The 72089-nt window shown below is 42.2% G+C and overlaps 1 long non-coding RNA gene and 2 pseudogenes across 1 annotated transcript; 2 read left to right on the top strand and 1 right to left on the bottom strand.

The window, feature by feature from the left end:
* Window positions 1-36768: 36768 nt before the first annotated feature.
* LOC127678112 (sentrin-specific protease 2-like) lies at window positions 36769-38108 on the top strand (annotated as a pseudogene).
* A 2702-nt stretch (window positions 38109-40810) lies between these two features.
* On the bottom strand, window positions 40811-51561 carry LOC127679248 (uncharacterized). Its single transcript, XR_007976708.1, has 3 exons — window positions 51478-51561; window positions 43946-44176; window positions 40811-41386 (listed from the first exon to the last, which is right to left on the bottom strand). It is a non-coding gene; the product is annotated as an uncharacterized LOC127679248 (long non-coding RNA).
* A 14661-nt stretch (window positions 51562-66222) lies between these two features.
* LOC127679247 (sentrin-specific protease 2-like) lies at window positions 66223-67501 on the top strand (annotated as a pseudogene).
* The last annotated feature ends 4588 nt before the right edge of the window (window positions 67502-72089 follow it).

The following is a 72089-nucleotide window of genomic DNA, read 5'->3' as shown; positions in this document are numbered from 1 at the left end:
TCTAGAAACCAAACCTGGGTCCTGTGTAAGAGCCACGAGAGATGTTAACTGTTGAGCCCACTCCACCCCACTCCACCCCCAAGTAAACACTTTTTAAAGACTGCACTTGAAAATGCTGAGCTAAGGGACTGGGGATACAGCCTCGTGTTCTCAAGCTTGCCTAGCATGCACAGAGCCCTGGGATTGATCCTCAGCACACATGAAGCAGGCATGTTTGTGCATTCTTACAAATCCAGCCCTGGGGAGGCAGGGCAGGGAGATCACAAGTTCAAGACAAGCCTCAGTTACACAGTAAGTCTGACGCTAACCTGGGGTACTTGTGTCTGAGTCTCTCTGAGTATTTTCCATCTGCAACAATACTGCTATGAGCCAACAGACCTGGCACTGAAATATTTCTTTCCCCGTTTTCACAGAGGCACCCCCTAAAATCAAACCCCAGGGAACAGCAGATGCCGGCTTGAGAATAGAGGAAGGGCACCCTCCCCCCCCACCGCCCTTGTATCAGAGGCTGGCACTCTCACTGATGAAAGGCTAAGCGCTTCCCAGTGAGGTTGGCTCCTGTACTCGGGGACAAGCAAAGACCAAACATCCTTGGAGAGATAAGTTTCCCATGTATGGACCATGAGAGGAGGGTAATCAAGCATCCCAGACAGCTGTGGCCAGTTGTGAAAACACACTAGTTCCTGATAGCACCATAAAGTTACTTCTCAGGTCAGGAGAGGTCCTCTTCCCAGTTGCATGATTCTGTCCAATTGCCTGAGCAAACAATATCATGTTTGAAAAATGAATTACCTTGTCACCTCTCCCTGTCACCCTAAAATCCAAAGAATCCTTGACTATGCTGTATACAAACATCAAACCCCCTAGGCGCTGGGTCAAACTCCTCTTCGGCAAAGAAGGAAGGTTCAAGACTTGAGTCTGACTCAAATTAAAAGACTCTCCTGTTTCTCTGCATTGGTTCTGCACTACTTAGAGTTCTCCTGGGCGTCCCCTCAGTGACTTGGACACACCTTTGCCAATGCCATTAACACGCTATTAGAGTACTAGAGGTGTCAAATATTTCAGATCCTGGCTATATCCCATGTCAAATGGCAGGGGAAGAACATTTGGATTGTTGAACTGAAAGACCCTTGTTCATAACACACCTTGTGAACCATAAACCTGTCAGGGTATTCCAATGACCAAGAAACGTCTGGAAAATTCCTGTCGTCTCTATTTCCAGGGTGATTCCATGAGAGCCTCTCCACTGAAACCAAAGACTGCAATGCTATTAATAGCACAGTCTGTGGAAAACAGCACCGAGGCCTGGCAGCATAAGAGACCCATGGATGGGCACCTTTGCTGGGCCACAAAGCTGTAGCTTAAAGATGTTTGGGGATGTTGCAATCCTCAGGGAGAATGTTACAGAGAGTCAAATTCAGTAAGAATGTGAAGTGTCCAACCACAGTTGTACTACAGAAGGCTCTGTTCTTTCACAGGATGTCTCTCTTCCTATTCACATGGTGTTCCATTTGATGTAGCTGGCCTTCAGGAAAGGAAATTGAGTCTATGGAGGAGCAAAGTGGGCCTGCAAGTATATGCATGGTGTTACATTTATGATTTCCATGCTCCAAGAAGCTTGGTGTCTGTTCATTGGAATCAGTCCCTCGTCCTTTTAGAATATTCCATCATGAGTTTTGTGGATCCCATGTAGTGCTCTGAGCATTGGTCAATCCTGGGCCTGAAAACCAGCACACTACTGGCCATCAGTGGATAAAGTGCTTGCTATATAAGCTTGATGACTTGAGTTTGGATCCTTAGCGTTTGTGTTAGAATCCAGGCATGGCAGAAATGCCTGGAGCCCCAGGACTGGGAGGCAGAATGCTGTGGGAAATATTAAAATGAACCTGTCAGCTTTCTGTGTCTGCTCTGGACTTCTGTGAATTCTCTAAAGTGACCTCTGCTCTGACAGCCACAGTCCCGCTCTGTTATTGCAACTGGTGGTTACAACACTATTGTCCCAACAGGGTCCCACCATATTCCATGCAAATCCCACACACCCCACGGTCCACCAGCTCTCCACCATGGCTGACCCATATTCCAGAAACCAAGTAAATCAAAACTCTTAATGCTTGATTAGCTAGCCAATTAGATTTATGTATAGTATAAACACAACTTCAACATGCCAATTTACAACGATAACAGTCTATTCCAGATATTTGTAACCTCATGAAACATATAGAGAACATGTCACAAGCCATTGTTCATCAATGCCTGCCCACTCTTCACTCTGTGGACACCTGCAAGCCCTTCCCTGTAACTCCTATATCAGTCCCATTTTTCCTTGTCCAATCACAGACCCTCTCTGCCATGATGCAATGTTTCAGGAAAGTTCCAATAACAGCAGAGCTGTGGTCAGCCAACCTATTAGTCAGTGAGCTCAAGGTTCAGTGCACAAGGCATACAAACATCCACTCAGGCCCACACATGGGAAATAAAAGTAAATACATCTTTAGAAACAAAAACCAAGATGAAAGCTCAAAAGACCAATTACATGTCTTGCAAAAGAGCAAAATTTAAAGCTGGACATGGTGGCCTCTGCCTCTAATCCCAGCACCCAGGACAAAACAAGAAAATGAAATGGAACTGGCCTGCAGAGATGACCTAGCAGTTAAGGGTGTTTGCTGCCCTTCCAGAGGATCCAGGCTCAGTTCCCAGCACCTACATGGTGACTCACAGCTGTCTTAACTCCAGCCCAAGAGGATCTGATGAGCTCTTCTGGACTCTGTGCACATAAAGACTCAGAAACATTAAAAACACATATGAATTTAAAAATATGAAACAGGCTCAGAGGACATGATGGTTCATCGGTATCACTCCTAGCTGGACATTTTTGTACAGATTCACTATATGTAATTAAAATGTTCTACTGTAGATATCTATTCCTTTGCAATGAGGAACAAATATTACACAAACAACTCTGCAAATGACTATTTATTATCTATGTTGTGCTTGGTCAAACAACTTTACCAAACTTCATTCTCTGTTCCCTGATTAGGACACAAATATGCTTTCAGATACTGGGAATTGAGTACAATCATCTTCGTGTATATACAGATCAATACTCTCTGCAACCCTCCACTGAGGACATGCCATTCACACTGTATGGGCTTCTTGGGAATGAAGCAAGGTCTGAAGCAGACTTTGGTTACACAAACATGCCTTAAATGCTGGCTCAGTAGGAAATTGGAGGAGCCTGTCAAAACCCTTCTGTAGCAGCTTTCCTTGGGATTTTTTCTGATTTAAGTCTGCCTGCTTTGAAAATTCTTTTCCCAATCAAAATCAAAGTCATAACTGGGTTCAAGGTTCACATGTCCTAACTCTCAAGCAGCAATAGCTTGAACCCCATATACACAGGAACCAGACACACTTTACAAGGAATCAGCATACTCAGCTACTAGTGAGAGTTTATGTCACCATCTGACATTTGGAGCAACAACACTGTAGGAACTTTGAAATCAAAATGTCAAACTGATGTAATGATGAAGATAGATGCTGGTTAAAACAAGGGATGAACTGCACAGTGAACAGAGGCTGGTGTAGTGAGCATATCCCAGTTAGACCACCCAGACCTGCTGGGACCAGCAAGGCTGACCAAGGTGATTGTCAACCATTCTCTGCTTTATTAAAATTCTCTGTACATAACCTTTGCCTTTACAATGTGCAGTTCCCTTAACACACGATGGCCCATCAGCATCTGAACCCATCAGTGTAAGAAAGGGAACTAAAGCCTATTTTGAAAACCCCAATCCCATTCCTGGATTTTCCATCTTTCCTACACTTCAATGCACAATTTCCCCATCTTAAAGTTTTCCTGTAAGGTAGGCTACCAAAATATCCCAAGATGTAACTCATTCAAGTAACCTGAAATAGCAAGTGGGGGAGGTGCATACCTTTAATCCCAATATTTGGGAGACAAAGTCAGGCAAGTATCTCTTACTCAAGACCAGCCTGGTCTACAGAGCAAGTTCCAGGTTAGTCATGGTTATTTGGAGAAGCCCTGACTTGAAACACCACCCAACCACTACCACCAAAAATAAACCTGATCCACCTCTGGAGTGGGAACCTTTGTCCTGTAACAGTCTTCACCCAAATTCCTTACTTTGTCTCATTTCTGAAGTCTTTCTTTGATGGAGACAGGAAATACTGGGAAGAGATACTATCTGGTATCTAACTTTGTAGTCTTATAAGCCTATCCCACACATATATCATCTATGAGATGTCCTTGTGAGTACAGGGGCTGAAATGAAACACTGAAGATATCCACCTAACAAAGGATACACATAGCCTGTTTTACTCTGAAATGTGTATTTTTGAGGATTTTTTTGAGACAGGGTTTCTTTATGTAATGCTGGATGTCCTAGAATGTACGTATGTAGACTAAGCTGGCCTGTAACTCAGAGAACTGCTAGATTCTTTCCTGTGAGTGCTGGGATTAAAGGTCTTCATCATGACAGCTTAGGTAGTTTTTTCTTTTCAACTTGTTTATTTTTATTTCATATGCAATGATGTTTTGTCTGTGGGAGGGTGTTGGATCTCTTGGAATTACAGTTACAAACAGTTATGCACAGCTATGTGAGTGCTGGGAACTGAACAAGGGTCCTCTGGAAGTACAGCCAAGGTTCTTTCCCAGTGAATCACTTCCTCAGCTTTGAAATGTCTACGTTTTCTAAGAATTATTTATTTAACGTATATGGTACACTAGATTTGTTTTCAGACACACCAAAAGAGAGGATAGACTGCATTACAGATGGTTGTGAGCCACCATGTGGTTGCTGGGAGTTGAACTCAGGACATTGCAAAGTGCTCTTAACTGCTGAGCCATCTCTCTAGAGTGAAATGTATAATTTTAATAATGGAATTAAGGTAAATAGAAAACCTTAAATCAAAGCTGTGTTGGTTCATAAGTGATTATCAGTAGATAAAAGGAGAAGAAACAGAATTCCAGCCTTCAGCAAGAACAGGAAATCCCTGAGCTTGGTTACTGCACCAACAGGCTTGCATCCATTCATCCTTATCCTCAAGGAAACCAGCAATGCTCACCTACTTCCTGTAGAACCTGCGCTCAATTCCCAGCACTCACATCCACCACATGCTCTGAAGCCTTGGGAGCTCCCTATCAGTTTGCTCCTAAGGTGCTCAGAGCGCACCATTTTCTCTGGCCTGGTGTGGACAGCAGGCTCTGTTTCGATCAAATTATTCTTGTGTGGTTTCACTGGTGGAGCAGCCAGCAGCTCTTACCCTAGGAGCTTTACAAGCAAATTCCCAAGTACCATTGAGTTTGTTAGTAATTTGGTTACAAAGTTATATATCTCGAGTAAATGGGCTCCTGCAGACTCTAAATATTTTAATTACTTTTTATTCAGTGTGATGGTTCTTAGGCCATAGAAAAACACTCAGTTATAACACTAGAGACTCTTGTTTGTTTTCTATGTAGCTCTGGCTGACTTGAGACTTGCTGGGATTGGCTTTGAACTTGCTGGAAGTTTCCTGCTTCTACTTACAGAGATCTAACATTCCAGCACTACACTACAATGCTTGCTTTAAGAAATCTTGCTATAAAACTAATTTAGTGGTTGAGACCAACATTTATCACTTAAAACAGGAAATAAATTAAAATAATAACTACAAATCCCATAAAGAAAAGTGAGTGTAATATTATGAAATGTGTTTGTTTTGTTTTTCTGAGATAGGGTCTCACTCTTCAGCCCTAGCCGGCCTGACACTTGCTTTGTCATTCAGAATTCACAGAGATCTATGTGCCTGATTCTCTTCCTGAACGCTGGGAATAAAGGCACGTGCCATCAGGCCCAGCAGAAAACATTCTGATTTTTATTTGTGTGATAATCTCAGTGGTTTATGTCAAACGTATTCCTAAAACACTTCAAAATACAAGATATTTCAAAGTGGCTTAAAATAAAATATTAATGTTAGATACTAGAATGTTATGGAAAATTTTTATATAAATGACTACTAGTTTTTAGATTCAAATGAAGGAAGGGAGGTTTTAGTCATGTAATTTCCTTCTTTCTTCCTTCCGTCCTTCCTTCCTTCTTTCCATTCTTCCGTCTTAGGCTTTCTTTTATTGTGAACAGACACCATGATCATGGCAACTCTTATAAAGGAAAGCATTTACTTGGAGTTGGCTTACAGATTAAGGGTTTAGTCCATTATCATCATGGGAGGATCATGGTGGCACACAGACAGACATGGTGCTAGGAAGAAGCCAAGAGTTCTACATCTGGATCAGCAGACAGGAGGAAAAGAGTGCCTCACTGGGCCTGGCTTGAGCATCTTACATCTCAGAGCCTGTCCCCAGGGTCACATTTCCTCCAACAAGACCACACTTCCTAATAGTGCTACTTCCTCTGAGCCTATGGGGGCCATTTTCTTCCAAACCACAGCTCTCTCACTCTTGCTCTTTCTTCATTTTTCTTGAGACAGGGTCTCTCTATGTACTCTAGGCTGTACTGGAACGTGCTATGTGGACCAGGCTAGCCTCAAACTGAGAGAGATCCCCTTGCCTCTGTCTCTTCTGTGCTTGGATTAAAGGTGAACACCTCCATGCTCAGTGATGCAATGTTCTAAATGGATTTATCAGGCCTGAAACACCGATATTTGACACAATGGAAAAAAGGAGTATGTTCTTAGTTATTATCTGTGGCCTTGACAATGCCCAGAAAAACCTCAAAACAAAACAAAAAACAACAAAAAAAATGGATCAAGGACCTCCACATAAAGCCAGACACTCTGAAGCTAATAGAAAAGAAACTGAGGAAGACCCTTGAGGACATCAGTACAGGGGGGAAGTTTCTGAACAGAACACCAATAGTGTATGCTCTAAGATCAAGAATTGACAAATGGGATCTCATAAAATTACAAAGTTTCTGTAAGGCAAAGGACACCATCAAATGGACAAATCGGCAACCAACAGATTGGGAAAAGATCTTCAGCAACCCTAAATCCGACAGAGGGCTAATATCCAACATATACAAAGAAATCAAGAAGTTAGACCCCAGAAAACCAAATGACTCTATTAAAAAATGGGGTACATAGCTAAACAAAGAATTTTCACCTGAAGACCTTCTGATGGCCGAGAAGCATCTAAAAAAAAAAAATGCTCAACTTCATTAGTCATTAGGGAAATGCAAATCAAAACAACCCTGAGATTTTACCTTACACCAGTCAGAATAGCTAAGATTAAAAATTCAGGAGACAGCAGGTGTTGGCTAGGATGTGGAGAAAGAGCAACACTCCTCCACTGCTGGTGGGGTTGCAAATTGGTACAACCACTCTGGAAATCAGTCTGGTGGTTCCTCAGAAAACTGGGCACCTCACTTCCAGAAGATCCTGCTATACCACTCCTGGGCATATACCCAGAGGATTCCTCAGCATATAAAAAGGATACATGCTCCACTATGTTCATAGCAGCCCTATTTATAATAGCCAGAAGCTGGAAAGAACTCAGGTATCTCTCAACAGAAGAATGGATGCAAAAAATGTGGTATATATACACAATAGAGTACTATTCAGCCATTAGAAACAATGAATTCATGAAATTCTTAGACAAATGGATTGGAGCTAGAGAACATCATACTAATTGAGGTAACCCTGACTCAAAAGGTGAATCATGGTATGCACTCACTAATAAGTGGATATTAACCTAGAAAAATGGAATACCCAAAACATAATCCACACATCAAATGAGGTACAAGAAGAAAGGAAGAGTGTCCCCCTGTTCTGGAAAGACTCAGTGAAGCAGTATTCGGCAAAACCAGAACAGGGAAGTGGGAAGGGGTCGGTGGGAGGACGGGGGAGAGAAGGGGGCTTGCGGGACTTTCGGGGAGTGGGGGGCTAGAAAAGGGGAAATCATTTGAAATGTAAATAAAAATATATCGAATAAAAAAATGTAAAAAAAAATTTAAAAAAAAAGAAAGAGCAATTCTCAAAAAAAAAAAAAGATCAATCATGGTATGCACTCACTAATAAGTGTATATTAGCCTAGAAAATTGGAATACCCAAAACATAATCCACACATCAAATGAAGTACAAGAAGAACGGAGGAGTAGCCCCTGGTTCTGGAAAGACTCAGTGTAGCAGTATAGGGCAAAACCAGAACAGGGAAGTGGGAAGGGGTGGATGGGAGAACAGGGGGAGGGAAGGGAGCTTATGTGACTTTTGGGGAGTAGGAGGCCAGAAAAGGGGAAATCCCTTGAAATGGAAATTAAAAAATATATAAAATATATATAAAAGGTCTCTACTGCGTACTTAGATGTATAAAGTTGGTCTGTGGGCACCTATATGAGAGACAGTCTCCATTATCAACATCATTCCTGCACGGTTCTTCCCTCCAGCTTCCTTCCTGCCCTGGCTTCATTCAAACATGGATGTCACCGAGACATATACGCCAAACACACCCTTTCTTCCCTAGCCTGATTTTGGTCATAGTGTTCTATCACATCAACAGAAAGGGAACTAGGATACCTATGTTTAAAGAGAGTTAGAATGAGGCAAAATTGAAATAGTTTATTAGGTTTCTTACAAGTTAAAAAAAATAGAACTGACTTACTGGTGTTTTGGAGTAATTCTTTCATACCAATTATTTTATATAGCATATATTTAAACACTCACAGATAAACAAAATTGCAGTTCAAAGACAAGTTTTCAAGTACATCTGTTTTTCTTCAGTGCTGGGACTGAATCCAGAACCTCACATGTGGGGAGCAACCACTCTGCCAACCTGAAAATCCAGTAACAAAAAAAACCCCTTCCATTCATGAAAATGAAAAGATAAAAATAAATGTCAAATCCAGTGGAATATAAAGCACATATTTCAAAGCAGAATATGATTACCATTGGCTGCTTCTAGCCGGTAATTTTCTTTCTTTTTTTATTTTTAAATTGAAGAATCATAAGTTTAATCGAGAGTTGAGAAGGACAAAATGAGGGTGAAAATGATGTAAATATAGCAGCCGTGAATGAAAGTCTCAAAAGTAATGATTTGATTAATTTTAAAATGTTGCTCTAAATTGTTGAGGGAATATTTATTTTATTTTATTTTTTCTTTAAATTTCATTTTTTATTCGATATACTTTTTATTTACATTTCAAATGATTTCCCCTTTTCTAGCCCCCCCACTCCCCGAAAGTCCCACAAGCCCCCTTCTCTCCCCCTGTCCTCCCACACACCCCTTCCCACTTCCCCGTTCTGGTTTTGCTGAATACTGTTTCACTGAGTCTTTCCAGAACAAGGGGCCACTCTTCCTTTCTTCTTGTACCTACCTCATTTGATGTGTAGATTATGTTTTGGGTATTCCAGTTTTCTAGGTTAATATCCACTTATTAGTGAGTGCATACCATGATTCACCTTTTGAGTCTGGGTTACCTCACTTAGTATGATGTTCTCTAGTTCCATCCATTTGCCTAAGAATTTCATGAATTCATTGTTTCTAATGGCTGAATAGTACTCCATTGTGTAGATATACCAAACTTTTTGCATCCATTCTTCTGTTGAGGGATACCTGGGTTCTTTCCAGCATCTGGCAATTATAAATAGGGCTGCTATGAACATAGTAGAGCATGTATCCTTATTACATGGTGGTGAATCCTCTGGGTATATGCCCAGGAGTGGTATAGCAGGATCTTCTGGAAGTGATGTGCCCAGTTTTCTGAGGAACTGCCAGACTGATTTCCAGAGTGGTTATACCAATTTGCAACCCCACCAGCAGTGGAGGAGTGTTCCTCTTTCTCCACACCCTCTCCAACACCTGCTGTCTCCTGAATTTTTAATCTTAGCCATTCTGACTGGTGTAAGGTGAAATCTCAGGATTGTTTTGATTTGCATTTCCCTAATGACTAATGAAGTTGAGCATTTTTTAAGATGCTTTTCTGCCATGCGAAGTTCTTCAGGTGAGAATTCTTTGTTTAACTCTGTACCCCATTTTTTAATAGGGTTGTTTGGTTTTCTGGAGTCTAACTTCTTGAGTTCTTAATATATATTGGTTATTAGCTCTCTATCTGATGTAGGATTGGTGAAGATCTTTTCCCAATTTGTTGGTTGCCGATTTGTCCTCTTGATGGTGTCCTTTGCCTTACAGAAACTTTGTAATTTTATGAGGTCCCATTTGTCAATTCTTGCTCTTAGAGCATACGCTATTGGTGTTCTGTTCAGAAACTTTCTTCCTGTACCGATGTCCTCAAGGGTCTTCCCCAGTTTCTTTTCTATTAGCTTCAGAATGTCTGGCTTTATGTGGAGGTCCTTGATCCATTTGGATTTGAGCTTAGTACAAGGAGACAAGGATGGATCAATTCCCATTCTTCTGCATGCTGACCTCCAGTTGAACCAGCATCATTTGTTGAAAAGGCTATCTTTTTTCCATTGGATGTTTTCAGCCTCTTTGTCGAGGATCAAGTGGCCGTAGGTGTGTGAGTTCATTTCTGGATCTTCAATCCTGTTCCACTGATCCTCCTGCCTGTCACTGTATCAATACCATGCAGTTTTAAACACTATTGCTCTGTAGTATTGCTTGAGGTCAGGAATACCGATTCCCCCAGACTTTCTTTTGTTGCTGAGAATACTTTTAGCTATCCTGGGTTTTTTGTTATTCCAGATGAATTTGAGAATTGCTCTTTCTAACTCTGTGAAGAATTGAGTTGGGATTTTGATGGGTATTGCACTGAATCTGTAGATTGCTTTTGGCAAAATGGCCATTTTAACGATATTGATTCTACCGATCCATGAGCATGGGAGGTTTTCCCATTTTTTGAGGTCTTCTTCCATTTCCTTCTTCAGAGTCTTGAAGTTCTTGTCATAGAGATCTTTCACATGTTTGGTAAGAGTCACCCCAAGATACTTTATACTGTTTGTGGCTATTGTGAAGGGGGTCATTTCCCTAATTTCTTTCTCAGCCTGCTTATCCTTTGAGTATAGGAAGGCCACTGATTTGCTTGAGTTGATTTTATAACCTGCCACTTTGCTGAAGTTCTTTATCAGCTGTAGGAGTTCTCTAGTGGAGTTTTTTGGGTCACTTAGGTAGACTATCATGTCATCTGCAAATAATGATAGTTTGGCTTCTTCCTTTCCAATTTGTATCCCTTTGACCTCCTTATGTTGTCTAATTGCCTGAGCTAGTACCTCAAGTACAATATTGAAAAGATAAGGAGAAAGGTGGCAGCCCTCTCTAGTCCCTGATTTTAGTGGGATTGCTTCAAGTTTCTCTCCATTTAGTTTGATGCTGGCTTCCAGTTTGCTGTATATTGCTTTTACTATGTTTAGGTATGGGCCTTGAATTCCTGTTCTTTCCAAGACTTTAAGCATGAAAGGATGCTGAATTTTGTCAAATGCTTTTTCAGCATCCAATGAAATGACCATGTGGTTATTTTCTTTGAGTTTGTTTATGTAGTGGATTGTATTGATGGATTTCCGTATATTGAACCAACCCTGCATTCCCGGGATAAAGCCTACTTGATCATGATGGATGATCATTTTGATATGTTCTTGGATTCGGTTGGCAAGAATTTTATTGAGTATTTTTGCATCGATGTTCATAAGGGAAATTGGTCTGAAGTTCTCTTTCTTTGTTGGATCTTTGTGTGGTTTTGGTATCAGCGTAATTGTGGCTTCATAGAAGGAATTGGGTAGTGTTCCTTCTGTTTCTATTTTGTGGAATAATTTGAAGAGTATTGGTGTTAACTCTTCTTTGAAGGTCTGATAGAATTCTGCACTGAAACCATCTGGTCCTGTGCTTTTTTTGGTTGGAAGACTTTCTATGACTCCTTCTATTTCTTTAGGCATTATGGGACTGTTTAGATGATCTATTTGGTCCTGATTTAATTTTGGTATTTGGTATCTGTCAAGGAAATTGTCCATTTCCTCCAGATTCTCCAGTTGTGTTGAGTACAGGCTCTTGTAGTAGGATCTGATGATTTTTTGGATTTCCTCAGTTTCCGTTGTTATATCTCCCTTTTCATTTCTACGTTTGTTAATTTGGATACTTTCTCTGTGCCCTTTGGTCAGTCTGGCTAAGGGTTTATCTATCTTGTTGATTTTCTCAAAGAACCAGCTCCTGGTTTTGTTGATTCTTTGTATGGTTCTCTTTGTTTCTACTTGATTGATTTCAGCCCTGAGTTTGATGATTTCCTGCCTTCTACTCCTCCTGGGTGAAATAGCTTCTTTTTGTTCCAGGGCTTTCAAGTGTGTCATTAAGCTGGTAATGTATGCTCTCTCCATTTTCTTTTTGGAGGCACTCAGGGCTATGAGTTTTCCTCTTAGCACTGCTTTCATTGTGTCCCATAGACTTGGGTATGTTGTGTCTTCATTTTCATTGTGTTCTAAAAGGTCTTTAATTTCTTTCTTTATTTCTTCCTTGACCAAGGTATCATTGAGTAGAATATTGTTCAATTTCCACGTGTATGTGGGTTTTCTGTTGTTTTTGTTGCTATTGAAGATCACTTTTACTCCATAGTGATCTGATAGGAGGCATGGGATTATTTCGATCTTCTTATATTTGTTGAGGTCTGTCTTGTGACCAATTATATGGTCGATCTTGGAGAAGGTACCATGAGGTGCTGAGAAAAAGGTGTATTCTTTTGCTTTAGGATAGAATGTTCTATATATATCTGTTAAATCTAATTGGTCCAAAGCTTCAAATAGTTTCATTGTGTCCCTGTTTAGTTTCTGTTTTCCTGATTGGTCCATTGAAGAAAGTGCAGTGTTGAAGTCACCCACAATTATTGTGTTAGGTGCGATGTGTGCTTTGAGCTTTAATAACGTTTCTTTTAGGAAGGAGGGTGCCCTTGCATTTGGAGCATAGATGTTCAGGATTGAGAGTTCTTCTCGTGTTTTTCCTTTGACCAGCAAGAAGTGTCCCTCAGAGTCTCTTTTGATGACTTTGGGTTGAAAGTCAATTTTATCTGATATTAAAATGGCTACTCCAGCTTGTTTCCTAAGACCATTTGTTTGTAAAATTGTCTTCCAGCCTTTTACTCTAAGGTAGTGTTTGTCTTTGACCCTTAGGTGTGTTTCCTGTAAGCAGCAAAATGTAGGGTCCTGTTTATGTATCCAGTCAGTTAGTCTATGTCTTTTTATTGGGGCATTGAGTCCATTGATGTTAAGAGATATTAAGGAATAGTGATTGTTACTTCCTGTCATTTTTGACGTTATTTTTTAAATGTGATTGGTTAACTTCTTTTGGGTTTGATGAAAGGTTACTATCTTGCGTTTTCCAGGGTGAAGTTTCCCTCCTTGTATTGGTGTTTTCCTCCTATTATCCTTTGTAGGGCTGGGTTTGTGGATAAATATTGGTTAAACTTGGTTTTGTCATGGAATATCTTAGTTTCTCCATCTATGGTGATTGAGAGTTTTGCTGGATATACTAGTTTTGGCTGGCATTTGTGTTCTCTTAGAGTCTGCATGAGATCAGCCCAGGATCTTCTAGCCTTCATAGTCTCAGGTGAAAAGTCTGCTGTGATTCTGATAGGTCTTCCTTTATATGTTACTTGGCCTTTTTCTCTTACTGCCTTCAATATTCTTTCTTTGTTTAGTGCATTTGGTGTTTTGATTATTATGTGACGTGAAGTATTTCTGTTCTGGTCCAGTCTGTTTGGAGTTCTGTAGGCTTCTTGTATATTCATGGGCATCTCTCTCTTTAGGTTAGGGAAGTTTTCTTCCGTAATTTTATTGAAGATATTTGCTGGCCGTTTAAATTGTAAATCTTCACTCTCATCTATGCCTATAATTCTTAGGTTTGGTCTTCTCATTGTGTCCTGGATTTCCTGGATATTTTGGGTTACAAACTTTTTGCATTTTCTTTAATTGTTGAGTCCATGGTTTCTATTGTATCTTCAGCATCTGAGATTCTTTCTTCTATCTCTTGTATTCTGTTGCTGATATTTGTATCTATGTCCACTGATTTCTTCCCAAGGCTTTCTATCTCCAAAGTTGTCTCCCTTTGAGTTTTCTTAGTTGTTTCTCCTTCTGATTTTAGATCCTGGATGGTTTTGCTTAGCTCCTTCACTTGCTTGTTTGTGCTTTCCTGTAATTCTTTAAGAGATTTTTGTGTTTCCTCTTTCATGACCTCAGCCTGTTGACCAAAGTTCTCCTGTATTTCTTTAAGTGTTTTTTGTGTTTCCTCATTACTGGCTTTTGTATTCTCCTGGATTTCTTTCAATGATTTTTGTGTTTCCCTTGCAAGGGCTTCTAAGTTTTGATCCATTTTCTCCTGAATTTCTTTAAGTATGTCCTTCATGTGTTCCTGTACCAGCATCATGACCAGTGATTTTAAATCCAAATCTTGTTTTACTGGTGTGATGGGGTATCCAGGACATGCTGGTAAAGGAGAATTGGGTTCAGATGTTGCCATATTGCCTTGATTTCTGTTAGTGACGTTCCTGCGTTTGCCTTTTGCCATCTAGTTCTCACTGGTATTAGTTGGTCTTGTCAATGCTGGACTCACCAGTGCAAGCTGCCCCTTCCCAGGTGGCCTCTGGTGCACAGCTGACCTCCTGCACTGCCTGAAGACTGAGCACTGTGGCCCAGGCTGTTCAGATCCCAAAGCAGACACCTGAAGGCTCCTGCTGAGGCCTGCTGGATTAACCAGAGCACACCGACTTCTCCCTGCTGGCTGCCCAGAAGCCCCTCTTGCCTCTTTCAGGACCTGAAGATGTGGTGTTGCTGCCTAGGCTGATCTGGATCCGGAAGCAGAGAGGTCCGAGGGCTACCGCCAGAGGCCTCAGGACTGAAGCCTAAGCTCTGTGCCACAGGAAAAAGCTGTTCTGTGAGCTCCCAGACTGCTTCTGGGTGCACACCAGGTCTCCCGCACTTCCTGGAGACCGAGTGCTGTGGCCCAGGCTGTTCAGATCCCAAAGCAGGCACCTGAAGGCTCCCGCTGGGGTCCGCTGGATTCACCGCAGCACACTGACTTTTCCCCCGCTGGCTGCCCGGCGGAATATTTATTTTAAATCTCTGCAATTACCCAGTTTACAAGACATAACCTTGACTGATAAATAAATTACATCTAACATATAAATAGAAGAATTAGTTCCTAGCAATTTCTTACCAATAAATATCTCTACTTAAATAGGTATATTGTAAATGTAAAAAATGAGGCTTTTCATCCTATTTGCTTGAATTATTGCAAGCAAGAGGATTTTGAAATCTGTGTTGTTACCATTTGCTTAAAGACCCATCTGAAGACAGAATGAAGACAGTGGACAGTGTCGGTGACACAACATAATGCTCATCTTTATTCTCACACAACTACAGTCACCGAAAGACAAAACCTAAGGAACACGTCAGAATTCATCTTAAGTATGTAAAACATTTTGATAGTTTTTAAAATATCTCTTCTACTAAAATTATGATTTTCTTGAACATTTTAGAGTGGATTGAAGCTAGATCTTTGAAATAGCTTTATGTTTTACTAAGATATAACTATTTATTACCATGTGTATCTGATAGGAAAATTATTCCATCAGTGGTAATATACTAAAATGGAATCAATTACCATTTTGAAAAAACAATGAGTAATTGAGATAATTCAAGGGTGTTTATTTTACATCTCTTTGTCAGTATCTTAATGCAATATTGAATATTCTTCTAATTAGCATGAGGACACACACTCACATATTCACATATATACATGTGTGTAGATGTACATGTATATATTATAGGAAGACAAAAATTGCCATTGTTTTTTTAAAAATAGCATGATTTTGATATTTTTGTGAACTAAGATGCCTAGTAAACATGGGGCTGCAGGAGACCTTCCAGGTATCTATGGGATTTCTAGGTCTGGAATGCAGCGATGGTTGTGGTGGCAGAAGTCAGGAATGCTGGGGCAAAAAATAGCTTACTTTGGGTAATGTTTACATTCCGAATGCTTTCCCCATTCCCCCCTCCTCATCGGTCTCATAAGCCCTCTTCCCTCTGCCCATTTCCCAATCACCCCCCTCCCATTTCCCTGTCCTGGTCCTCCCCTACAATGCTGGATCAACTCTTTTCAGAACCAGGGCCCTCTCTTTCCCTGTTCTTGAGTATCATTTGATATGCTAACTGTGTCTTGAGAATTCAGAGCTTCTGGGCTAATTAATATCCACTTATCGGTGATTGCATTCCATGTGTATTCTTTTGTGATTGGGTTACCTCACTTAGGATGAAATTTTCCAGATCAAACCATTTGCCTAAATATTTCATGAATTCATTGTTTTTAATTGCTAAGTAGTATTCCACTGTGTAAATATAACACATTTTCTGTATCCATTCCTCCTTTGAGAGACATCTGGGATCTTTCCAGCTTCTGGCTATTATAAATAAGGCTGCTATGAACATAGTGGAGCATGTGTCCTTATTGCATGCCAGGGAATCCTCTGGGTATATGTCCAGGAGAGGTATGGCAGGGTCCTCCGGAAGTGACATGTCCAATGTTCTGAGGAACCGCAGACTGATTTCCAGAGTGGTTGTACCATCTTGCAATCCCACCAGCAGTGAGGAGTGTTCTTTTTCCTCCACATCCTCGCTAACACCTGCTGTTTCCTGAGTTTTTAAACTTAGCCATTCTGACTGGTGTGAGGTGAAATCTCAGGGTTGTTTTGATTTGCATTTAAATAATGATTAATGATGTTGAACATTTCTTAAGGTGCTTCTCAGCCATCTGAAGTTCTTCAGGTGAAAATTCTTTGTTTAGATCTGTACCCAATTTTTTAATAGGGTTAGTTAGTTCTCTAAGGTCTAACTTCTTGAGTTCTTTGTATATATTGGATATTAGCCCTCTGTCGGATTTAGGGTTGGTAAAGATCCTTTCCCAATCGCTTGGTTGACGTTTTATCTTTTAACAGTGTTCTTTGCCTTACAGAAACTTTGTAATTTTATGAGGTACCATTTGTCAATTTTTGATCTTAGAGCATAAGCTATTGGTGTTCTGTTTAGGAACTTTTTCCCAGTGCCCAAGTCCTCAAGGGTCTTCCCCAGTTTCTTTTCTGTTAGTTTCAGTGTGTCAGGTTTTTTGTGGAGGTCCTTGATCCACTTGGAGTTGAGCTTAGTACAAGGAGATAAGAATGGATCAATTCGCATTCTTCTGCATGCTGACCTCCAATTGAACCAGCACCATTTGTTTAAAAGGCTATCTTTTTTCCACTGGATGTTTTCAGCTCCCTTGTCGAAGATCAAGTGACCATAGGTGTGTGGGTTCATTCCTGGGTCTTCAATCCTATTACATTGATCCACTTGCCTGACATTGTACCAATACCATGCAGTTTTTAACACTATTGCTCTGTAGTAATGTTTGAGGTCTGGGATAAGGATTCCTCCAGAAGTTATTTTACTGTTGAGAATAGATTTTGCTGTCCTAAGTATTTTGTTATTCCAGATGAATTTGAGAATTGCTTTTTCTAAATATATGAAGAACTGAGTTGGGCTTTTGATGGGAATTGCGTTGCATCTGTACATTGCTTCTGATCCATTCTTGAAAGATATGGACATCCACTTGGATAAATGAGATCCCACTGAAATGGCCCCTGGCTTGAATTTAGTGAAACCCTTCACCTGGCTTCCATAACACTACAGAAGCCTTTATTTAGGGTCCCTATGAACAACATTCTTCTCTGATTTTAGTGCCAAAAGTCCCTTCTCATTGTTTAAATACTGCTAATTACATACACACATTGCTATTGACACACCCACAGCCATTCCTGCCAGACACCAGGGAGCACATCTCCCATAAATCATTGTTTCTCCTGTCCATACAGCATTCATTTTCTCTCCACTAAGAAAGCAAATTCTGTGTAGCGGTCATGTTCAAAATGGGAAGAGGCATTTCTGGAGCTTGTTCTTAGCACAGAAAGCTTTGGGGAAACCCTCACAAACACTTCCTTCTTTCTCCTACAGCTCTGCTTCCTGGGGCCTTTGCAAACCAATTCAGCACTATGGGAAAACAAGTCTGACAAAAAATGCTTTAAAACCTGTCATGTCAAGCTGGGTACAACGTCTCATACCTGCCCTTGGGAAGCTGAGGCAGGAGGACTGCTGAGAGTCTGAGACCAGCTAAGTCTACAAGTAAGACTGACTCAAAAAAAAGACCCTCAAAAACCTAAACAAGAAAGAAAGAGAATAACATGATTTCCTGGTGTGAGTGGCTCTTGGATCACTCTAGTTTTCTCTGCTCTGAGGATATCAACAAACTAATTCCTTAGAACCACCATGTGCCGATGTGACTAGCAGATGCCACAGAAATGGCTACTGTGGCATCCCAGAGGGGTTTAGCATGATCTCCTTCATGACTGAACATGCTTTTCTTCTTCATGCTCTGCCCTTGCCTACTGACTAGAAGTGTTCAAGGGCACACAGATGCCTTCTCTGTGCTGTCGGTTCCCACTTGGTCTAGTTCCTCATTTGATGTCCCCATCTTCTCCAGATACTAATGCCAGCGAGTGTTGACAGAGGCAGAGTTCATCTGTAGAAGATTCTTTCCCTAGCCTGAGTGTTTCCAAGGCTTTTTTAGGAAAAGCCTTCCAAAAGTAAGAGGCTAGGAGTTTTAGCATGAGAATCTTGTGAAATAATATCAATAAAGTGAATCATTTCCCCCAAGTATCAACAATGATACACCTTCTATTGCCTATCCCAGCTATCTTAGGAAAGGGATCATCGTAATTATTTTCTTTGGGTTATTATTAGCCCAGTTCTATTTTCTTGTGGATCACTGATTATATTGTACTTAAATGTCTTTGGGTAAATGCCTGTCCACATGATGACTCGCCATTGTAGGCCCTGCTTCTGGGACGGCCATGACATCCACAGTCACAGACCCAGGTGAGGCTCTTCTTCAAGGTGGGACATTACGAGGATGCTACCCTCTGCTTTCTCCCCTGTGGCACTTCGTGAAAGTCTTGGCTCTTCATTCTACTGGACTGAGTAAAGTACTGGATGTCTTCTCTGAGTCCTGATAGGATGAGAACTAAGTCCTTGGATAGTCTACACAGCTTCAGGTCCTTTGTCTGCCCTTAGAGATAGGTCTGCATCTTTCTTGCCATGAGTTGGAAGGCCGGAAGCACTGGAAGGTGAAGGTCCTTTTTAGAGAACACATTCTTTTTTTCTGGTCTGACTACTTTTGTTCTTCCTCTCTTTCCTATCATGTTTATGCTTTAGCCCATGCTGTCCTAGGACTTGTCATCCTGCGGCCACTGCCTCCTGAGGGACAGAATTACATATGTACATCAGCATGCCTGGTTTATGGTTCTGTGCATGATCAACAAACACTTTAGCAACTGAACTATATCCCAACCTCCATTTTGCTTTCTTTTTGAGGGTCCAGTTTTTCAAATTGGCTAAGCTACATGCTTGTGTGAAGAGTCACAGAAGGCGATGGGTAACGCCACTGTACAATTTACCTTCTTACAAGCATATAATCCAGTTGACTATTGGCTTGCTTTGGTGAGAAATATGTGGTGAGAAATCAAGACATCCAGACAGGAGACTGGGTCTGTTGAAGTCAATTGGATACTCTTTGTTTTTAGTCCAAGAAGTACAATCTCTGGGCGAAAAGGTTCAAATGCCCAATGCACAGAAATCTGAGAAAAAGTGCTTTCCTGGGTGCTTTCTGGTAACTCAAAAGGGCAAGTGTCTGGGAAAGATAAGGTGGAAGAACCAGGCTTGACCTCTGGCGAAGGGGCAGTGCTGAGGGTAGCAGCATGCCAGTGTTGGCGTTTGGGGCAGTGCTCGGGTCCACCTCAATTTGTGTGATAGGTTATGGTCAGCTTTTTCTTCTGTGTTTGAGATAATCTTCCACTACTTGCAAAAAGGAAACCATACCAAAAAACAACAAACCAAAACAAAACAGCAGATGCACAGCTAGATTTTGTTGTTTCTTTGAACAAGTCTTGAAATAGGACCATTTGGTGCAGTTCTGGTCATCTGGACCTGAACAGCACCCAAGGGTACTTGAACACTGAAGGGCAACTTTTTTCTCTGAGTTGTGGGAGGAGCTACTTCAGGGTTTGGTGCATGGAATGATTCTGGGAGGAGAAGTGATTGATAAGACACCATTGAGGTGACCACTGACTTGGACATACTGAAAGTTGTCATTGGATGTCCTTTATCTGTAGAGAGACCTTTCTCCCTACTGCTTCATTAGTGACATTTTGCTTGCTGGTGTAAGTGCTGGTTCTATTTCAGATAGTCTCCATCCTTTGGGAGGGCACTGCATGACTTCTACCGACTTTTGTGGTAAAAGCCCAGAGGTAGGAAAGCTTTGTAACTAATCACCTGATGCTGGGCTCCAAGCAGCTCAGATGCTGCTGCAGCTTTTTTGGAACCCCTGCTGTAGCCTGGTACCAGTAGCTGAATGTGCACCAGCCACGTGAAGCCCTGAGATGGTCCTCCATTGACACGTCTCTTAATGTTAGAGAGACATTCACTGGCTTGAACTCAGGAGGCTGCCTCATTTGAATGTCTGCATCTTCAGGATGATTGGAGTCAGTATTGCTCAGGGTTCAAAGGCCTTCCACACAGGCTGATTGACATTAGAGTCCATGAGGGGTAAGGCGGAGCACAGGCTTCTCCCACCCTGGAGGGTTCTCTACCTAGGCAGGGCACAGCTCCTCACAACCAGGCTTTGCCTCACTTTCCAGCCCATCACACGGGAATCATTCAGTTGGATGAGGGGCATATGTGAGGCGTTTTTTCTAGGTCACATTTTATTGTACCCTTTCTCACAAATGAAGTTATTTCTTCTACAAATATCCTACAGCGACTTTTGTTCAGAAAGTATACAAGTGGCAAAAACATGTTTTGTAAACTGTATTTTCAAGTTCTGAGTTTGAGGAAATAGGAGGCCAAAGAATGCTTGGAGATCCATATGGCCAAGTGTAGACACAATCATCTGATTGGATGAAGAAAGTTGTTCAACCTTGTGAAATCCTCTAGACAGGTATCTCAGGATTTGGCACTGGTTTGGGGAAGCTGGTCTATTATTCTTTTGTATTACAATATTTTTTATCATGAAGACCTCCATATCACAGTCTTGATGACACTATTCTTCCTAGACACAGTCTAGGTGTACTTGGACTCTAGACTTTAGTTTATCATTTAGACATCAGCAGGAATTCACATTGGCCAATGCCTTAACATGTCTTTTCTGAGGAGACCTTTTGGTATTTTAAAATTCAGACATCCAAATATATCCAAAATAGTTTCAGACAGGTGTCATTCTCACAAATTTCTGGCTCAACATAGGGAAAGGCTGCATGGGCAAGTTGTGCAGGGGAGTGCCAGTAGCCCACCCAGAGGCCCATTTCACAGCAGGGGTCTGTAACACTCTTCTGACCTGCATTTCTCTGGTGATGGGCTGTCATCAGGTGGCTGAGGTTCACGATGAACTGGCTCTGCATCTCTTGGGAAGCTTTTCTCTGAGGAAGGACTCATGGGAGTTGGGAGGGGTTACAGAGTCCTTTGATTCTCCTGGCATGAGTGCAGAGTCTTGGAATGGCTTGTTTGGCATCCATGGGAGAGTTGTTGGCAGTCCCTGGGTATGGTGTCTCAGTCTCCAGGACTGATAGAGAACTGATTACCTTCTTCAAAACTAATCATCATTAATGGTGCTAAGTGTCAGGATGTAGGAATGACTGTCTAAGGCTCCAGACTCCAGTTCTGCTTCTGCAGCATTAGTAAGGCCATGATGATCACACCATTTCCTGTGTCTGAATTCATTCTATTTCATTACAACTTTCCAGTTAACCTACTTCTGAGATGGTGGGTGAATATGTTGAGGTGAATACCCTTTGAGTTGTTCTCTGTGTAGGCAGGTTAAGGCTGTAAATAACATAAACCAAGATTATTAGATATTTCCTTGGGCAGCACAACTGTAGGTTTAAGAAACAAAGAAGTCTGAGAAAGCCATCTGTCCTTCTACAGGCCTGCCGTGTACATATCCTACACTCCCCCAGCCAAGGATTCTATGGCATTGGTGCTATGTCTCCTACTTTATCAATACAACTTGCTGCCTATCGGCCTATTTTATTTCTTTCAAAGGTGTTGTGATATTTTATTTTGGCCACAGTAAACAGATCACTGAATGGGAAAGGTCCCTCTACAGGATACTGTTGGGTTCTACACAGTTATCCTGCTACAGCAGACAGGAAATAGCAGAAATGGCCCCAGGACCACTGCAGAAGATCTTTCTCTTGTTTCTCCTACTCATCTCTTTTTTCAGGGATTTTCTATATTAGAGGGTATTCTTCCTGTTCTCAGCAAATGTTTTCATTTTCTTCATCAGTTGCTAGTGCCTACATCATGCTAGTGTATCTGTCTCTGATAAATCTGGAGCTGAGCATACCATGACCATCTTCAGGGATCTATGGGGATGGGCAAAGGTCATTCCTTAATCCATGTCACCTTGGGGCTGGGGCACCTGGCTGGGGATCCAGTGACAACTGGAAATGTCAGGGAGGCTCGGGGATCACTCCTGGTTAGGAATGTAAATACCACAAAACAGAGTTATTGAGAGTTGCCTGGGCAGAGGAGAGAGTGTAGGGTAAGAAGCAGGGAAGGCAGGAAATCCCTGAATGGTTCACATGGCACATTTTCACTGAAGCTTCATGGGCAGCCATGCGTGTGTAGGGAGAGGATGCGCACTGGCCTAGGGACTATGGTGGCAGAAGGCACGGCATGAGGCATCCACTCTTACTCTCGGGATGGTGTCACTTTCTCACCACCTGTTCCTCTCAGGATCCAAAGCATTGCTTCCATGAAGCACATCTGGAAATAAGGTTGAGACGCTGTGTGGCTGTGTGGCTGTGTGGCTGCGTTCACAGGCTCGGAGATAGAAGCTCCAGATTTCAGAACAGAGTTGGACAACATTGCTATTTGTTTACCTGTGTTCCACCTGCAGGTGATCACAACAGGGACACGAAGGAGACCTTGCAGTCCAGGCATGCACACATGGACACCCTCAGAGGGACTGGATCCGACCTTCTCTCAGGAGGCTTCCTCAGCCCTTTCCACACTGCAGTCCTGTCCAGGGTTTTCAACCTTCCTTGGAGAGCAACCAGCTCTGCCATTCTGGTTGTGGCCCCTCAGGCTTTCCTGGTGCCCCCGGTGCCCGCGCCCTGCTTCCTTCACCCACATCCAGAGCATCTGAGTTGGGTCCAGTCCTCGTGTCCCTGTCCTGTTTTCTGTTCTCTTCCCTCTGTCCATGCTGGCACAGTCTGCACTCAGATCCACCTACTTCTTTGCAGGATTACTGTAGTGTCCACCTCACTGGCTCCCTGTGATTCCCAAAACATCTCTCCCGCCATGCTATATCCAGCCTTAAGATGCTTCCAGGCCACATGGTTGCTTAATGGTGAGCTCTGAGCTCTGCAGTCGATCTGCTGGACTCCTGAGACTCAGCTTACAGTGTTCTCTGCTCTACATCTGGGCTGTGTCTAGACTGCTCCCATTGGAACATGGATCCTCTCACCTGCCCCCAACCAGGTTAGGTGACCACTCTTTGCCCAGCCAGGCTTCTGCCGACCTCTGTCAAGCAGGGGTGTTCTTCACTGCTATTTCTGTTTGTCCTGGGACAGCAGTGTCTGCCTATCCTTGTGGGTTCTCACACCTTGCACACATTCCTGGGTGTCCTGGGGCTAAAGGAAAGGAGGAAAGGATTCTATGGCTGCCCTAGGATGGGCTGGTGTGTTCATCATGACTGGCTTCTCTCATGGACTGTTCTTTCTTGATCTCTTCTTCCCTTTCTTTATCCTGTGCTGAGTCCACCGCTTCTGCCCAGTGTGCTAGAGGTAACCAGGCTCCCAGAAGAAAAACCTGGGTGATGAACAGTTCTGCCTCAGGCTGCTGCCACCCAGTGTTGAGGATATGACTTTCATTTCCTTTGTACTTCATGGCCTGACTTCACTCTTCACTTCTAAAATGGCCAAGGCCAGGCTTGTAATGTGCTGTATCCCAAACCAGAGCAGGATTGCACAAAGATGCAAAAGTAGCCTGGGGATGGCCCAGTGATCAGAAGCTTGCCTGGAGTGCTCACCATGGCCTTGTGATCCTGCCTGATCAGTTCCAGCCCTGATCCTGCAAGTTAATAACATCACCAAGCAGTGCTGGCCATTTCCCAGGCTTGCTTCAATCCCTTGATGTAAGGACAGAGGCTGTCGTGTCAGGCCTGCACCCTTGGCTGGCTCTGGATTCCTGCTTCCTGCCAGCAGCCCACATTTGACCTTCTCTGACCAGGCACTGGCCCTTGCTCGTTTCAGGCTTAGGCTAGCCTTTCCCTGTCTCCACCCAGGACTTGTCCTTGAACTTCAGGTTTCTTTCAAGCCTCACCGTCCTGACCAGCCCCAGGAGTACCAAGAGCTCCTCTGTTGTACTGAGGACCCACTTGATCAACATTGGCTCACTCGTCCTGTGTGGCAGGTGGTATTCTATGGGTTTGAAGCAACACAAAGCAACACCCTCTAGAAATTTTCCTGTTCCCAGCGCCTCTTCAGTATTGTGAAAACTGATTCAGCAGACTGTCTTCCTCCCTGGACTGTGAGAGCCTCAAGGGTTAATGTTCCTTAGTGCCTGTCCAGGTTTCCCTCCAGTACAGTTGACATGAGACCCTGAAGAACACATCTGCCGTGAGTCTAGGCCCGCTGAATGATGGTGCGAGCCCTTCTCAAGAAAGGCTGCTCTCAAATGTCCCAGGTCAGGCTTGGCCTGGCAGTCAGGGCTCTCACTGACAGCTGACGACTCAAAGATGGGATTCCAATTTCCAAGTGCGTGTCTCACCTGTGCTGGGTGTGAGTCTGCTTCTCAACTTCTCTGCACATCTGGCACCCCAATGGCAGGGCAAAAGTATAGCCAACTCCAAGTTCTGAACCCTGGATTTTTTTTGCCTCCTCAATCACCAGTGTGACCAGTACAGGGTAGGTCCCCAATCCTGGAGGCTCGGCCTTCTACCCTCCCCTTTAGCTTCTTGCCTGTTCCTCTGTAGGGTTTATTTTAGCGTCCTTGGTCCTTTCCAGGTTTCCCTTGCATGTCCTACATTCTTTCTACAGGTTTTCTTCTCTCTCAGCTCAGTCTCCTCCCATGTCCCTTATGTTCCCCTCTTGTTCTAATGTCCCTTCTCCCATCCCTGGTTCCCCTTCCTGCCCTCTACTCTAGCTTATCCCACAGAATGCTAAGGAGCTTCTGAGGTCTGATCCACATCTTCTGGGATCCTCAGAGGGTACAGCAGGCAGCTAGGATGAGGGCATTAAAGGCCATGCCTGCAGTGACTGACATTCCTTCAACAAGGCCACACCTACTCTGACAAGTCCACACCTCCAAATAGTGCCTCTCCCTGCACCAAGAATATTCAAACCACCACAGTTCTATAAAACCATATTGTCCAGCAAGAACATGTTCAAACAAAGCCTTAGGGTGGCCTCTGGCCAGAGTGGAATTCTCAGTTCTAGCCTCAACTATCCCACCGGCTGGCTATCTCCAAACATGGCTAGTGCTGAGATCAAGACCCAGGAATCAGCCTTGTAGATGTTTTATTTTATTCTGTTTTGATAAGCAAAATGGCAGGTAGGCCTTACAATAGGAATGGACAGGATCTGTTAGGCAGAGAGGAAAAAGGCCATTTCCTCCCAGGTAATGTGTGCATAGGAAAGACAGAAGGGAGCAGGGAAGTTGTGGGGACGTGTGTGTGTGTGTGTGTGTGTGTGTGTGTGTGTGTGTGTGTGTGAGGGATAACAGAAACACTGAGCTGGGGAGCTGGAGCCTCAGAGGTCATTGGTCTAGAAATGCTGAATGCGGGGATGAGATATAGGAAACATTTTATTGATGTGTGTGTGTTCAAATAGTGTGTGTGTGTGTGTGTGTGTGTGTTGCATGTCTGTGTTTGTATGAGGGCCTTGCATAAACTAACACACAACACACTTGAGCATAGAAAGGAAACCTGTCCAGGCAAGAACCTGTTGCCTGCCCACAGCCAGCCTTCCTCCCCCTGGCCCTGTTTGCTCAGTCTGCCTACCGGGTGCTGCAGCGCTGATGACAACCTGCCTAGAAGGAGTTCTAGTCTAGCCTGATCTACACAGAGAGAGTTCTAGGACACCCAGAGCTACACATTAAGAACATGTTTGGAAACAAACAAGCAATCCACAACAGACCTGTCTAGAGCAGGGCCACTTTGGCTTCTCCTAGTCCAAGCTGCCATCTCTGCCCCTGAGACTCATTCTCATGGGGCTGTGGTGTAGTTCCGTAGGCTGCTGTGGCTTGTCCCCAGTGCAAATGGCATCAAGGCACAGCAAAGGAGGAGATGGGGTCCTTAAGGCCCAACTCTGAGGAGAACTCTGAGCCCTTCAGAAATCTGTCCTTCTGTCCTTATTAGGAGAGGGGACTAAAACACATCTGTGTACTGGACAAAGCCAGGACTGTACCTTAGGCCCTTTCCCCTACAGACTGCTGCTCTCTTCCGGGTCTGACATTTCCCCAGGCACTCGTCAGGCACACACCATGACATCCCCATGAATCTCAAGCTCCTGCCACTGAGCCCATGCCCACAGCTGGCTGTGGCCATGTCAACTCATTTTCAGTCACCTGATCCCCACACCTGTTCCTGGCCATGTGTGAGGCGCCTCCTGAAAGAATAGGGTACAGTGTAGGGCAGCATTCAGAAGGGTGACCGGTGAAGGGGCTGGCTGTATTGGGCTGTAGCTGCAGGGAGAGGCAGTGCTGGGCTCCGGAGACTAGGGGACATCTGTGTGGTAGGTCTCCTGTGGCCATGACCACCATCTCCTGAGTCCGTACATCCCAGCTCCAAAGCAGGTGCTGGGACAAGTTTAGGATCCCACCTCCATCCTATGCACTGACTACTGTGATCTCAATTATGAATACCTTCATAGTTTAAAAAAAATCTTCAGCCTCTTTCAGCTTAAAAGCCCCCAACACTGCTGGGCTGGGACTGGGTAGATGAATGTCTTAAAGGGGGTCCCAGTGTAGGAGGTGCTGACAGAAGGTCTAGAGTGTACTGGAGATGGGGTCCTGAACTGAGGAAAGGTTAGGTGCCTCTGCATCAAGGGACCTTCTCACAGCGCCACCCAGAGGCAAGGGGTGCAACAGCTGTGTGCAACTTTTGTTCAAGGCAGGAATGTCAGGCACTGGGGTTGGAGGAGACCTTGGTTTTGTCCCAGGGACCTTACACTGGTCACATCATGAAAGTATGCAGATATGAAGGGGGTGTGCAAGTAGCTCCTGGGGTGCCAAGCTGTGTGTGTGTGTGTGTGTGTGTGTGAAATGGTTTTTTGTTGTTCTTTTTTGTTGTTTTTTTGTATAGGGTCTCCCTAGCATGGTGTACAGAGGGCTTTTAGATCCACAGTCACTGCCCCTTCTTCTTCCCCGCCTGGCCAGGCTTCCTCTACGGGTACACGAGACCCGAGCCAGAGGGCCCCACATTCTTGGCGAGGACTTTCCCCCCACCCAGGCATCCTCCCTCTGCAGGTTCGTGGGCGCTGGCCCTCCCTGTATGTAGGCCCAGCACGTTTTCCTTAAAGTCTGCCAAAGTATAAATGGCCAGAACACCTATAGAAGTGCAGACAGTAGAGCCCATAGGCTTCAGATGGGGTCAGGATTCTATTGGGAATTGTGCAAGGTATTTTTGTTACATTTGGTAAAGAATATCTATGTGTTGCTGGAATTTTAAGAAAACTGAATTTTAAAAAGCAGTGGACATATTTACTTGACAGAGGAAATGTCAAGGCAGTGTAATATTCAGGCCTTGGAAACATCACTGCTGCCTTTTAGCCAGGTTTATAGTGAGGAGTAAAACCAAAGAGCGAGACTAAAAGATATGAGATCTGTGTGGGGGCAAGGAAAGTGTGATATACCTGAAGTTGCAGAGAAATGGAGAAGAAAGGGCTGTATTTTTAAAAATCATATGTACCTATGTATGTATGTATGTATGTATGTATGTATGTATGTATGAGAGTACATAGTCACTATCTTCAGACACACCAGAAGAGGGCACCAGAACTCACTAAAGATGGTTGTGAGCCACCATGTGGTTGCTGGGATTTGAACTCAGGACCTCTGGAAGAGGAGTCAGTGTTCTTAACTGCTGAGCCATCTCTCCAGCACAGGTTGTATTTATTTAAATAAAATTGTCTCCCTGTGAGCCTGTTGGAAATTTTCTTTTTAAAACTTTGTGTGTGTGTGTGTGTGTGTGTGTGTGTGTGTGGTCAAAGGGGTGGCTATTCCCTGGAGATGAAGTTACCAGCAGTTGTTAGCTCCCTTATTTGGTTATTGGGAAACAAACTCAAACTTTGGGCCTCTGTAAGAACAGTATATGCTTTTAACCAGTGAGCCATAGTCTCTCCAGCCCCAAGGCCTGTAATTTTTATAGAGATTAGAAGCCTTGCACTTTGCACTGGGACACTAGGGATGGTATCCTGAGGGCAAGATCCCTCTGAAAGGAAGCTCTGCCATCGACACCTCCAAGTCTAGGATAAAAGCCTTCACTTCTAAGAGAGTGCAAGCTGAGGGGAATCCTGGTCCAGAGTCACCCAGGGAAGTGTTTCCTAGTCTCAGCTGCACAGGGCATTTGGCACAGAGGACCTGTCTAGTTCTCAGGATGGACGCAGAACTGGGCACTGTCCATGTAGTGTTAGTTTTTCAGGATCACAGAATTCCAAGGTTGTTGGATCATGGGGGCTTGAATCAACATCCCAGAGAGAAACCTGTGAGACCAGGTGACATGTAGTCCAGTCAGATTCCCTGCAGGGTCCCTCCAAGCAGGAAGCTCAGAAAGCTGTGAAGGTGAAACCTGAGTTACAGTGGAGACTCCATGGTGTTGTAGATGTGAGCGTGTGGGATGGTATCTGCCAACAAAGGCGGCATCAGTGGGTGGAGCTGGACAAAGACGCCATGGATGCTGTAAATGGCAGGGCCATATGTCCTGAGTTGTCAAAGTTTCTTGGAACCCAGATGGTGACACCACGAGTCCCAGATGTTGGACATGGTGCTATAGGACGTAATGTTTTCCTTGCTAGGTTCCAAGAGTCTTGCTTTGGTCTATTCCAAAATTTCTTTATTTCTATTTTTTGCTATTTTCTTCCTTGTGAAATAGGATGTTTAATTGGGGCCATTGTATACCAGAACGGTGTCAATGTCTCTTCATTTGACAGGGCTCACAGCTAGAAGACACAGAGTTCAGACACAGCAACAGTGTTGGGACACACTAGGTCTGTGGAGGCTTTTGGAGTAGCATTAAGTGCATTGCACTGTGAGATGGCCACATGTTTTCCAGGGTAGGAGTAGAGAGTCTTGATTTGAACCTGACATCTTTCCCACTCCAATCTCATTTCTTGAATGTTTATCCTCACTTGGCAGTGCTGTTTTTATTCCCTTTAAAAGATGGAGATTATAAATATACATCACCATTGCCTTCAATGACAACTTATCAGACTTCTTTCCAGTCTTGAAATCCAGCTCCGAGTCCTGACAGCCACACAGGGCTGCTGTGTGCCAGCTCATTGCCTACAGGGCACAGACCCAGTCCTGGCTTCAGGCTGCTTACCCAGGATCTCACTCCCCTTGCAGATGGCCATCTGTCTTCTGTCTCCACATACTGTTTTTCTAGGTTCTGCTCTGGGAAGCAAGAAGACCCAGAAAATCCCATTCTGTCAAGGCCCTATGGCCCTGTAACCTTGACTCAGGACCCCAGCATGGCTCTGGAGACACATTAAAGCAAGCTTCAGACGCCTGCCCAAGGGGGCCTGGGCCCCTCCCAGCTGTGATCTGCCCACTTGCTCTTTCTCTTCATCTCTCTGCTCTGGGATTCCTGGCTGTGCTCCCTGGCTTTGATAGTTGCTTCTGAGTTCTCTGGCAACTCACCACATTCCCCTGCAGCTTTGGGGAGGGGGGAATCTTGTTGGTCAGCCCTCTGTTGTGTCCATGCTCTAATTTTATGTACCAACTTGGCCCTTCGTGAGGAACATTCTCTCCTGTTTGTGCTCGGGCAATTCTATAGTTAAGCTACAATTGGAAGTGGCCTTGCAGTGGCCTGTAGTACCCGAGTCCTTCCCCTGCCCCTAGTTGTCCCTTGAGGGAGACACACACATAGACACAAGGCAAATCTCAGTTTTATATCTCTCTTTCTTAGTGTATATTTCTGTGTCTATCTGTCTGTCTGTCTTATTTCTGTCTCTATCGTTCTGTCTCTGTCTCTCTGTCTCTCATTCTCTGTGTCTCTCTCATTTTCTCTCTCTCTCTCTCTCTCTCTCTCTTTCTCTCTCTCTCTCTCTGTCTCTCTCTCTCTCTGTCTCTCTCACTTACTGCCCAGTTTTGGGACTTTACACTGGCATGTGACCACTAATTATGTTGAAGTTTAAGAAGTCACTTGGCTGGACTTTTTCACCAACTGCAGAGGCGACTCCAATCCCACGCTATGATGATAATCTTTGGTGATTTCTTGTCAATGGAGCAGGCATTTGGGATGGAACACAAGAGGCTTCTGTCCCTGGGAATGGTCTATATTCCAAAGGCATAGTCATTAATGTGAAATTACTTTTCCCTTTTACAAAGAGATATCAGGGGCTGGAGAGAAGGTTTAGTGGCTAGCAGCAACTGCTGCCCTTGCACAGAACCTAGTTCAATTCCCAGCACCTCCTTGGCAACTCTCAGCCACCTGTAACTCCAGTTTCTGTGGCTCAAGACATCTCTTTTACCCATGGGCATTGTATGTGTATGGTACTTAGGCATTCACACAGTGTAAGACCCCCCCAAAACTGAGGGTGCCCCAGCACCCCACGCCCTGGAAGGCAACACCCAAATCACTCGTGAGAAACAGTCTCGATGCAATAGCATGAGGATTTCTTTATTTCAGAATTCTGGGTTCCATAGCCGTGCACCACTCAGGGTTACAGGACTATGGACCCCAGTGCCGAATTACGACAGCTTTTATAAGTTTACGACAGAGCCTGCGAATCACAAACCAATCATTTCTAAGCATGGAGAGCCCGGGAAATGTGAGCCAATCGATTTGTACCACTCTATAGTTTTTAGGCCAATCAGTGTAAATTATCAGAGCCCAGGCTCAGTGGACCAATTAGTTTCTTATAATGTCTACAGCTGTGTGAACTACTGATTAGGGGTAATGGCATAAGTTTACAGAAGCAAGATAAGCTTAGCCCATTTCGAGCTACCTTATGGGGCCAGGATCACCTATTCAAGGCCTTTCTGCTAGGTCTAAACAAAGGGCGGGCTCTGGAATGTGACCTTTTACCTAGTTTCTAACAAAGCGAGATAGCATTTTAAACTCTTGATTTCTTGGGGTCATTAGAGAGAGGCTGTATTATTTTCTATCTTTTCAACAGGAGCACAAACACAGTGAATAAAAGAAAAAATTTTATAACAAAAAAATGATTGTAAGAAAATGAAATTCCAAGAAGTTATTTTAACATATAATCCTTTTTGCTTGTTTTTCTATATCAGAATCTTGCAGTGTAGTTTACCAGATATAATTCATGATTGTAATTCTCCTGCCTCAGTGTCCAGTGTGCTAGGCATATGATACCATACTTTGCTACACATAGTCTTTCCAACTGTCCACAAATCAAAACAGTAGAAGGCATCTCGTTCCTCTGCCTGTGCCTCTAACTCTGCCCTGGCAGCCCAGGTGACCACACACTGGTGGGCAATGGCTGACCTGGGTTTTATCTGGTGGAGATTCGCTGGCCCATAGCTTCTGAAACTTCTCCACATTTGTCTCCACACTGGTCACTAGGATCCCATTTGAGGGTGGCTACCATTCCAACCCCATGCTTCAATCCTCACAGTCTTTGTGGAGCACCTCAGGCAAACTCATGCTTAGCCACCATAGCTTTCCTCTTGAAACCAGATGAGAAGCTGCCTCATGAAGGAAAATGCAACACAAACTTAGTTCAGAAACAATGGCAACTCAATCTCTGGGTGCAACAACTAAAACCTAATCTTGTCAGCCTTATTAACATCTGATCCCTCTGGTGGCTGGTGGCATGATACTAGGAAACTATAGCAGCTACACCTTACCTCTCTGCTGTCCCAGCTCCAGAAAGAAGTCACTCTCTCCTGTTTCCTCTCTTCCTCAGTCCAACCTGGAAGTCCTGCCTACTCGCCCTGAGATTGGCTGCTTTACTCATTAGGGGATTGGTTCACAAGAACAGCACCAGGCCCATCCACAACAGGTCTCTTTCTCTTGAGAATTGCAAACAAAAGCCAACAAGTCTGACTCAGCTGTATTGCATTGGAATCTAAAATAATCAGCAGTGTTTTTAATGTCTGAAGAGAATTATTTGGGGGCATGGGAAAGAATACTTGAAGAACTTTTTACTTATTTTGAACAATTGAAGGACTAGTTTGGTTGGGTTCATCTTGCACACCATTTTATTTTGTGTATCAAGGCAGTGTTTATACAATGTCTCCTTCCCTTTCTCTTTTATTAGTGATCAGTTACCTCACAGGTCCACTCAGTGTTTAATATTACTTACAAGCTTAATTAAATTAGTTTAGACTATTTAAAATAATTCAAGAGCTGGGCATAATGAATCACAGCTGTTAATTCCAGTACTGGGACACTGATGAATTCAGCCTTGACTACAGTGTCAAATCCTATCTCAAAAATCAAAACAAACATATATTTAAATAGAGGAAGAAAACATAAAATTTAGCATTTTAAACATTTACTATTTGACCTGTTATCTTAGGGTTGTACTGCTGTGAAGAGACACCATGACTAAGGCAACTCTTATAGAAGGAAGGCCTTTAATTGGGGCTGGCTGACAGGTTCAGAGGTCCAGTCCATCATCATCATGGCAGGAAGCATGGTAGTGTACAGGTAGACATGGTGCTGGAGGAGCAATGAGTTCTACATCTTGATCCAAAGGCAGCCAGGAGGACACTGGAGTTTTACACTGGGTGGAACTTAAGCAGAGCAGACCTCAAAGCCCACCCTACAGGGCCACACCTACTCCAATAAGCCCACACCTCCTAACAGTGTCATTCCCCTGGGCCAAGCATTCAAACACATGGGTTTATGGGGTACACACCAATTCAAACCATCACATCTGTCTGAAGCTGACTTCTACTACATTCTGAATTCTTCTACATTCTACGTTTAACACTAAATTAATACTAATCAAGTTTTGAAATTGTTTTAGGAAAACTGTTCTATGCCAATTAATTTGAACATTTAGAAAATAGAGAATTTCTTAGAAAATATAACCTGCCAAAAGCAAATAGAGGAGTAATGGAATATTTATATAGGCACTAGAGTGTATATCAGGAGTTATAGTGTTTCCCCCCCCCCAAAAAAAAAGTAACAGAAACAGGGTCTTTTTCTGGAAAGTTCTGCTATACATCCAAAAACCATGAATCCAATAGGAAAATAGCTCATTGGTAAAGCCTGTTTGAGATTCTGAGTTCAATGCTGTGAACATACACACACACAAACACACAGACACACAGACACACACACACACACACACACACAGGATAAAGGAGGAAAACACAATCAGATGCATAGATCCAAATTATTAAAAACTTTTGAGTAAACAACCCCAGGAGGCTTTACCAGGCTGGGAATCCTTGATACTAAAACAGAAAAGTGAAAGCTAGGTGTGGGGTTGCATGATCACGATCTCAGTGAATGATGACTCACGGTAACCTCAAGTTGAAATCCAGCCTGGGAAGCATAAGAAAGACTACATAACAACATCATTTTGAAAACAAAAAAAGTAGAAAATTTATGAAGTACGGTAAAGAGAACAACATGTTGATGTGATTCAATAAAACATGCAAATGTTTAAAAAAAAATAATCATGACCACATTCCAGCCCTTCCTAGGACTCAAAGCTGATCTTGTTAGATTCAAAGGGGAAAATTGCAATTACAGTTACAGTTGTCTCAAAGGAGAAAAAACCCTAGACAAATGTAAAGATTTATTAATAATTTAAACAAAACAAAAACAAAATCTAAGGATTACAGGGGATATTTATTAACCTAATAAAACCTACAGTGGGTGGAGAAATAGCTAGAAGATCCCTTTCACCATCAGGAAGAAGAGATGAGGGCTGCGCCTTCTGGGAGGCTAAGCACCCTTGGAGAGGTGCCAGCCAGAACAGCCATCAAAGGAACATAAGTCTAAGAACTGAAAACATTGTTCTGCAGTCCTGAACCATGAGAGAGAAGGCACTGAGAAGCTGCCCTGGGTCGGGGTCCTTCAGAGAGTCACCAGTCTGACTCAAGTTTTGCTTTCGGTAAATAAGAGGCTTGTTTATTAAAAGAAGACTGACCAGGATCAACCAAGGGAGAATTCTCTAGATAAGGCCAGGCTATTGCTAGCTAAAGGATTACATATGCAAAACCTAAATTTGGGAAACTAAAATAACTTATACAGTGTCCAGGTACAAGCAAGGCTTGATTCTGTGACATGTCCAGCAGGTGCCTTGGCCATGCAAGCAAGCAGGCATCTTGTACAAAAGCAGAACTTAACAGTTAGCCTGTGTAATCTTGTGACCCATCACTGTGTAGGACTACAGAGGTACTGAAATATTTTGTACCATTCAGCAATATTTTTAAGAGTAGCTCAACTGTACCAGAAAGTGGTCCATTTCAGTCTACCTCAAAGGGTAGATTCAAGATACAGTAATTTACTCATGGTTTATGCAAGCTAAAAACAATTTTGCTTTTACAAACCTGACACAATAAATTTATCCTCAAAACATAACATTAAGTTATTCAGTGATGTAGGACCAATGTGGTAGTTTCAATTTATTTTCTTCCCATAGGAACCCTAATTACACTCCAAGGTGTAATTATAAAGAAGAGAAAGAAGCCTGGTACAAACAAATGGACACCTGGGGAAAAGACAGTCACAAGAAATTCAAACCTTTTACAGAAAAAAGTACAGGTTTTCCTTATAATAAAACATCGTTATAATTATACTTACACAAATTGATAATATTTGCTTTAGAAAAAACAAACAATATGTATCTCAACCCTTTTCTCATATTTTTGTAAAAATATCTGCATACCTTTGAGTGTAGGTCTAAGAGATGCTCAGGGATCTGGAGATGGATCAGTGGTTAAAGTGCTTGCTGTTTAATCATGGTGGCTGGAGTTCAGATCCCAGGACCCACTGAAAACACACACCTCTGTAACTACAGCTACAATCGAATTCTTCCTACAGTTTTCTAGGGAGAAGGTTAGGGCTTGTGTTGTTGCTATGATTGTAACTGAAATAGTGCTGTATCTTTATCAATGGATCCTATTGACAATGGTGAGATTTTATTTATTCTGTTACAGCAATGTTTTGATTCTTGGTGAATTGGTACAAGTTTGGCAACTTTCCTCCAATATTGAAACACTGAACCATATCACCCTTCATTCACTCTGAAGGGAAGCTCCTCAGGCAGGAAAGTAACTCAAAAGATGTCAAAATGTTCCCTGAAAATGATCAGATTCACTAGGCTCCTTCCCTGCCAGAGAGCAAGAAAAGCTGAAAGTCCCTCTCAGATGAAAGGACGCTGAGCTGCCAAGAAGACTCTCAAAAGAGCCAACCTCATACCCGCTGTCTGGAAGGAGTTTAGACCAACTGAGTCACCTGGAAAGGACATTCTCCAACCTGGTGAGTCATCTACAGGCTGTGTGGTTTCTCCAGGTCCCCAATTTTTTGAGCTGTCACCCATGCTGTGTGGGCTTTGTGAAGGAGCTCTCTTTGAGTCATTTCTGCTCCTGTAAGTTACCCCTCGTCAATATTCCTATAAGTAACCCCAATAAGCCTTATTGGTTCACCAAGCAGGACTTTGGTGGTATAGGCACTTTGGTCTGCCCTGAGTTCCTTATCCAGGGGAGAGCAAGTTTCGTCACACAACAGTACCTACTAAGTTTTATAACTGTAAAATTCTATTTATTCTATGTAAGTAGCAAGTATATTGTATGTGAGTACATATTTTGAAGGTCACTTATATTTTGTAGGACATTTATAATTCTATCATTGCCTGTGACAGGGCAGTTTCCTAAAAGACAAATGTACTAGTCAGGACCGGCTGACCTATGCTGAGATGATTTAGGTGACCCTGTGCTCTGACTTAGATTTGTAACAATTCATTCAAACTTCCCATTCAAGCAAGGGGGCTCTGAAAACCTGGACCCAGGTTGGGTTTGGGGAGGGCGTCCACCCTCCAAAACACTAATTTCTGATATTTCAAGTGACATCAAAACCAGCTATGGAACTTTGAAGGCTGTGTCTAGGGGCAACCCCCTAAGTTAGACATCATTCGTGAGGTTGCCTCTGATGTGTTAGCTGCTAGGTTTAGGCCTGGTGTCTTACCAGTGATTGAGTAGGACGATTAGTTCAATTTCTAAGTATTGGGTATGCCCTAGAAGGATAGTTCTGAGGATGTATTCTTAGATCTCCTCGAAGTTTCTCAGAGTGGAGCCCTGGTGAAGTGCCAACATCTGACCATTTACCAATCATTTTCCAATATTACTAGCTTAATTATCTCCATTTTGGGACTGGCCCTGACATGTAAAGTCAACTCTGTTTATAAATAACAGCTATTCTGAAAGTAATAGGTTTCCGACCATGGACCACCCATCTATAGGAAGAAGTGATTTTTCAGACACCAGTGCAAACAACCCAAGAGTACCCACAAACCAGGCATACAGTTGCTTTTGCTTGGAAATTAGAAAGGCAGTACTAAACATGAGCCAACACCCTCAAAAAAACAGTCCAAGCAGTTCTCCATGTGGCAACCTAAACCTCCTGGAGTGAACCTGAAGCCTGAAGCTTCTGGAAAAGGGTGAAAGCAGATATACCAGGATAAAAGTTGGATATAGACCTGATGCTTTGGGACAAGGTCCAAAAAGGAAGTTCCAGGATGGAAAAGCGATGGTCTTTAAAGAGCCTGGCAAGGTTCTAAAGACCACTCAGGAGAATCAAGACCTAGAGCATCAGAGAGAACAGCTGGGTGGGGTCAGGTACAGAAATCCCAGGAAGAGAGCCCAAGACAACTAAAACCCCTAGAGTGTACCAAAGGTCCTCTAGAGCATGCTGACACAGAGAGGAAGCCTGCTGAGGGGTGCAGGGGCCATAAGTGGCCCTATTTAGTCATAGAGGAAAATGAACAAAGCCCACAAAAGAAAAAGTATGAAAGGTTACTTCCACTCCTTCAATGTGACCATCATATGAGATCCTACCAACACAGGCCTAAACCAATTTTTAGGAACATATTGAAGATAAAGGCGTGCCAAGCAGAGTCATGGATCAGAAACAACACAGAGAGATTGAGAACCATCTACTCTTGTTGACAAAAGAATTTCTCCCACCAAACAAGAGAGAGAAGTATTGTTCAGAGAAGAAATGCGTTACACAAAAGAAAGGATGGGTAAACCTTGAAGGAAGAAGGGGAAACAGCTTGGAACCAGACTTACTGGGAATACCAACTCAAATTATCCTGTATAGTAGCTATGGACACAGCTGACTCCCCAACAAGATGGAAGTAATTGAGGCAGAGAAAAAGCCTCTCATAGACCAAGAAAAGGGCAGAGAAGTGGATCAAATCATTGACATTACAGAGGACATGGAGAAGAAAATTAAGAATGCACTGGGTCCAGGACCCCTAGTGGATATCCTAAGTAGCAGGTTCTATCTGCAAATCACCTGAGGAGAAATCGAGACTCAAGAGAATGGTTAATGGCTCAAGGATGAGGTCATCAACTTCTACATGAAACTTCTGGTTGAGAGAAATGAAAACCAAGGCTTCCCAGCTCTCCATGTATTAAGCACATTGTTTTATGCGAAGCTAAAGCATAGAGGTTAGAGTTCTGTGAAAAGATGGACTCGAGGAATCAATCTCTTTGAAAAAGAAATCATCTTGGTACCTATTCACCAGAATGCACATTGGAGCCTGGTGGTCATAGATTTAAGCAAATGAAGTATTGTATACCTCGATTCAATGGAACAGATAAGGAAGACTATCTATGAGACCATCTTCCAATATTTACAAAATGAGAGCGAAACAAGAAGAATTATTGAGCTGGATCCTTTGGCCAATGTCATTTTCCAATCCTATAGTCCATGTTAAAATGGTTGACCTCCTGAGAGGAATGCCCATCCCAGGGACAAGAACAGGAGGGACATCAGCAGGAAGATTCAGAAGCTGTGCACTAGCATCTCTAATGCTGGAGTTGTATGCTGTTAAATTGTAGTTTCTTCTTTATTTTATATGTTTTTATGGTTTAGTTTCTTTTTAAAGCTCGAAATTAGTATAAGAAATGATAATGGGTTGCAGAGACCAGTGCTATTCTGAACTACCACGCTCTACTGGACTTGGACAGGATGTAGATCTGCAACCAGACTACTGACTGGAATCCAGGACAATTACGAAAAACACTATGGTCATTTAAAGACTCATTCCTTTTCAGACATGCCTTAGCTTTGGAACTTGATATGAATTAATTATAATGGAAGATATCCATTTTTATCTTCAGTCCCAAGTAGTGCTGGAGTGAATTGTTGTTGTTGTTTATAAAGTTCGATGTAATTCAAATTTATCTTTAAAATGTTTGGTATAGATCTTTGCTCCTGTGACTGTGTAGAGGGGCAGACAGGTACACAGGGATCACCCCAGTAGAAGATCGATTGGGACACACACCACCAGGACTCAACTTGCACCCAGGAGCTCAGCAGCACTACAGCCAGCCAGCAGGGCACCTACCCTGCCGGGAGTCATCTGCCCTGCAGGGAGGCAGTTAGAGGGAGTCCCTAGCTTAGAGGTGAGGGGCTGCCATCTGTGCTCCTGTGACTGTGTAGAGGGGTACACAGGGATCACCAGGGTAGAAGATCACTTGGGACACATCCTGCCAGGACTTGACCTGCAGCCAGGACCTCAGCGGCACAACAGCAACCTGTGCCAGGGGAAAGCAGGTCACCCAGGGTTGCTAAGATAGGCTTGCAGGCACACAGGAGCAGTAAGCACCAGCCAGTGACAGCAGGACCAACTAACACCAGAGACACCAGATGGCAAAAGGCAAACATAGGAACGTTGCTAACAGAAATCAAGGCAATATGGAACCATCCGAACCCAATTCACCCATAACAGCAAGTCCTGGATACCCCACCACACCAGAAAAGCAAAATTTTGATTTAATATCACAGGTCATGATGCTGATGGAGGACTTCACGGAGGACTTCAAGAAGGACATAAATAACTCCCTTAAAGAAATACAGGAGAACACAAGTAAACAGGGAGAAGCCCTTGAAGAACTAAGGGAAAATACAACAAAATATGTGAAGGGATTGAACAAAGACAACCAGGATATAAAGATGGAGGTAGAAACAATAATGAAATCACAAAGGAAAACAACTCAGGACGTAGAAACCCTAGGAAAGAAGTAGGGAGTCATGGATCCAAGCATCAACAACAGAATACAAGACATAGAAGAGAGAATCTCATTGGCAGAAGATGACATAGAAAGCATTGCTACAACAGTCAAAGAAAATGAAAAATGCAAAAAGCTCCTGAATCAAAACATTCAGGAAATCCAGGACAAAATGAGAAGACCAAACCTAAGGATTATAGGTATAGAAGAGAGTGAGGGTTTCCAAATTAAAGGGTCAGTAAATGGCTTCAACAAAATTATAGATGAAAACTCCCCTAACCCAACAGTAAAAGAACTTCTGGAAGAATCACTATCCCCGACCTCAAGCTGTACTACAGAGCAATAGTCTTAAAAACTGCTTGGTATTGGTACAGTGACAGGAAGGTAGACCAATGGAATATAATCGAAGACCCAGAAGTGAACCCACACACCTATGGTCACTTGATCTTTAACAAAGGAGTTACAACCATTCATTGGAAAAAAGATACCCTTTCAACAAATGGTGCTGCTTCAACTGGAGGTCAGCATAAGAAAGAATGCAAATTGTACCATTTTTATCTCTTTGTCCTAAGCTCAAGTCCAAGTGGATCAAGGACCTCCACATAAAACCAGACACACTGAAACTAATAGAATAGAAACTGGGGACCACCCTTGAGCACATGGGTATAGGGGGAAAATTCCTGAACAGAACACCAATAGCTTAAGCTCTAAGACCAAGAATTGCCAAATGGGACTTCTTAAAATTACAAAGGTTGTGTAAGGCAAAGGACACTGACAAAAGGACAAAACAGCAACCAACAAATTGGGAAAAGATCTTTACCAACCCTACATCCAACAGAGGGCTAATATCCAAGATATACAAAGAACTCAAGAAGTTAGACCCCAGAGAGCCAAAAAACCCTATTAAAAATGGGATACAAAGCTAAACAAAGAATTTTCACCTGAGGAATATCGAATGGCTGAGAAGTACCTAAAGAAATGTTCAACATCCGTACTCATCAGGGAAATGCAAATCAAAACAACCCTGAGATTTCAACTCATACCAGTCAGAATGGCTAAGACCAAAAACCCAGGAGAAAACAGGTGCTGGCAAGATGTGGAGAAAGAGGAACACTCTTCCACTGCAGGTTGGGTTGCAAACTGGTGCAATCACTCTGGAAATCAGTCCGGTGATTTCTCAGAAAACTGGGCATTATCGGAGGACACCGCTATACCATGCCTGGGCATATACCCAGAGGATTCCACTGCATGTAATAAGGACATATGCTCCACTATGTGCATAGCAGCCCAATTTATACTATAAATTATGTATATATATATATATATATATAATATATATATATATATATTATATACTGTAAATGGGATGTCAGGCAGGTCCACTGCTGACCCCTATCACAGACTGAGACTGACACTGGAAAGGGAAATTGTATCTTCATAGTTTTGCGCAGATTCAGGAAGAGAAAATGTCTCAATTCTCTTTTGTCTATAGCAGTTTGAGGATGTATAGAAAAGACAACACCGAGTTGGGGGAATGGCTCAGTTGGCAAAGAACTTGCCAGTAAGTGTGAGGATCCAAGTTGCACCAAGAGCCCCATTAAGACAAACCATGATGGGCTGCCTGGAGATGGAAGAGCCCGGGTCCTTCATGGCAGAGTGGTTTCCCATCTCATCTCTTTCCTCCAGCTCAACTCTTCCCTTGGGAGTATGATTTTTCCTAATCAGCAGTCCTTGCTTGTTCTGCAAGTAGAAGTCTGTAATTGATTCCTTGTGGACAGAAGATCCTAGAAATCCTCTGGAGGGTCTTCTGAGCCCTGTGGTCATCTGATATCAGAGTGTCTATCTTCACATGCTTAATGTGTACACTTTCCCAAAGAGCATCACATGAGCTGAGATATGGATGAAAAACCTGAAGCTTGCTGGTAGATGGAAGAGCTTACTTACTTCTGATGTGTGAGTCCATGTGTTCAGTCCTCAGCACCTGCAAAAGGAAGAAAAATAAGAGTTTGGAGGGGTAACATATATACATATTGAAGGACCTTTTTTCAATGTAAAATTGGTAATTAATGAAAAGTACAAACTAAATTATAATCAAGAAAAATACAACATATCAATAAACATACCATATAATTTATAATTACTTAAAAATGAAAACAATGAAGGCCACAAATAGGGGTATGGTGGCAGGAGAGATGGCTCAGAAGCTGAGAACACTGACTGCTATTCCTGAGGACATGGGTTCAATTCCCAGCACCCACATGGCAGCTTAGTCTCTATGGTTACAGGAATCTCACATCCTCACAGAGACATACATGCAGGCAAAATGCAAATCAATGTTCATAAAAGGAAAATGAATTATAATTTTAAAAAGATGGCTGAGCATTATAAATAGAAACCAGTCAGTTGTCAAGAAAACACCAGAATATATGTGTGTCTACACAAAACAGCATACACTGCAGAGACTTGAGGCAAGTTTAAAACTAAAATGAATGAGGAAATTACAAAGAGAAAGGCCCAAGAGATTCTGAAACCAAAAAATCCATCAGAAATTACAAGGAAGAGAGAGTGGTATATTTGGTGATGTTTAGTAATTTAAAAGTGATGCGTATCAGAAAGACAAGCATTACACCAGTCAGTGGTGACACAAACCTTTAGTCCCAGCAGAGGAAGGTAAGTCACAGTTCGAGGCTAGCCTGTTATACAGAATGAGTTTCAGGGCAGCAAGAGCTATACAGGGAGACTCTGTCTTGAAAAACAAAAGACAAAAGCAAAAAAACCAAAAGGCACACAACTAAAGAGCAAACAATATAAAAATTCATAGCAATTGTCATTGAAAAATGTCTGTTGTCACATCGTGAGGATAGAGAGCTGACACAAGTCAGTGAAATGATAAGGCATTTCCCCGAGAAAATGAACAAAAATACACCATATAGAAGTAATTTTCAAATAATCAATAAACATGGGAAAGCCAGACCAAAGCAATGCTTTTCAACCTATACACAGATCAAAGTTCTCAAACAATTACAACAAGCTCTAGATTTATCTTCTGTGTAGAAGTGTTGTGTCTGCATGTATGTATGTGTACCACTTGGATGACCACCACCCTCAGAAGTCAGAAGAGGGCGCTGGATCTGTTGGAACTGGAATTATGGGGAGCTGCCATCTGCACCCCAGGCTCTAGGAAACAAACCTGGGTCCTGTGTAAGAGCCACAAGAGATGTTAACTGTTGAGCCCACACTCCACCCCACTCCACCGCCAAGTAAACACTTTTTAAAGACTGCACTTGAAAATGCTGAGCTAAGGGACTGGGGATACAGCCTCGTGTTCACAAGCTTGCCTAGCATGCATTGAACCCTGGGATTGACCCTCAGCACACATGAACCAGGCATGCTTGTGCATTCTTACAAATCCAGCCCTGGGGAGGCAGGGGCAGGGAGATCACAAGTTCAAGACAATCCTCAGTTACACAGGAAGTCTGAAGCTAGCCTGGGGTACTTGTGTCTGAGTCTCTCTGAGTATTGTTCATTAGCCATAATACTGTTATGAGCCCACAGATCTGGCACTGAAATATTGCTAGCCCCGTTTTCAAAGATGCACATCCTAAAAAAAAAAAAAAAAAAAAAAAAAAAAAAAAAAAATCCCGTAGGGAGTAACAGAAACTGACTTGAGAATACACAAAGGTCACCCTCCCTCACCCCTGTGTCTCTGAGCCTGGCACTCTCACTGATAAACAGCTAAGGGTTTCCCACTGTAGCTGGCTACTGTACTTGGGAAAAAGTGAAGACCAAACATCCTTGGAGAGATAAGGGTCCCATGTATGGACCATGAGAGGAGGGCAATCAAGCATCCCAGACAGCTGTGGCCAGTTGTCAAAACACACTAGTTCCTGATAGCACCATAAAGTTACTTCCCAGGTCAGGAGAGTTCCCCTTCTCAGATGCATGATTCTGTCCCCCGCTGCCTGAGTAAACAATATCGTGTTTGAAAGATGACTTATCTGGTCACCTCTCCCTGTCACCCTAAAATCCACAGAATCCTTGACTATGCTGTATACAAACACCAAATCCCTAGGCACTGGGTCAAACTCCTTTCCTGCAAACTGGGAAGGTTCGAGATCTGAGTCTGACTCAAATTAAAAAACTCCTGTTTCTCTGCATTGGTTCTGCACTACTTAGAGTTCTCCTGGGTGTCCCTCAGTGACTTGGACACACCCTTTGCCAATGCCATTAACATTCTATTAGAGAACTAGAGGTGTCTGATATTTCAGATCCTGGCTATACCCCATGTCAAATGGAAGAGAAAGAGCATTTGGATTGTTGGACTGAAGGACCCTTGTTCATAACACATCCTTGTGAGCCATAAACATGTAAGCATGTTAAAATGGCCAAAAAACATCTGGTAACTTCCTGTCTTCTCTGTATCCAGGACAAATCCCTGAGAGCCTCTCCATTGAAACCAAAGACTGCAATGCCATTAATAACATGGTCTGTGCAAAACACCACCAAGGTCTGGCAGCATAAGAGACCCATGGATAGGTACCTTCGCTGGGCCACAAAGCTGTAGCTTGAAAATGCTTGTGGATGTTGCAATCCTCAGGGTGGATGTAGGAGACAGTCAATTCAGTAAGAAGGTGAAGTTTCCAAACAGCAGTTGTATTGCAGATCTCTCTGTTCTTTCACAAGACAACTCTCTTCCTGTTCATGTGGTTTTCCATCTGACATAGCCTGCCTTCAGTAAAGGTAATGGACTCTTTGGAGAAGCAAAGTGGGCCTGCAAGTAGAGACATGATGTTACATTTATGATTTCCATGCTCCAAGAAGCTTGGAGTCTCTTCATTGGAATCAGTCCCTCATGCTTTTAGAATATTCCATCATGAGTTCCCTTGAGGCCAAGTAGTGCTCTGAACATTGGTCAATCCTGGGCCTGAAAACCAGCACACTACTAGCCATCAGTGGATAAAGTACTTGCTATATAAACCTGATGACTTGAGTTTGGATCCTTAGCATTCCTGTGAGAAGCCAGGCATGGCAGCAATGCCTGCAGCCCCAGGACTGGGAGGGAGAATGCTGTGGGAAATATTAAAATGAATCTGTCAGCTTTCTGAGTCTGCTCTGAACTTCTGTGAATTCACTAGAGTGACCTCTGCTCCGACAGCCAAGGTCCTGCTCTGGTATTGCAACTGATTGTTACAACACTATTGTTCCAACAGGTCCCATGAGAGTCCACAAAAAATCCCACAAATACCACTGGCCGCCACCTCTCCACCATGACTGACCCATATTCCAGTAACCAAGTACATCAAAACTCTTAATGCTTGATTACCTAGCAATTAGATTTATGTATATTATACACACAATTTCAAGATTTCAATTGACAATGATAACTGTCTTATCCAGATATTTGTAGCCTCATGAAACACACAGAGAACACTCCACAAGCCACTGTTCATCAATCCCTGCCCAGACCTCCCTCTGTGGACACCTGCACGCCCTTCCTCTGTAACTCCTAGCTCAACCCCCTTTTTCCTTGTCCAATCACAGACCCTCTCTGCCATGATGCAATGTTTCAAGAACATTCCTGTAACAGCAGAGCTATGGTCAGCTAACCTATTAGTCAGTGAACTCCAGGTTCAGTGCACAAGGCATACAAACACCCATTCACACCCACATATGGGAAATAAAATTAAGTACAACTTTGGAAACAAAATACAAAATAAAAGCTCAAAAGGAGCACAATTACATGTTTTGTAAAAGAGCACATTTTAAAGCAGGACATGGTGGCCTCTGCCTCTAATCCCAGCACCCAGGACAAAACAAGAAAACATAGCAAAACCAAAGTGGCCTGCAGAGATGGCCTAGCAGGTAAGGGCGCTTCCTGCCCTTCCAGAGGATCCAGGCTCAGTTCCCAGCACCTACATGGTGACTCACAACTATCTTAACTCCAGCCCAAGAGGATGGGATGGGATGTGCTCCTCTGGACTCTGTGTACATAAACACTCAGAAACATTAAAAACACATATGAATTTAAAAAATATGAAACAGAATTAGAAGAGATGACAGCTCAACAAAAGTCACTCTTAACTATACATTTTTGTGCAGATTTACTATATGTAATTAAAATGTTCTACTGTATATCTATTCCTTTGCAATGATGAACAAATATTATGAAAACAATTCCGTAAATCACTCTTTATTATCTATGTTGTGCTTGGTCAAAAAACTTTACCAAACTTCATTCTCTGTTCCCTGAATAGGACACAAATATGTTTTCAGATACAGGGAAGTGAGTACAATCTTCTTCTTGCATATACAGATCAATACTCTCTACAACCCTCCACTGAGGTCATGCAGTTCTCACTGTATTGGCTCCTTGGGAATGAAGCAAGGTCTGCAGCAGACTTAGGTTAGACAAACATGCCTTAAATGCTATGTTTACTACAGCTGGCTCAGTAGGAAATTGGAGGAGCCTGTCAAAACCCTTCTGTAGCAGCTTTCCTTGAGATTTTTCCTGATTTAAAATCTTCCTGCTTTAGAAATTCTTTTCCCACTCAACCTCAAAGTTATAACTGGGTTCAAAGTTCACATGCCCTAACTCTCAAGCAGCAACAGCCTGAACCCCATACACACTGGCACCAAACACAGTTTGCTCTACAAGGAATCTGCATACTCAGCTCTGAGTGAGAGTTTATGTCACCTTCTGACATTTGGAGCAATAATACTGTAGGATCATTGAAATCCAAATGTTAAACTGACATAATGGCATAGATAGGTGCTGGTTAAAACAAGGGATAAACTGCACAGTGAACAGAGGCTGGTGTCCTTAGCATAGGACAGTTAGACCAGAGGCAGTGTCCTTAGCATATCACAGTTAGACCAGAGGATGGTGTGCTTATTATAGGGCAGTTAGACAAGAGGCTGGTTTCCTTAGAATATCACAGTTACACCAGAAGCTGGTGTCCTTAGCATATCACAGTTACACCAGAGGCAGTGTCCTTAGCATATTACAGTCAGACCCCTCAGACCTGCTGGGGCCAGCAAAGATGACTAAGGTGATTTTCAACCCTTTTCTGCTTTAATACAATTCTCTGTGCATAACCTTTGCCTTTACAATGTGCATTTCCCATCATGCACCATGATACACCAGCGTACCAATCCCATCAGTGTAGGAAAGGGAACTAAACACTATTTTGAAAATCCCAATCCCATTCCTGGATTTTCCATATTTCCTTCACTTCAACTCACAATTTTCCCTTATTAAAGTTTTCCCATTAGGTGGGCTACCAAAAATCCCAAGATATAACTCATTCAAGAAACCTGAAATAGTCAGTGGGGGAGGTGCATACCTTTAATCCCAATACTTGGGAGGCAGAGGCAGGCAGGTATCTCTTACTCAAGGCCAGCCTGGTCTACAGAGCAAGTTCCAGAACAGTCATGGTTGTATGGAGAAGCCCTGGCTTGAAACACCCCCCAACCACTAACACCAAAACGAAACCTGATCCACCCCTGGAGTGGGAACCTTTGTCCTGTAACAATCTTCACCCAAATTCCTTACTTTGTCTCATTTCTGAAGTCTTTCTTTGATGGTGACAGGAAATACTGTGAAGAGATCCTATCTGGTATCTAACTGTGTGGTCTTCCCAGCCTACCCCACACATATATCATTTATGAAAAGTCCTTGTGAGTACAGGGGCTGAAATGAATCACTGAAGATAGCCATCTACAAAGGATACACATAGCCTGTTTTGCTCTGAAATGTGTATTTTTGAGAATTTTTGTTTTGTACTGGATGTGCCAGAATTCACTTATATAGACCAGGCTAACCTGTAACTCAGAGATCTACTAGGCTCTGTTTCCTGAGTGCTGAGATTAAAGGTGTGCACCATGACAGCTTGGCTGAACTTTTTCTTTTTAAACTTGGTTATTTTTATTTCATATGCAATGATGTTTTGTATGTGTGAGGGTGTTGGATCTCTTGGAATTGCAGTTAGAGGCAGTTATGAGCAGCCAGGTGAGTGCTGCGACCTGAACAATGGCCAAGGTTCTTCCCCAGTGAATCATCTCTGGGAGGTCAAAGCATTTAAGAACCTTAATTAAAGTAGGTTTTGAAAGATAACCCTAGCCTACAAGGCATGGTGGCTCATGTCTTTAGTCTCACTACTCAGGAAACAAAGACAGGTGGATGCCTGTGAGTTCAGTACAAGTCTGGTCTACATAAGGAGTTCTTGGATAGCCAGGCCTACATCAAGACCTGGTCTTTTCAAAGAATAAATAAATAAAAAATAATTAACTAAGTAATTTACTTTCTGAATCCTGATGAATGCAATTAATATTTAAGTGAGTTACCATTAGTGTCACAGGTACCTAGAAAGTGCCTTTGATATAAAATATTGACTCATTCTTTGGGCTCCCAAGGCAATAAAAGCCTGGCATCTCTACCCTCATCTGTATTTGTCTCCCTTCCTCTGTATACTTCATCATCACATGTTTTAACTCAGTGTTAGCTATGCTAAGTATTACAGAAATAGCTGTTTAAAAACCAAGACAAGCTAACCTGTCCCCAACAGTTGAAGAAACAGTATGTATCTTATCATAGCTTTCATGATACCGCGTTGTGATCTCTGAAAGGGTGCCTGAATGTCTCCAGACATGGTTTTAAATCTGTAATTGTCTTGAACTTCAGGAACAGCAGTGCCTCAGAGACAGTGGGAACAGCTACATGTCTTATGGAAGCAGAGCTCAGATAATGGTCAGCCAGACCACAGAGATGAGGACTAACCAGGCCACACAGTGACCAAGCCTGTTTACTTATGCTTTTTTTTAAAACACTTGCTCTATATAAACCTAAAGTTCACATCAGTGCCCTGATGGTGGACTTGTAGTCACTGAGCCTCTTTATCCATACCTCCTAACACAGCCACACTGCTTAACCCTTCTCTGCCTGTCAGCACTGTGTGTCTCTGTAACTGGTGTGGTGTGACAGGTGGCTGAGCCTAGAGTTGTTGGAATTCCCAGAGCTCTAGCCATACTCCACTGACATCACTATGGTGGTTCTGATTGCATTCCTCTAGCAACTAATAATGCTGAGCACACCTTACATATGCTGTGCTCACAGTCTCTGAAGCAGCCTTCTCCTGTTCGTGTAGCCATCCAGTGTGTGTTCTGCCTCCTCAGTTTGACACCAAAATTCAAATTCCCACGCTCTCTTGTAGGCATGTCTCCCAGAATCTGCCAATGAGTATGGTGTCTCAACAGGAAGCTCTTTAGTGTTCCAGTAGAGGCTAGGTCAAGCCTTGACTCACAAGTGGTAAGAAAACATCAGTAGGAATATTCATTCTATGTACCTGGTGTTGCCTGTCTGGTCCACCCAGGAGCGAAGATGGCATAGGCTGTGGGAGACACTTTCCAAGTGCTGATCACTCTAAAGGGGAAACAGTGCAGGACAGGGCTGGCACACAGATGATCTGCAGAGCTGCCCAGTCCTTATTTTGGAGCAAGGGACAGATTTCTTTTGTCTAGATCAAGGTTGAAATTCTAGAATATATGTAAAGTACTAACAGAAATAGGAATCTACCAAAGTGATAATAGAGTGAACACCTCACTAACCATTTCAGATTTAATGGAAATATTATGAAAGCTGTCAAGAATAGAGATTTTCTCTCTGAACACCATTCTGACTTAAAGACACCAAACAAACATCCTATAGTATTTCAAGGCTCAACACTGGTCAATATTTTCTCAGCAATTACAGAAATGAACTTGTCATTTCAAACACAATCACTGATAATATTTGTTGCCAAAGCTGAATGTGACTGTTCAGAAAATGTTAGCATTTTGAAAATCTTTTGGAGCCGCTTGGTGAGTTTGACCACTTATCAATCAATACTTAGTAGCTGGGTGTGTTTATCAGATTTTAAATTTTTATTGAGAGAAATCTGGCAATGAATGGAAGGCCTGCACAAATCAGTGAACCAATATTTCCCACAAGGCTTGTACAAGGTGCTAGAGAGAAATCTTAGCTGTTAAGAGCAGTTGCTGCTCATCCAGAGGACCTGGGTTCAATTCCTGGCACCCACTTGGTGATCTGCAAGCATCTATAATTCTACTTCCAGCAGACTCAATGCCCTCCTCTGGCCTTCTGTTCACCGCATGCATATAGTAAGTACATAGGTACCCATGAAGGCTAAAAAAGCCTACATATGTAAAATTATGCATGCATGTATGTATGTATATATATATGTGTGTGTGTGTATATATATGTATACACACACACACATATATATATAAATTTAAAAGACCACTACATGGCTGGAGAGATGGCTCCCAGATTAAGAGTACTGAGACTGAGTACTCTTCCAGATAACCCTGATTCAATTGCCAGCACCCACATGGCAGCTTACAACTGTCTGTAACTCCAGTTTCGGAAGATCTGACACCCACACAGACACACACAAATGTAGGCAAAACACCAATACACATAAATGATTTTAAAAGACCTCTACAAATTTAAGAATGTTAAAATCGTGCACACCCTCTAAATGCTGAGTCGCTTGAATGGAAAACATATCCAGTCCTGCAAGCTCACGGATAGGGTTTATAACTGGCTCAGTAATTCACTTTACAAACTATCACTCCCAAATAAGAATGTTCTAAAACTGGATTTTTCCCTTTGATAAGTTTTTTTTCATATTCTTAGTTTTATTTATATGCATTTCTGCAAGTCTCTGTGTGGGTGTGTGCATGCAAGGGTTAGTGCTCAGGAAGGCCAGAGATATTGGGGTGCCCTGTAACTGGAGTGACAGGTAGTTCCGAGTCACCTGTCATGTGCACCAGAAATAATCTGTGATTGCATTGCAAGCACAGCATGGCTTTTAATTGCTGAGTTTCCTTGGTTGCTTTTTGAGACAGGGTCTTTATCATGTAGATCAGGCTGGCTCAGTTTGTGTTCTAAAACAACTTTTATATTAGCTTCTTACAAAATAGTATGAGATAGATTATAATTTTTTCTAATGATTTTTTATTTTTATTTTATTTGCATTGGTGTTTTGCCTGCATTTACATCTGTGTGAGGGTGGTTCTGGTACCCGGGTACTGAAATTTCAGATAGTCATGAGTTGCCATATGGATGCTGGGAACTGAACTCAGATCCTAGGAAGAGCAACCATTACTCTTAACTGCTGATCTGCCTTTCCAGGCCCAAATTATAATTTTTTATGTTACTGCAATTAAATTACCATAAAGTCTTATTATTGCACAAACTTTTGCTGGTAGTCCAAGAAACAGTGATTATCTTCAGGAAAGTGAGGACAAATCATTTGAAATGCAAATAAAAAATATATCAATAAAAAAACAAAAAACCTAGTCTTGTTATTTTATCTGCCCCTTAATGTATGTATGTATGTGTGTGTGTGTGTGTGTGTGTGTGTGTGTGCCATGACTCTCAGGTGGAGGCAGAGGATAGCTCACTGGACAGTCCTTTGCTTCCACTATGTGGATTCTGAGATCAAACTCAGAAGAAGCTTGGTTGCAGGTGCCTTTACCCAACTATTTTGCCAGCCCCATTCTCTCCTCTTTTACTTTCTTATTTGGTGGGCACATTGCCCAAAAAGGAGCGGAACTAAACCCTGTAAGATCTGGTGCCATGGCTTCTCTAGCTGTCTTGAGGACAACAGTCACAGCCTATCGCTCTTTTGAAATACTTCCCTTCCATCTTCTATCACACCACTTTAAAAATAAACATCATTTTCAACATTTCCTATCAGAACCATCCTAGACTCACCACAAATGTTAGGGCTCCCATATCTCCCCACCTGTCCACTACCTGCTGGGACATCCCGCCATCCCTTTCTTTCCCTCCCACCCTAGGTGAGACTCATGTACATGCTGAGAATGAAACCCAGGTTCTTTGCAAGGTGCTCTTAACCATGGAGCCAATTCTCCATCTGCCTCCCACACTAGGGTCCACACCCTCCAAATCCCATTGGGAGACCTCAGCTCTCACCCCCGGGTCCCCCATGAGTTTCCGGAGCTCTGCTGGGTGGGTGGTAATGTGGGGCGCTTGGGGAGGTATCCAACCTTTGGTCAGTGCTTGCCTGGATGAGTCAGGAAGCAGCACCTACAGCTCTGCTCTCCACAAGCCTCCTCCAAGAGCATCTTCCCTCCCTGAAAAGAAAAAAAACTTGAGTCTCAGGCTGGGAGCATCAGTCTGGCAGTTCTTAGCCCCGCCCCAAGCTGACAACTGAACCCCTGGCTCTGCCTCTCAAGCGTTTTTAATTTTACCCCTTTGGATGCAGCACCGCTCCAGAGCAATAAGCCCCGCCCTCAGACCGTTGACCAACGTCCGGGCTCCGCCTTCTGGGCGCCTAAGTTCCGCCCTGGTCCTGTTGCTCCACACTGGACTCCGCCTCTCCAAACCCCGCCCTCAATCTGATTACTTTACACCTGGACTCCACTTTCTGAGCTCCTAAGCTCCGCCCTCAGGCTATTGACTACAGACCTGGGCTCCGCCTCCATTGCCTCTAAGATCCGCCCTAATTTCTGTTGGTTCTCTACCGGGCTTCGCTTCTCGTGCGCCAAGCTCCGCCCTCAGTCGATTTCCCACTTCCGGGCTCCACCTTCTGTGCCCCTAAGCTCCGCCCTCAGCCAGTGGCTTCACACCGAGGCCCCGCCCCCAGGTGCTGAGGTCTTCTCCTAGAGCTCCTGGGTCCTTCCAGAAGTCCCACAATTGCACATGACTGGCCCTGTTCTTCACAGGTTAGGGGTGGGAAGCCAGTGGCTCTGCACTGAGGTGATAACCTGGCACAGAAACAAAGCCCTATTTCAGAGAGTCCATTCTTAACTGGGCCCCTCCCTCACACATGGAGCTAGTAGTCCAGGGAAGGTCAGCCCAGTGAGGCCCTGGAGAGGTTGTGGGTGCAGGTGGACCTGCAGGTGGAGCCTTGGGATAGCACTGAGAGACACACAGAGCAGAATCCGTTTTCCGGACATTAGAGTCGCCCTGCTATGCATCGCTTCTTGAAGGATCCATCTGGGATTTTCCCCTAAAGTGGCATTAGACATGGTTTGTCCAGGGCACATTGTCTTGTGTCCTCAGAAGTTAGTGCTCTGGGCCACTGAGTTGTCCACGGGGCACATGGGGCATCACTTTTATGTAGCGATTGTGCCCCGGAGCTGAGGCATGGGCGGGAGCTAATGTCCACAGGCAGTGTCAGCAACATGCAAATGCACCAAGCACCTACTCAAAGCCACGGGCTTTTGAAAGTGAATATGCCCAATCCAGTGAGCTTTGGAGAACCCGGAAGTCATTTTGTTGAGTATTGTGCCCTGTGTCTCTAACCTGCCTCCCTCTGAAGTAAGACCTCAGCTGCACACCCTGAACAGGAAGAGAAAGGATGACTCAGAAGCAGAGCTGCAGAGATGCACCTCAGCAGGCAGACAACAAATTTTGATCCCATGCTGGTAAATGAGAGAGGAATTCTATTTTTGCCTGAAATAGGCAAGAAAAATGGGAGCTGGAGAGATGGCTCAGGAGTTAAGATCATCTGCTTATGCAGAAGACCAAGGTTTAATTCCCAGCTCACAACTGTTCTGTAGCTCCAGTATCATGGGTCAGATGGTGTCTTCTGGCCTCTGAGGGCACCATGCAGGAAAAGGTGTGGTGCACATATATCCAAACACATTATATATGTGTGTGTGTATGTATGTACGTATATGTATATACGCATATTAAAAGAAATTCAAATCTTTTTCTTTAAATAAAAAGAAATGTCACCAGTTGGTACAGTAGACAAAGTTATTCTGTCAACAAAAGAAGTTATATAAAATTTTTTTTGTAAAGCCCAAGTCACTGTGTATAGCTGTAGGTGTTCAGATGGAGGTCTTCAAGGTCCATTTTTGATCCATGCTTGAAGGATATGGACATCCACTTGAATAAATGAGATCCCACTGAAATGGCACCTGGCTTGAACTTAGAGAAACCCTTCACCTGGCTTCCAAAACACTACAGAAGCCTTTATTTAGGATCCCTATGAACAACATTCTTCTCTGATTTTAGTGCCGAAAGTCCCTTCTCATTGTTTAAATACTGCTACTTACACACATTCATTGCTATTGACACACACTTAGCCATGACTGCTAGACCACAGGGAGTATATCTCTCATAAACCATTGTTTCTCCTCTCCATACAGCAGTCATTTTTCTCTCCACTAAGAAAATTAATGGTGACAGCAGCCTTATTTATAATAGCCAGAAGCTGGAAAGAACCCAGATGTCCCTCAATGGAGGAATGGATACAGAAAATGTGGTATATTTACACAGTGGAATACTACTCTGCAATTAAAAACAATGAATTCATGAATTTTTTTAGGCAAATGGTTGAAACTGGAAAATATCATCCTAAGTGAGGTAACCCAATCACAAAAGAATACACATGGAATGCAATTACTGATAAGTGGATATTAATTAGCTCAGAAGCTCTGAATACCCAAAGCACAATTAGCATAACAAATGACTCCCATGAAGAAGTAAGGAGAGGGCCCTGATCCTGTAAAGGCTTGATCTAGCATTGTAGGGGAGTACCAGGAAAGAGAAAAAGGAGGGAAGTGATTGGAGAATGGGTGGAGAGAAGAAGGCTTACTGGACTTATGGAGAGGAGGGAACTGGGAAAGGGGAAATCATTTGCATTGTAAACAAAGAATATAAAAAATTTAAAAAATGAAAAAAAATAAAGTTATGTAGGCTAAATGAAAAAAAAAACAACTAATGTTGTGTAGCAGCCACGTTCAAAAAAGGAAGAAGCATTTCTCGAGCTTGTTCTTAGCACAGAAAGCTTTGGGAAAACCCTCACAAACATCTCCTTCTTTCTCCTACAGCTCTACTTCCTGGTGCCTTTGCAAACCAATTCAGCATTGTGGGAAAACAAGTCCACCAAGAAATGCTTTAAAAACTGACATTAATTTGGGTACAGTGTCTCATACCTGCCTTTGGGAAGCTGAGGCAGGAGGACTGCTGAGAATCTGAGACCAGCTAAGTCTACAAGTAAGACTGTCTCAAAAAAACAAAAACAAAAACAAACAAACAAAAAACCTCAAAATCCAAAACCAAAACAAGAGAGAAAGAGAATAACATGATGTCTTGGTGTGAGTGGCTTTTGGATCACTCTAGTTTTCTGCTTTTCTGAGGATATCAACAAACTAACTCTTTAGAACCACCATGTGTCCATGTGACTAGCAGATGCCACAGAAATGGCTACTGTGTGGCATCCCAGAGAGGTTTAGCATGATTTCCTTCATGACTGAACCTGCTTTTCTTCTTCATGCTCTGCCCTTGCCTCCTGACTAGAAGTGTTCAAAGGCAAGCAGATGCCTTCTCTGTACTGTCTGTTCCCACTCGGTCTAGTTCTTCATTTGATTTCCCAGTCTTCTCCAGATACTAATGCCAGTGAGTGTTGACACAGGCAGAGTTCATCTCTAGAAGATCCTTTCCCTAGCCTGAGTGTTGCCAAGAATTTTTTTAGGAAAAGCCTTCCAAAGGTTAGATCTGGGAGTTTTAGCATGAGAATCTTGTCAAACAATCTCAATAAAGAGAATCATTTCTCCCATGTATTAGCAATGATATTCTATTACCTAGCCCAGCTATCTTAGGAAAGGGATCATAGTAATTATTTTCTTTGGGTTATTATTAGCCTAGTTCTGTTTTCTTGTGGATCACTGATTATATTGTGCTTAAATGTCTTTGGGTAAATGCCTGTCCACATGATGCCTCGCCATTCTCTGCCCTGCATCTTGGATGGCCATGACAAACACAGTCACAGAGCCAGGTGAGGCTCTTCTTCAAGGTGGGACATTACAATGATACTGCCCTCTGCTTTCTCCCCTGTGGCCTTCGTGAAAGGCTTGGCTCTTCTTTCCACTTGACTGAATAAGGAACTGGATAGTTTCTCTGAGTCCTGATAGGATGAGAACTATGTCCTTGGGTAGTCTACACAGCTTCAGGTTCTCTGTCTGCCCTTAGAGATAGGTCTGCATCTTGCTTGCCATTAGGTTCAAGGCCGGAAGCACTGGAAGGTGAAGGTCCTTTTTAGAGAACACATTCTTTTTTTCTGGTCTGACTACTTTTGTTCTTTCTCTATCTCTCCTAGCTCTTTTACGGTTTAGCCCATGGTGTTATAGGACTTGTCATCCTGTGGCCACTGCCTCCTGAGTGGCAGAATTAAATGTGTACATCAGCATGCCTGGATTATGTGTTTGTGTATGCACAACAAACACTCTACCAACTGAGCTATATCTAAAATTCCATTTTGCTTTCTTTTTGAGCGTCCAGTTTTTCAAATTGGCCAAGCTACATGCTTATATGAAGAATCACAGAATGTGTTGGACAATGCCACTATACAATTTACTTTCTTAAAAACAGAGAATCCAGTTGACTATTGGTTTGCTTTGGGGAGAAACCAGATAGAGAAGACTGGGTCTATTGAACTCAATGGGATACTCTTTTATTTTTAGTCCAAGAAGTACAATCTCTGGGCTAATAGGTTCAAATGCCCAATGCTCAGAAATCCGAAAAAGGGTGTTTTCCTAGGAGCTGGCTGGAAACTCAGTTGGGCACGTGTCTGGGAAAGATAAATAGAAGAGCCAGGCTTGCCCTCTGGCCAAGGGGCAGTGCTGAGGGTAGCAGCATGCCAATGTTTGCATTTAGGGCAGTACTCGTGCCCACCTCAGTTTATCTGATTAATTATTCTCAGCTTTTTCTTCTCTGTCTGAGATAATCTTCCACTACTTGCAAAAATCAAACCATACAAAAACAAAACACAAAAAAACAAAAAAACAAAAACCCAAACAAAACAAAACAAAAATCAAAAGAGCAGATTCACAGCTAGATTTTGTTGTTTCTTTGAACAATTCTTGAAAGAGGACCACTTGGGTGCAGTTCTGATCATCTGGACCTGAACAGCACCCAAGGGTACTTGAACACTGAAGGGCATCTTTTCTCTCTTGAGTTGTGGGAGGAGCTACTTCAGGGTTTGGTGCATGGAATGATTCTGGGAGACAAGTGACTGATAAGACACCATTGAAGTGACCACTGACTTGAACATGGTGGAAGGTGTCATTGGATGTCCTTTATCTGTAGAGAGACCTTTCTCCCTACTGCTTCATTAGTGACAATTTTATGGCTGGTGTAAGTGCTGGTCCTATTTCAGATAGTCTCCATGTTTTGCAAGGGCACTGCATGGCTTTTATTGATTTTTGTGGTAAAAGCCCAGAGGTAGGAAAGATTTTTTTCTAATCAGCTGATGCTGGGCTCCAAGCAGCTCAGATGATGCTGCAGCTTTTTTGGAACTCCTGCTGTAGCCTGGTACCAGTAGCTGAATATGCGCCAGACACGTGAAGCCCTGAGATGGTCCTCCATTGACACTTCTCTTAATGTTAGAGAGACATTCACTGGCTTGGACTCAGGAGGCTGCCTCATTTGAATGTCTGCATCTTCAGGATGATTGGAGTCAGTATTGCTCAGGGTTCAAAGGCCTTCCTCACAGGCTGATTGGCATTAGAGTCCATGAGGGGTAAGGCGGAGCACAGGCTTCTCCCACCCTGGAGGGTTCTCTACCTAGGCAAGGCACAGCTCCTCACAACCAGGCTTTGCCTCACTTTCCAGGCTATCACACGGGAATCATTCAGTTGGATGCGGGGCATATGTGAGTCGTTTTTTCTAGGTCACATTTTATTGTACCCTTTCCCATAAATGAAGTTATTTCTTCTATAAATATCCTACAGCAACTTTTCTTCAAAAAGTATACAAGTGCCAAAAACATCTTTTGTGAATTGTATTTTCTAGTTCTGAGTTTGAAGAACTAGGAGGCCAAAGAATGCTTGAAGGTCCATATGGCTAAGTGTAGACACAGTCATCTGATTGGATGAAGAAAGTTGTTCAATCTGGTGAAATCCTGTAGACAGGTATCTCTGGATTTGACATTGGTTTTGGAAAGCTGGTTTTCTATCCTCTATATCGCAGTACTTTTCATTATGTAGATCTCTATTTAGCATAGTCTTGATGAAGCTCTTCTTCCTAGAAGAGTTTTCAGGCTCACAGTCTAGGTGTACTTGGACTCTAAACTTTAGTTTATCATTTAGACATCAGCAGGAATTCACATTGGCCAATAGCCTGAAGATGCATTTTGTGAGGAGACTTTTTGCTTTTTTAAAATTCACATGTCCAAACATACCCAAAATAGGTGCAGAGAGATGTCATTGTCATAGATTTCAGGCACAACATAGGGGAAGGCTGTGTGAGCAAGTTGTGCAGGGGAGTGCCAGGAGCCCATCAATAGGCCCAGTTCACAGCAGGGGTCTGTAACACTCTTCTGACCTGCATTTCTCTGGTGATGGGCTTTCATCAGGTGATGAGCTTCAGGATGAACTGGCTCTGCATCTCTTCAGCAGCTTTTCTCTGAGGAAGGACTCATGGGAGCTGGGTGTGGTTACAGAGTCCTTTGATTCTCCTGGCATGAGTGCAGAGTCTTGACATGGCTTGTTTGGATTCCATAGGAGAGTTGTTCACAGTGCCTGGGTATGGTGCCTCAATCTCCAGGATAGATAACTGGTTATCTTCTTCAAAATTAATCGTTAGTGGTGCTAAGTGTCAGAATATAGGAGTGACTGTCTAAGGCTCCAGACTCCAGTTCCACTTCTGCAGAATTGGTAAGGCCATGATGATCACACCATTTACTGGGTCTGAATTCATTCCCTGTGACCTCCTCCTGCCCACTGTTCTCAAGAATAGCAGCCAGGAACCTGACTGACCACCTCCTGAAGAACAAGAAGAACTGGTTTCCAGCATTCAGGGGAGGGGCTTGGCCTGCCTTTGTATCTTGGGAGAGAAGGATTAAAGATGGAGAGTTGAACCAGAAGCCATGTGTTTTTGTGTCTCTCCATGTGTTTTCTCTTGCCCCCGTTCCTTACCCATCTCTCCTTCCAGGGAACCCGCTGTTAGAATGTGTGAGCTGGATTCTACATATGGCGCCAACGTGGATTATAACTGGAAACAGAGAGGCAGAATGAGGTATGTTGTCTGATTGGAGCTCCATGGAAAAAGGAAAAAAAGTTTATGTATTCGGCACAGTAAGCAACAGGGTATTAATTTAGCGCTAACAATGTCATTTATTTCTAATGGCTGTTGCTAAAGGAGTGCGTACAGATACAGGCTAGACTGAATTAGTGAAGGCCCTGCACTAAGATCAGCTAGGGTGTGACAGTGAAATGGAACAGGGAATTAATTTAGTCAGGCATTTGTCCGCATTCTAAGAACTGCACCAGGCAAGAGAAATAGGACATAAATTATATAAAACAAAATAAAAAGAGAAAAAACAAAAAAACAAACAAAAATGTTTCTAAAAACATGAAGGAAGAGGGAGAGAAGGAAAATGGATTTAATTACATTGCAGGCACTCTTCAATTTCTATGTCTTCGGTGCACTGATTGTCTGTCCACGTGTACGTTTATTTGTCCGTGTTTTGTGTGAATGACTGTTTCATGTTGAAAAAATAAAAGTCAGTGAAAATTTCATCTGCTGGGACCTCTTAAGCCGGCCGCAGGCTGATGTAAATCCGCTCGCAGCAGCTGGCAATGGTGGTGCACACCTTTAATCCCAGCACTTGGGAGGCAGAGCGCATGGTGGCGCATGGCGCGGCGCATGGCACAGGGTGGCCTCAACTAGAGGGAACCTGGAACTCTGCGGGCGGCAGGCGAGTGGCCCGGGCGAGCCGCTGGAGGTAGAGCACGAGCGCTGCGGCTGCAGAGCACAAAGCAGCATGGCACAGCCTCAGCGGTGGGCCTGGGGCAGCGGCTATGATTCTGGACTCGAGCCAAGCGGCCTCTGGGCATGGCCTGAGGAACTCAGTTTTTCTGAGGGACAGCAGGAGGGAGGTGTCTCCCCACCACTTCCTCCCTTTGCACCGCGCCGGGGCCCTGGGTTTTCCAAGCAGCACCTAGCAGTCAACTTACATGAGAAGGAGTGTTTTGTCTCTTCTTCAGTACAAGAAGCTCAGATCTTAGATTTTTTAATATATTTCATTTATAGAAATTTCTTTTGTTTTATAAAAATATTTGTTTATAAAAATGTTTTGTTTCTAGAAAAACAGGCCTTTGCTTTTGGGTTTTTAAATTTTTTTTAAATAAATAATTTTCAAAGGTTATTAAAATAAATTAATTTGCTAAGACATCTCTTTAAGCTTGCCACAGAAGGACTTAAACTTATTTTCAAGGCAGATATAAATCAACTGGCAAAGGATAGATAATTTTACAGATAAATGCTGCTATAATCAGCTGTTTATGATATATGTTCACTGCCATTCCTTGGCAAAAGTAGCATTAATATAGAATCACATTTTTTGCTCTCGAAATAAAGTTTTTTACTTCCTTCAATAAAGATATTGATTTGTTGTTAAAATGTTATAGAGATATTTTAAAGGAATGTTTTAAGAGCCTAATAAAACGTTTATTCCTTGCTTCAAGCAGCAATCAAATTAATTATTATTAACGGTTGATCTATTACATGGCAAGCCTTTTTAGGCAAAATTAATAATTGTTATCCAAAAATAAGTTGTTGCAATTTACTTTATATTTCTATACATACATCCCATGAAGATTATATCAACTATGGGAGTATAATTAGATCACACATCTAATCCTTTAAGTTTTCCTTGCTTCAGCACTTGGGTGCTATAGCAGCTGTTTTTAAGATCTTAAAAAATCAAGCTTTTAATATATATATTAATATATATATATAGGTTTACCATTGCTTAAAATTGTTCCATTTTTAATACTGCTAATTCTTAATTTTTACAATTGTTTATACAAATGTAATTCAAATTTCAAAGGATATGTTCTCTAAATGACTGTCTTTTAGATATTTGAAAGCTAATCCAAAGGCTAGAGAAACAGCCATGGGTGCTGGGAGCCAAACTCTTATATTTTATAGTTGGAAGCCTGGAGAGATGGCTCATCCATTAAAGGCTAGGCCCTCATTCACGGAGCATGGGAGTTCATATCCCAGCAGCCACATGGTTGCTCACAACCACCTGTGGTGAGGTCTGATGCCCTCTTCTGGTGTGTCTGAAGACAGCAACAGTAATATATATATATATATATAATTAATCTTTAAAAAGGTGCCTGGGCAAGACCCCTTAAGGCAAGGCACATAAAATTTGTATCCCAAACAGGCTATATAGAAACATTCGGATGTACAAGCATATTTATTATTTATATCATCAAAAGGGTAATGACTTAAAATAATAAAATAATTTTGTATTTTTATGCACATCAAATTATAAAGATTTGTTCTTGATGTCCTCAATTTCTACTTCTGCCACACAATGGTGTTGATTCTAGAGGACTTAATAAATTTTTACAGATAAATGATACTCATATTTCTAATTTAGAAAATCAAAATGTGTGCATATAACTATGATTCATTTTGGGGCATTCTAGTTGCAACTGCACTAGCAAAAACTGACTGAGAATGCTATGTTTCTTTTCTATAATTACATAGTTATTGCCTATGTTATGGTATATGCTTAGTGTTCCAACTTTGATTGGAACAAGCAATTGAACTGGCCATTTAATAAATAAAGGTTATTCATTTGAGATATCTTTGACAATTTGATTCTTTATTATCCTCAAAGACAAGGTAATATAAAACATTTTTTAAAAACAAAACAGAACAATATCTTCTTAAAAAAGAAAAAGAGAGGTGAAATGGTATCCCAATGCATATAATTGAATTATGCTTATATATTTTAAAATTCACTTATTGGCATGGCCATTGTCATCAAGATAGATTAATAATGTTTTTTAGATATGCATGAGGTTGTATTTCCTAATATGATCTTTACAGCTGCTTCTCCCATATTGGGAAGGTAGGCTGCTTTTCCTCTAGCCATTAATTCGCAAGCCAGGTTTTATTCCTGAGCTACTAATTTGCAACCAAATTAAATACCATGGGTCCTCTAGAGAAACAGTCTAAGCAGTTTTCCTTTTAATCTCTTATTTTGTGGTTCAAGCAGGTATCTTTCAGATACAGCACTCGAAGGTGGGCTGCTACAGCAATGGCTTCCAGGACTCGAAGGTGGGCTGCTATGAAAGCCAGCCGCTAGCTCATATTCACAGGACATTTACTTTACCAGTGGATCCCAAAGATGGGGCTTCATAGAATTCAGATCTATGCATGTTTGTTAATTAAAGAAACATGGGCATCAGTTATGAGGTGCAAGGCAAGGCACTGCAAGGGAAAAAGGAAATGTCCTGCTTCTGAGTTTCCCTGAAAGTAAGCCTGACTGCATAGGGGTTGACGTTGAGAGACTGTCCTTTAAAATAATAAGGCAGTCTATTTCCCCTCCCCTGAAAAGGATGTCAATTAATATTTAAGGGGGTCGAGGCCAATGTTTTCCCTCACTGGTCAACGCCCATTGTTTTTTGATGAATATATTTATCCACTGGTTTTTCTTTAAATTAATAAAATGGGAGGAATTGTGACCTCCTCCTGCCCACTGTTCTCAAGAATAGCAGCCAGCAACCTGATCTGCCTGCCTCCTGAAGAAGGAGAAGAACCGGTTTCCAGCCTTCAGGGGAAGGGCTTGGCCTGCCTTTGTATCTTGAGAGAAGGGGATTATAGATGGAGACTTGAAACCATGTGTTTTTGTGTCTCTCCATGTGTTTTCTCTTGCCCCCGTTCCTTACCCATCTCTCCTTCCAGCGAACCCGCTGTTAGAATGGGTGAGCTGGACTCTACAATTCCCATTACAAGTTTGCAGATAACCCACTTCTGAGATGGTTGGTGAATATGTTGAGGTGAATACCCTTTGGGTTGTTGTTCTCTGTGTAGGCAGTTTAAGGCTGTAAAAAGCATAAACCAAGATTATTAGAGAATTCCTGGGTCAGCAGAACTTTAGGGTAAAAAACTAGGAAGTCTGAAAAAGCCATCTGTCCTTCGGGTCTGGAGAATTAAAAGTGGCCTGCCATGTACATATCCTAGACTCCCCAGCCAAGGATGTAATGGCATTGGTGCTGTGTCCATATAGCTTGCTGCCTACTTATTAGACAATTATATTTCTTTCAAAGGTGTTGTAATATTTTGGCCACAGCAAATAGATCACTGAATGGGAAAGGTGCCATCTCCCTCTACAGGACCCTGTTGTGTATTACATATCTGTCCTACTACAACAGACAGGAAATAGCAGAAATGCCCCCAGGACAAATCCAGAAAATGTTTCTCTCATTTCTCCTACTCATCTCTTTTTGCAGGAATTTTCTAGATTAGAGGGTATTCTTTCTGTTTTCAGCAAATGCTTTCATTTTCTTCACCTGTTGCTAGTGCCCACATCATTCCAGTGTATCTGTCTCTGATCAAACTGGAACTGACCACACCATGGCTATCTTAGGGGAATCTATGGGGATAGGGAAAGGTGATTCCTTAATCCATGTCATCTTGGGTCTGAGGGCACCTGGTTGGGGATCTAGTGACAGTTGGAAATGTCAGGGAGGCTCGGGGGTCACTTCTATACTGGTTAGGAATGTAAATACCACATCACAGAGTTATTCACAGTTGCCTGGGCTGAGGAGAGAGTGTAGGGTGAGAAGCTGGAAATTCCTGAATGGTTCTCATGGCACATTTTCACTGAAGTTTCATGGGCAGCCGTGCGTGTGTAGGGAGAGGATGCGCACTGGCCTAGGGACTATGGTGGCAGAAGGCACGGTGTACAGAGCCATATTGGGGCAGTCCTGCACATGGTCAGAGTTTGACTTTGGTCAAGGTTAACTTCTCCCAGATAGCCAGGATCCTGCTCCACCTAGGGCCGAGTGCTCGAAGTAAAGGTTAAGTTCATTGTTCCTCCAGGTCTAGGAATTCCTGAATTAAGCAGGTGACCCACCCAGCTGCCGGAGCAGTCAAGACGAGGACCTCCAAGAGAAGCTAGACAACTTCCACCGGAACTCAGCCCAGAGTCTGGGGGGAAGGGTTTGCCCAAACTGTTAAAAGGTCTGGCGCCATTAAAGTTTCTGGCTTTGATTAGTGAATATTGTCTTAGCCATACTTCTTTTCACCCCTCTTCCCTATTTATCCCTCAGCTTCTGTTCCAGAAACCCACTTCGTAATAGCTGCAGGCAGCTATGGAACCCAACACACGGCATGAGGCATCCACTCATTTTTTTCTATATTCTTTGTTTACATTCCAACTTCTTTCCCCTTTCCTGGTTCCCCCCTCCCCATATGTCCCATAAACCCTCTTCTCTCCACACATTCCTGCTGCAGTGGCCCAGTGAAATCTGTAAAACAAAATTTTACAGACAGAGGCGAGAAATGTCTCCTGGAAATTTGCTGAACACCCTGTACAGAAGCTGAAACTCTCACTTGGCAATTAACTATACTTCAGAAACTCTCCTCCTTCCTAGTGGCCAGGACTAAGAAATACCGAGCATATTAAAATGTAAAAGAATCCATCTTGTAGCCAAAAAATTCTGCAATGCTTTGCTCCAATCGTTTATGTAATTACATTTTCTTCCCAACAGGATATATATGTAGTACGGCTCCAAATATGGTAGAAAAAACATTTTTAGCAGGCAGAATTTTTCAGGAATCCTAAAATCACAGGTTCCTTTTGTTATTTGGCCCTCACACTGTGTCCTTGCTGAACAGCTGGATGTTGGGCAAATTAGAAAGAATTTATATTTGAGTTGTTGCAAAGCTCAAAGCTACCTCCCCCACCCCAGAGGCCAGGCTTGCTGTCTTTTGAGTTGATAATTTGCAACTGAATTGGATACCTCAGGGACAAGCTAATCCTGTTACACCTTTAACTCTTGACCTTGTTGGTAAGCAGACAGGCTGTCTCCACCCAGGCTCACCTGGATAGAAAGATCCTGTGTCTGTTAAAGACACTGGCTGACCTAGGGAATCTTTAGCCAAACGACATTCCTAACTTATCTAGGTATGATTTGCCTCAATGGAAGCTACAAAACTGCTTTTGTTTTGTAGACCCCCACCTAGGAAGTTTTTGACCAAAACAACCTTTTTAGCTTATCCAGGTGTGATTCAGGATACAGTTCATATTTAATACTCATGAAGACTCATTTTAGACTCAGAGAGTTTGACAAAAATGTCCTTTAAATATCTTTAAAAGTTTATATCAAGAAAACTGTTGTCTAGGTTCGAGCTTCTAAATTTGTTACATGGGAAAACATTTTACCTGGTTGATTTTATACTTCCTTGTGCCTGATTTACTGGATACATCTTTTGATATGTAAATGTCAACCCCTCATGCTTAAAGATTTATGCCTCGAAACAGAAAAATACATCAGATGCAAGCCACCTCTATGTGTGGTTGTGTCTGTTTGTCACTCGCCAGAACCTGTTCCTCTCCTGATATCCAGAATTTCCCCTTGGATTTAGTTCCTGGCAGGGACTGTCTATGACATATTCCCCAATCACCCCCTCCCATTTCTCTGTCCTGGTACTCCCCTGCTAAATCAAGCCTTTCCAGGCCCAGGGCCCTCTCCTCCCTTCTTCTTGGGAATCATTTGATATGCTAATTGTGTCTTGAGTATTCAGAGATTCTGGGCCAATTAATATCCACTTATCAGTGACTGCATTCCATCTGTATTCTTTTGTGATTGGGTTACCTCACTTAGGATGATATTTTCCAGTTCCAACCATTTGCCTAAAAATTTCATGAATTCATTGTTTTTAATTGCTGAGTAGTATTCCATTGTGTAAATATACTACATTTTCGGTATCCATTCCTCCATTGAGGGACATCTGGGTTCTTTCCAGCTTCTGGCTATTATAAATGAGGCTGCTATGAACATAGTAGAGCATGTGTCCTTATTGCATGTAAATAACCCCTCACCCATATTCCTATAAGTAGCCCCAATAAAACTTATTGGTTCACCAAGTAGGACTTTGGTAGTATGGGCACTTTGGTCTCTCCTGGGTTCCTTATCCAGGGTAAACAAAGGTCTGTCACACAATAGTACCTACTAGGTTTTATAACTGTAAAATTCTATTTATTCTTTGTAAGTAGCAAGCATATTGTATGTGAGTACATATTTTGAAGGTCACTTATATTTTGAGGGCACTTATAGTTCTATAATTGACCATGATGAGACAGTTTTCTAGAAGGCAAATGTACTAGTCAGGACAAGCTGAACTGTGCTGAGATGATTTAAGTAACCCTGTGCTCTGCTGAAAGGACTTAGATTTGTATCAATTCATTCAAACTTCCCACTCTGGCAAGGGGACTCTGAAATCCTGGACCCAGGTTGGGTTTGGGGAGGGTGTCCAACCTCCAAAACATTGATTTGGGTTCTTTCAGATGACATCATAACTAGTTATGGAACCTTGAAGTCTATTGATAGGGGCAACCCCCTGAGTTAAACATCATTTGCGAGGTTGCCTCCGATGTGTTAGCTGCTAGGTTTAGGCCTGGTATCTTACTACTGATTAACTAGGACGATTAGTCTTATTTTAAAATTTTGTATATTTAGCTGGATAAAGCAGGCTAGGAGGATACTTCTGAGGAGGCATTCTTAGATCTGCTCAGAGTTTCCCAGAGTAGACCCCTGACATGGAAAGTAAACTCTGTTTCTAAAGAAAAGTTTTTCTGAGGCTGATAGGTTTCCAACCTTGGACCAACCATCTGTTAGAAGAAGCGATTCTTCAGGATCCAGGAACAACAACCAAAGAGTACCCACATGGAGTTGCTTTTGCTTGGACATTAGAAAGGCTTTACTACACTGGAGCCAACACCCTCTAAAAAACAACACAAACAGTTCTCCATGTGGCAACCTAATCAGCCTGAGATGGAGATGAAGTCCGAAGCTTCAGGAAAAGGGAGAAAATGCAAATGCCAAGATGGAAGTGGGACAGAGACAGATCCTAAAGCTTTGGGACAAGGTCCAAAAAGGACATGCCAGGATGGAACAGACATGGTCTTTAAAGAGCCTGGCAATGCTCAGAAGAAGAACCCTCAGGAGCAACAACACCTAGAGCATCAGAAAGAACAGCCAGGCAGGGGTCAGGGACAGAAACCCCAGGAAGAGAGTCTAAGACAACTAAAACTCCCACAGAACACCAAAGGTCCTCTTGAGCAGGCTGACACTAAGAGGAAACCTGCTGATGGGTGCAAGGGTCGCAAGAGGACCTATTCCATCCTGGAGGAAAACGAAATCAGCCCCGAAAAGAAAAAGCACAGGTTACTTCCACACCATCAATGTGAAGATCATGGAAGATCCAATCCACACAAGGCCAGACTTACCCGGAACACCAGCTTAGATTATTCTGGATAGTGGGATCGGAGATAGTTTACTCCCCAACAAGATGCCCATACTTGCAGAAAAGAAAAAGCCTCTCAGAAACCAAGAAAAGGGCACAGAAGTGGATCAAATCCTTGATATTAAAGAAGACATGGAGAAGGAAATTAAGAATCCACTGAGTCCAGGAGCCCTAGAGGAAATCCTAAGTAGCAGATTAAAGCTGCAACCTGAGGAAATATCCAGACCCTGGAGAACAGTCAGTGGCTCAATGATGAGGTCATCAACTTCTACATGAACCTTCTGGTTGAAAGAAATGAAAAACAAAGCTACCTAGTTCTTCACATATTCAGCACGTCCTTTTACCCCAAGCTAAAGCGTAGCATTTACACTTCTGTGAAAAGATAGACTTGAGGAATCAATTGCTGAAAAAGAACTAATCTTGGTGCCCATCCACCAGAAGGTACATTGGAGCCTGGTGGTCATCTATTTAAGAAAACCAAGTATTGTGTACCTCGATTCAATGGGACAGACAGGGAAGACTATCTGTGAGACCATCTTCCAATATTTACAAAATGAGAGCAAGACACAAAGGAACATTGAGCTGGACCCTTTGGAGTGGAAGTGATACGGTGTGACAGCAGAGGAGATTCCTCAGCAACTGAATGGGAGTGACTGCGGAATGTTTACCTGTAAATACGCAGATTACATCGCTAGAGACCACCCTGTGACCTTTTCTTACCAGCATATGTTCATCTTCAGGAAGAGGATAGTATGGGAAATCCTGCACTGTCACTTACTGTAACAACATCCACCTGGTTGCTATGGTCCCCAGCCCTGTCCTTTTCCATCCATGATTCTAATATACCTCAAGTAGGAGGAGTTGAAGAGATTAGAAACAGGTACTGAGCTGTCTGACTGGATGAAGCCCACTCTCTTCAACATAGTCCTGTCATGGGATGTGGGACTGCTGCACTAATGCCATCTCTAGGATGCATGCAACTACCTCAAGCTTAGAAACTGCTGCTGTCCAACACACAGGAGACTATGTGTTCAGGAAATGCTGTTATAGTGCTGGATTTAGTCAATGAATTGGTGTTTTTGTTCTTTTGTTTTTGTTTGTGGTTTTGTTTTTGTTGTTTTGTGTTTTTGTTGATGTTTTGTTTTTTTGTTTCCTTTTTTGTTCTTTTTTGGGTTTTTGCGTGTTTTTGGCTATTGTTTTTTTGTGTTTTGTGTTTTTGGTTTTACTTTTTGTTTGTTTTTTTCAGTTTGTTTTTATTGTTTGTTTTTTATTGTGTTTTTGTATTGTCTTTTGTTGTTTGTTTTTCTACCTGCCTGTTGTTGTTTGTAGTTTTGTTTTTGCTTTTTGTTGTTTGTGGTTTTGTGTTTGTTGTTTTTTTGTTTGTGGTTTTGGTGTTGTTTTGTTATTGTTTTGTTTGTTTTTTGTTTGTGGTTTTGTTTTTCTTTTGATGTCTTCCTGTCCATAACCCACTGATTCTTTTCCTTAACTCACTTGCAAACCTTGGCCATTGTCATTTTCCAATCCTCTAGTCCCCGTTAGAACTGTTGATTTCCAGAAAGGAAGACCCATCACAATGACATTCCCTGTTGAAGAACAGTAGGGACATCAGCAGGAAGGAGCAGAAGCTGTGCACAAGCATCTCTAATGCTGGAGTTGTATGCTGTTAAATTGAAGCTGGAGGTAGTGGTGGTACTTTCTTTTTTAAAGTTTTGGGTTTTTTTAAGTTTGAAAATAGTGTCAGAAATGATAATGAGTTACACAGACCAGTGCTATTCTGGATTTAGTCAACGAATCAGTGTTTTTGCTTTGTTCTTTTGGTTTTTGTTTGTGGTTTTGTTTTTGTTGTTTTGTTCTGTTTTTGTGTTTTGTTTTTGTTGATGTTTTTGTGAGTTTTTTTGTATTTCGTGTTTTGTTTTTGTTTTTGTTTTTTGGTTTTTGTTTGTTTTCAACTGCTTTTTTGTATTTTTGGTTTAATTTTGTGGTTTGCTTTTTGTTTGTGTTTTGTGTTTGGGTTTTTTTCTTGTTTGTTGGTTTTTTCTTTTTTCTTTGTGGTTTTGGTTTTGATTTTTGTTCTTTTTTGTGTTTTGTGATTTTGGGGTTTTTTTTTGTCTTCATGTAAATTACACGTATTTTCTTAGTTATACATTATGCATAGCAAAATTTGCATAATGGTGACTTACCGATGCAGAACAAATTTAACTATTTCTTTTCTGGGTCTTATTATATTAGATACAGTATCATTATCCAACAGCAAGGACTTTTTCTGTTCCAAACATTTTCCAGTCATATGAGAATGGAAAAACATCATTTATAATTAGATAAAGGGAAGACTTAACCATAAGAAATGTAAGGAGAAATGCACAAAATCCTTGAAAGGAAAAGCTAAATAACACTCTAGTATACAACGGCTAGAACACATAGAAAGATCAATCTTGATTTTGTCTGTAGAAAGACTTAATTTCAAAAACTGTATATTTTTCTCCAATATCACTACAAACCCAAGAAAATAAAAATAAAACTTATGAGTGTGTGGTAACTGAAAAAACTTACTATTTTAAGTTGACATGAGGTCTTAACAGACAAAAACATACACAATACTATGTAAAATAAAACTATTAATTAGCTTGCCATTATCATTATGGCAATTGTGAACACCAGATTGTGAATCTGGTATGAGAAAAAATAAAAATAAAAATTTAGAAGTAGGCTCAATGCAAAATTCATTTGTAATGCTTTAAATTTTTTATAACTTCATACATGTATACCATGTTTATGACTATGTTTACCCCATTAAATTTAGAGGACAAATACCTTACCCCCTCCTATCCCAGTCCTGCTTTTACCCATCTTCTTCCCAAATAGTTTTCCTCCTTTCACATTTTTTTTTAAAAGATTTATACATGAAAGAATTTCAGTTCAGTGGGGAAATGATTGATTAGTAAATAATAATGGAACCAGGCTGTAACTGTGCAGAAATACACACACACAGGATTTCCAACATCTTATAACAAAATAAATTCTAGATGAATCATACAAATAAAAATATATTCATAGTTATTAAAGGTATAAAATTGTTAAAAATTATTGTTAAAAATAATTTAGCACTGTTATGTTCTCTCTAAATATAACTACAAAAATTAAGAATTAGGCTAAATTTTACAATAGCAATAAAAAGGAAATGTTTTATAATAGAATTTTCTATTTTTTTCTATTAGTAGGTTTTTTTGTTGTTGTTTTGTTTTGTTTTGATTTGGTGTTTTCAAGACAGGGTTTCTCTGTATAGCCCTGGCTGTCCTGGAACACACTCTGTAGACCAGGCTGGCCTCGAACTCAGAAATCCGCCTGCCTCTGCCTCCCAGAGTTCTGGGATTACAGGCGTGCGCCACCACCGCCCGGCCCCTATTAGTGGTTTTAAGAAGAAACACAGTTTCTGACTTTTGAGATTCCCTTTCAGTGTTCTGTATCTTTTGCTTGCCCTGACTCTAGAGATCTTTCATTTAAAACGGTAGGGAGATGATCTTCTTTAAGCAAATCTTCTAAGTAAGTATCAATCTGCTGAAGGTCTCCTGCTGGACCACCCAGCTGAAGTTTCTGCAGCAGCAAGGCCAGCCTTGCTTGGGGGTCGCTAAGTTTCTCCTCAGTTCTCTTCCTTTTCCGTACACACTGTCCCAGAAAAACTTCGTTGAGTATCCGTCTTCTGTTTGCCTCAAAGATAATGGACTGCATTTTCCTTTTGAGTCTTTTCTCATATTGAGCCATGTAGATATTTCTGGATCTGGTTCAAACACATTCATAGCTTTTCATTTATATTCTCCGGGCGTCGCTCCAGCTCAGGATTTGTTATGAGTTCTTCCACAGATGTGCACTCAAATTCAGATGCCAGCTGAAACTCAGGAACAAAATATAGAAGAATCTCCCTTAAATCAGACAACAGTTTTCTTGCTGTTTCCTCCACAGAAATGCTTCCAGAAGGTGTCAGTGAAGAGGCAAGCTGACAGTTGCCATTCACAGAGCTGACTTTGTGTCCGGAACATGGACTTGCACGCAGGGCAAGCTTTTCCAGTGAAGTGCTGAAGAACTTCCTTTCGCTACTGGAGCATCATCACACAGCTCTTGTTTGTCTGACCATGTGAGGGGCACATCCTCTTTTTCTTGTTTCAGTGAGACCTTGGTGCTGCTTTCATCCCAAACCTTTAATTCTAGTGCTCCAAAGCCAGATGCAGGCAGATCTCTACGAAGGAGATTTGTGAAGTCAGGGATTTTTTTTTTTTTTTGATTGTTGTGTTTTGTTTATGGTTTTGGCTTTGGTTTTTATTGTTTGTGTTTTTGTGTTGCCATTTATGGTTTGTTTTTGTGGTTGTTTGTGGTTTTGTTTTTTGTGTTTTGTTGCCTGTTTTGTTTGTTTGCAGTTTTTGTTTTATTTTTGTTTTGTTTTTTGTTTGTGGTTTTTGTTGTGTTGTTTTGTTATTTGTTTTTTGTTTGTGGTTTTGTTTTCATGTGTTCCTGACATCACTCCACTGATTCTTTTCCTTAACTCACTTGCAAACCTAGGCCATTGTCATTTTCCAATCCTCTAGTCCCTGTTAGAACTGTTGATTTCCAGAAAGGAAGACCCATCACAATGACATTCCCTGCTGAAGAACAGCAGGAAGGAGCAGAAACTGTGCACTAGCATCTCTAATGCTGGAGTTGTATGCTGTTAAACTGAAGCTGGGGTAGTGGTTGTTCTTTCTTTTTTATTTTATTTTTTTAATGTTTAGGGGTTTTTAAAAGCATGAAAATAGTGAAAGAAATGATAATGGGTTGCAGAGACCAGTGCTATTCTGAACTACCACACTCTACTGGACTTGTACAGGATGTAGATCTGCAGTCACACTACTGACTGGAATCCAGGACAATTAAGAAAAGCACTGTGGTCATTTAAAGACTCATTCCTTCCCAGACCTGCCTTAGTTTTGGACATTGATTTGAAGTAACTATAATGGCAGATGTCCATTTATATCTCAGGTCCCATCTAGTGATTTAATTGTTATTTTTTGTTTGTTTTTTTAAAGTTTTATTCAATTTAAATTTTTCTTTAAAATTTTTAGAATATAGTAAGATTAAAATTGAGATTTTCTTTTCCTCATTAGATTAACATTCCCACTGTGGAAAGCAGGCGTTTGGTATTTAGGATTAATGCCTCCAGTTATAAAATAACCTATTTTGCATGGGATAGCTTATATTTAACTTTTCTATTCTTTATCTTACAGTTCTCTTTATGCAATTTTATTTAATAAAGTTTACAGTTATTTATACATTTCCCAAGATCTGGTGTCTCCTGTTTCTTTTATGACATGGTAATTAAACCTGGTTTGTGAGGTGATCTGAA

This window comes from Apodemus sylvaticus, chromosome 2, assembly GCF_947179515.1.
Source record: "Apodemus sylvaticus chromosome 2, mApoSyl1.1, whole genome shotgun sequence".
Classification (NCBI taxonomy): Eukaryota; Metazoa; Chordata; class Mammalia; order Rodentia; family Muridae; genus Apodemus; species Apodemus sylvaticus.
This window is presented reverse-complemented; position numbering and strand designations above follow the sequence as displayed.